Genomic DNA, 69348 nt, shown 5'->3' with positions numbered 1-69348 from the left:
GTCTATTTGGCACATTCTTAGAGGAGCAGATGGTGAATTCGAAAGCAATGGAGAAGACTTTGTTGAGTAAATGGCGTCTGATTGAGGGAGTTTGTATCAAGGCTCTCAATGACAATCTCTTTCTTATTCAGTTTTATCGTAAGTTTGATTTTAATAAGTTGGTCAAGGCCATGATCATTTAATAACTGCTTGTTGCTTGTACATCAATTGAAACAATGTGAGAACCACTTTCATGTTGATGTTCATTATGATGATTTTGGGGTTCAAATGCGCCAATTGTCATTGGGTTTTGACATTGTATCTCTAGCCAAAAATCTTGGAAATCTTATGAAACATGAAAAGAGAAATCAATAGGATAAATATATATATATGTGTGTGTGTGTGTGTGTGTGTGTGTGTGTGTGTGTGTGTGTGTGTGTGTGTGTGTGTGTGTGTGTGTGTGTGTGTGTGGTGTGTGTGTGTGTGTGTGATTTAGAGTGAGGCTTGATATCCGAGAGCCTCTTATGAAATGAAAAAAACCTAAGCAAGCAAGGGAACAACTATTTAGAAGTGGCTTTCAGTTATGAAAGGATTCTAATTGTTTGTTATCTGTGTGGGAATGTCAATCATAGTTAAGCTCATTGCCAAAACTATTGACTATCTCAGAAGGGAAAGCTCAACAAGAATGGATAAAAGAAATCAAGGAAGAAGTCAAAGCATAAAATCAAGCCGGATAGAGTCCTTGGAGGTGAGATTAGCAAGATTATCAATTCCCCATTCAACTTCAAGTTTTTATGAAATATAAAGTTTGAGTCCTACAGAGGACCAGGGCACAAGGATTGAAAACAAAATGGCCATTTTCTGAAAGTAACAAGTTTAAATCGGCCAACACATGAGTGGAATTTTCTATGGATGTTGAGAAAGAGAAGGGCTTTGGACTTTGGAGAAAATACTTCAATATCCAAAATGAAAAAAAAAAAGAGGCTATGCAAACAAGGAGTATGTAGTAATGCAAATAAAAGAAAACAAGAAGAGGGTGTGAGTTCTTGTTGGTTCCACTAATGATGGGAAAGATAGCAGTGGAGGTGTTTACTCTTTGCTGAATGATGATATTTTTACCTATAGTGTTATATCGACGAGTTCTACTTAGCAGGCTTGTCGAGCTCCATAATTTGCTTAGCTTGGAACTACCGAGGATTTTGCAACATTTATGTAGTTATAACTTTTAAAAAGTCGGTTTGTTCTAATAAGTTAGATATTCTATTCTTGATGGATACACTTGTTTGTGAAAATAAAATTGAGGAGGTTTAGGACACTCTAGGAATGGATTTTTTGTTGGATCTGGTGCCCTAAGTGGGGTATATTTGCTTGTAAACTTGTAATTTTTTTCTGAACAAATTAGTTAATAAAAAAATCATGGATTACATTAATACACTTTGTATAATGTTCTCATATGGTTTTTGCATGCAAAGCAAAATAGAAGAAAATATTAACTTACTGGTTGTCTAATATTTAAACTAATACTAAGTGGTATTACGTGGTCTAATCATAATACGGAATGACAACTTATATTAGTAGACGAACCTAAACATGTTCTTATTCTAATTGGAAATGAGCAAATCGATTGAAAAACTAATATATCATCTATCAAGTGCAATTAGGGAGATGTTTTATCTTGGGCATCGAAGTGGATGACTCCCAAAAGATAGAGACATAGATGTGACTGATTGGATTGATAGCACATCGGACTGGACCGAAGAAGAATAGATCTTGAAACTGTTTATGAATTTATTCACTTATGACGTTCAAAGTGTGGCATACCTTAATCCTAAGTGGATGACGAACTATGTATGCGTGACTTGTATACTTTGATGTAAGTAAAAGTTGAGTTTAAATAGGTAAGGAACCAAAAGTTGGTGTGTTGAGTATATGACTTCTGTAATATGTAGCATCATTCATAGCAGTGGAATTCATAGCGCGATTGTTATCAAGCATTGTGATCAAGGTGTCACTCTATGTCAAAATTTTTAATACAAAGAGTAATTCAATATAAATATATGCAATTTTTATTTCTAGTACTCCCCCTTACAAGGTGCATATTCTTGAAACATTCTCCCCTTTTTAAGATATCAATTGTTATTTCAAGAATAAGGTATGAAAATCAAAATAGTACTATGCTTTTGGATATCAAACCTTATCAAAACTACAATGATACTAATTATGAAAAACGTAAGTAAGAGAAAAATATGAAATCATATTTTATTGAATGAACAGAGCATATTTTCATATTTTATTGAATGAACAGAGCATATAGCTAAACAAAAAAAATTCATTCAATAAACATATTTAGCATCACACATTATCACCATGTTAAACATAAAATTCTATGAAGCATATGGCATGACAATGGTATCCAATCAGTGATATAGTAATACAAGCGTACAATGAATACCAAAAAAAGTGTAATGTGAGGGAGATGATCATGACATATTAATACAAGTAAATTTTAAATAAAAGCACAAAATATGTCATGGAAAATGTAACTAAAGGATATGATAATTCATAGCAAGATACCAATGAAAGGAATCCTAAGTCCTAAACTTAAGTCTAATCCTAATTGTAGTTCTAAGTTCAATTATAGATCTAAACTTAATTCTAAGTTAAATTCTAGAGCTAGTCCTAAATTGAATCTAAAATTTGATCCTAATTTTAGTCCTAAAACCAGTCCTAAAGATTAATTCTAAGACTAATTCTAAGTCTATATGCTAACCCTAATCATAAGTCAAATCCTAAAACTATACCATTCCTAAAGTATGTACAAGTATACCTTATACATAACTTAAGGTAACATGGTAATTAGAGCTTAAGAAAAAGAGTTTAAAACTTTATACTCTATAAAATGACCATCAAAGGTTCAAAATAAGATAAAAGTACTTTCGATTATCTTGAACATTTTCAACAAGATTTAAGAATTAAAACAAAAGTGTTCAAGTGATAGTTTGGCCTTAATTTCAAGAAATTCAAAAGTTTATCTTTAAACCTCACATTTTCTTGAAAAGTCAAATGACTTTTAATAAAGATTATTAAAATACAAAGTATTTTCAATTTAATTTAAAATTTTAAGCTAAGACACTCCCTCTAAGTATATGTACAAATATGACTTGATCATACATCATTTATATGTACATAGGAACTTTAAAAAAAAACCTAAAAACTAGGTATTGATACCTTACCTCATGAAGAAAATAGCATAGAAGTATCGAAACCTTGTAATATATATTGATACCCTATAGCAAAAGTGTAGGAAAATGCAATTTAAACAAGCCTACACTCCTACATAAATGTTCTTAAAGCCTATAGAAAGTATTTTAACATGTGTACAACATAAAACATATATAAATAACAAGAAAATAACAACATAAACATGCTAGAATCGAAGAATCACTAGGTGAGTTCTTTGTGTAAGCCAAAAGTGATGCGAGTCTAAAGGCCCAATTTTAGACCCATGGATGTGATGGGCTTACACTGCCGAATGCCCAACAACAAGGTTAAAGGCCAAGCAAATCAAACCAAGATTTGATCAAAGACAATATGTGAAGATGAATCTTTTCGAAGAAACGAGGAATGGTACATGCACAGAATGTGTGAAATTTATTTGGATGTACTTATTTAGATTAATTAGTTTAAAACTATTCTTATTTAGATTAATTAGAGTTTCAATATACTTCAGAGTTTTATTTGGATGTACTTAGCTAGTCTATATAAAGGCTTCTTCATTGTTCATTAAGGACACAATTGTTTTCATTAATAAAGTTTTCAACTCTGAGAGTAAGTTTCTTTGTGCAATAGTTCTTTCTTGTGATTTTTAGAAGTAGTTTTCTTCTTGATTTTCTTCAAGGAGTCGTGGGAATTCATTCTTCACCCTTCAATTTGCCAAAAATTATTTTATGGAGGGTTGATTAGAGTTATTAATTGAGTTTGTTAGTATTTATATCTCAAAGTATCCAATTTGACATTTATCCATCTATGTATCATATCCATTGGTTTACTCGTTTCATCTTCCACTTTATTTTAATCTATCTTTTCTTTATTTAGCTATTATTTTTAATATTCATTTTTAATTTTTAAATTTCTTATTTTTATTAATTTCTTTACTTTTTCTAAAACTATTTAATTTCTTGCAAGCTAATTACAGTGTAATGAATGACCCTATCACATTATTAATAATAATGAATTAATTTGAGTTATTAATTATTTGTAACCCACATTAAAAGTTGTCCAATCAAGGAGAAGACTTTTAGATGATTTTCTAGGGACAATTAAGCTTGGATATTAATAGGATTGAAGGGATTATTTTGAGAAAAGTAAAGAAAAGAGAAGTTTGTCAAATTATATTGTAATTGCAATCATTTCTATGTTCAAATCACTCAATTTGTTTATTATAATTAATCAAAGCAGTATTTTAATTTTCTTTATTTTTTCTTCTACCTATAATATAATTTAATCCAACCTTAGAAATGATTGCAATTACATAAGATTTCACAAAATTAATTAAGATTTTTTTTAATAAAACAACATGCAATAATCATTGAATTGATGCTTCAAAAAAGGGCAAATAATAACATTTATCCCAACAACTTTTACAAATTTAGAATAATAATCAACTTTACAGTGCATGCTTATGTGTTCCATTTATGAGACATCTTCCTAAATATTCTTTCCTTTTTCACATCAATAATAAAAATAAATATAAAATCTATTACACATGGCTCGAAGGTTAGTCTGAAATTTGAGGAGATATAGATAAAAATTTTAAGCCCAAAAAATAGGTTTAGGCAAAAAAATTAGGTCCGTTTAAAATATGAGTTGGACTTGAGCTTAAACATTCAAGCCCCAAATCCGGCTTAACCCGTTTTAAAGTTTATAATATTTTATATTATATAATTTAGAACACATTAAAAAAACTTATACTAAATGTATAATACAACTCTAATATAAAACATTAAAATAATGTTAAGATTATTATATAAAACTTTCAATAAATAAAAAAATATAATTATTAAATATTAAAATAATATCATATAAATTTAAAAATAATATGATCGGGCTTAAAGTAGGCTTGGGTAAATTTTTTACAAATATGAACGGATTTGAATAAAATTTTAAACCCGTATTTCAGGTCAAGCTAAATTTAACCAAGTAAAAAATTTATTAATATTATACTTTGATCCAGCCCGACTCATATAATCATAAATAGAAACACAATTATGAATATAAATAATATGGATTCGAATAACTATAATTAAAATCAAGTATTAAAAAAACATAATGAATTGGCAATCGAAATTATAATAAATTTAGTCAGAATTGACGCATAGTAATTTTCATGTCATAAACATTTTTGAAATGTTAAAAATATTAATTTAAAAAAAATGAAATGATAATTACAGTGAGAGAAATCAAATGGGTCCACATGTTTGCAAAAATAGGTCCCATTTAGAACATAAATTAAGGGAAAGAAACAAGCAATAAAGTTCAAAATCTCGCCGGGATTAATTGCTTTTTTAATCCTTTTCATTTCTTTTCCACTTGTCTTTTGGGGGGGACAAAAATTATGAAACTTTTTCTTAAAATTGGTCACGAGACGAGACACTGGTGACCTATTTCATTCAAGTGCTTCCATCCATAAATAATTAAGCTTTAAACCCTTAAACAATCTCTTCTTAATTTATCTTCCTATGATATTATATAAATATATTAAATTTATATAACTATAAAATATATTAAACACAATTGAGATATAAAATTTGATTATGATACACCTAAAATTATGTAATAAATATATTTATAAAAAATTGATATAAATAATAAATGAGACTTTGATTGAATGGTTAAAGTATAAATTTTAAATACTATAGAGGATTGAATTCAAATCTTATTATAATGGTTGATTTGTCCATGGGTCGGACCACTTGGCTTGCCTGAAAAGTGGGAAGGTTTTGGCAAAAATATAAGTTCAAAAAATGGGCTTAAACAAAAAAATAATGCTTGTTCTCTAAATAGGTCGAGCCTTGAGTAAGTTTTTTTGGTATGGGTCCGAACCGAATTTGCAAAAAAAATGGTGTTATTTTTTTACTATTTTGCCATTGTTTTTTTTTTCATTGCTTTGCTATAATTTTGCTGTTATATTGTTATTATTTTGTTATTATTGTTGGGATATTATATCACTCTTATTTTATTATTAATTTTGCTACTATTTTAGAGGTATTTGCTTACTAAATTGCACTTATCTTAGTGTTATTTAAGTATATATATTTTTTAATTTTTTTTCCTCTTTTGTTGAGAAACATTTATTTTAATGTTTTAATGTATTATATTTTTAAATTTATTTTTACATAAAAAAATTAATGCGGGTCAAATCGGGCTCAGGTTTAAGCATTTTTATCTAGGTCGAGCCGGGTTTGAGCTTAGAAAACTAGCCTAAATTTTTACTTGGCCCAGCCCGACCCATGGACAACTCTATACACTGGTATATTTTTCTATGTAAAATATATAAAATGACAAAAACACCCTCAAAATAGTACAATTTAGATTGTAAAGTAAGAGTGTTTTGGTTATTACCAAACTAAATTGGTATCAAGTTAACTCATAACACTAACTTGATCAAGTATAAAATATACCTTAATATATGAATAAATTTCCTAAAAATGTCGTTTTTAAAATAAAATTATAAATTACTTGATTAGGCTTTTTTTTTTTGGAAAATTACAGGACTAAGTAGAAATAGCATTTCTAGTTGGAAGCGTTTTCAACGTATTAACACAAAAACGCTTCCAATTGGAAACACTTTCTGCCCCCGATATCTATTTTTTTTTTAAAAGTTGGTGTCATCTCTTGTGAAAATAAAATTTACAAAAAAATGTTTTAGTATAGATATTAAGTCTCATTTCCCTTATTTTCTTAAGCGTTGTGGGATATGAGTTTATAAAGACTCATAATTCATTTACAATTTGTTAATTTATTCCTAAACAGTGTAAAATTACTTACTTTTTTTTATTAACAACATATTATTAAAGGCTACACTTAATTTTTAAAAATTGATGACAAAACTTTGTACAATATTAATAAAATATTATTATTCAATTTTCTTTTACAACTTTATCCCTTTCCTAATTGTTTTTGCTTTTGTCACAAGATTAGTGGGCCACGTTAACCGTTAATGATTAATCTCCCTCCAATCTTTGATTTGCAATTTTGTATGGATTTAGGTGAACGCATAATTACTTATATGCCCATGTAAAATAAAATAATTTTGAAACATTAATGGGTGGTTTTGGCTCTATTTTTATTTTTTTAGGAAAGCACTATTTCTAATTTCCTAGATATCAAAATTATATAAAATAAAATAAAATAAAATATATTTTCTTATTTTATAAATGATAATTATAAAAAGATATAATTTTCGTCATTCCCATCTAAATGATTAACTTGAATAGTCGATTGAGTCTTAACTCGACTGACATAAGTATTGTTACCAATGCAAAAAGATATGAGTTCAAGTGCGATAAAGCGCATTATCCTCTTATTTATGAGCCGAAGATGAACCATGAGTAGTCGTAGACATTATGTCAGAAAAAATTAAAAAAAAAATTCAAATTATACCCAAGACATAAATTATTTTATTCAAAGTCAAAAGAATATCCTTACAATTTCTCATTATAAGATTCAAACTTTTAATTATTTGAACTTCCCTCCAAAGGCCTCATTAACAAACTTATTGACTTATAAAAATACCTAATCATGCTATAATTTGTAGTCATCAACGTAATTAATTTTAAATTATAAAATAAGCTTTCATAATTGAACTTAAAAAAATATCAAAATAAGAAAAAATAATTTCTCAAACCACAAAATATATTTTTCTTTCGCATCAAACTTGTACTATTTATTAAGTGTTTTATTAAATTGGTATCATTCTCAATCTGGTCATCAATTCGGTTAAGAAATTACACAAATATTCTCTCGAAATTAAAATAAGTTATATTATTCGAGGATAATCTAATCTTTTATTTAATAATAATATGTACATGGTGAGATTTAAAATCAAACCAATTATATTAGTAAAACTTTTAATTTACCACTCAATTAAGATTTTATTTTGATATTTTAATTGGTGTCACAAGTTAACTCGACATTGATTCAAGATTGATGACAATACTATAATACAAAAATTTAATTTAATGTTTTCATTTTAATATAATACATATTTCATGTGTTATTATTAATTAGTTTTAAACTATACGTTTAATTATTTATTGTACTTATTTTTAAACACATATTTGTGTTCTAAATTTGTGATTTTTCACTCGCATACGCATGTGATAGGATTTCTAATATTTATAAGAAATTTTTTAAAAAATAAATAAATAAATTTCGGTTGAAATGACAAAGTAAGGTTTTAGAAATCTTGGTATTTGAAGTTTAAGTCGATCTAAGTTATTAATTGAATATGATAAAGATGTTCATGAATTAAATTAGATCTATATTTAATTTTTTTAGGAATCCTTTACTCAAATTATTTAAAAGAAATTATAAATAAATAAATAAATATATTATTAAAAATTAGTTGCTACCTTTCCCAAAACAGATGTGACCATAAAATATCCAAAACTTCATAAGGGGCATAAAAGTTTTGCTATCTTACTATGGTTCATTAATTTGTGATCCAACAACATCCAAGTTGGGGAATTAATTACCATAGTAATTTATGTAAATCAATGCTTAAATGAGTGAGTAAATTAATTGTTGTGGTTGGATTGCAAGTTAAATTAATTTTTCACAATTTAAAAAGGAACGATTATTAAAAGGTTTATTGAAAATAAAAATAAAAATAATTTAGTTAAAGTATAAATATGAGTAATTAAATTTAGATTTACCTATCTACCTACCAAAGGGTAATATTAAAATGGAAGTTATATTAATGGTTGTAATTTTGCTTTGATCAGCAGATTGATCACTGGTACATTTGGCACATCTCTAGAGAAAACAATCAAGATGTTGATAGATAGATTAAACTAGCTCAACATAAGACACATGATTTATACTTATATGAGGTCTCCTCGTTAAGGGGAACAATTTAGACTATGTAATTAATTTAAGTACCCTTTCTGTAAAAAAAAACAAATGAAAATTGAATTTGGTAAAGAGGTGAGTAAGCCTTTTTGTTCATTGGAAGCAAATGTTTTGCATTCTAAAGTAACCAAATAATGGACCATGATTTGGATATCACAAAAAGAAAAGTTGAATTTAGAGTATATAATACTTTATTGATAGATATATTGTTTTAAATTTTAAATGTATTTATAAAAAGTAATCGAGATAAAAAATTATCTAAATTATTGAAATGTTTGATTAATCGATATACATGGTTGAAATATATTGAAATTTTAATTTGAACAATACTTAGCGTCCCTCCGGATGGACGTTTACTTCTAATACGATGGATTTAATTTTTTTTTATCTCACATTACAATATCATTACTGTATCGAATCTCAAGTAAACAGATCACATATCTAAAAGGACGCTTAAATTATTTAATATCGATTTAACACCGAAACGATAAGGATAGTGTGATAGTATTGGTCCTACAACAATACCGACTACAGTTGAATTTACAATATCATGTTGATTATTATTTTATGAAAAATGATTTTTGTTCTGTCCATTTGTATCTTGTTTCCTTTATGGTACATTTGCTCACCAGTCAAATGGTCTGCACAATCCAGTAGGCTGAATTTACATGATTTCAAATTTGAGTAATAAAAAATATTTTTAAATTTAATTCAATTATAAAATAATATTAATATTCAACTATATTGTTGTTAAAGTCTATGTCTTCGGTATAACTTATTTTATTTGTTGATATTTATTAAAATAAATTTTTTCTTCGATATTTGATATTAATCGTCAAATCTACTTGGATTTAAGATATGTTCAGTTATCCATTTTTAAAACTTGCTAATCGGATTTTAAAAAAAAAAGAGTTTAACCGTTCATTGACTTAAATAACTTTTAAATAGTTTAAAAACTTAAATGAAAAATTTCAAATAGTTTAATAATTATTTTGTAATTTTTTAAAAATAAGTGACCAAAACGTAAATTGTTTGACTTAGATTTTACGTAAATTGCACACATTTGGTTGGAAACTAAGTGTGTTTGTATACTAAAGGCTCTGTCATATATAAAAGTGATTCTGCTGTTATAGGGGAAATTATGCGAAACCGTAATGTGGAGTGGATTTTTAGCTTTAATAGATTTTTGGGGAATTGCTCAACGTCGGAAGCTAAACTCTGAGGAATCTTAAATGGTTTAGACATTTTAAGTGTTCAGGATATTGATCATATAATTATTCAGACTAATAATCTTGAGACAGCTAAGATTATTCAAAAGTGACCAACGAGAAGTTATCACTCAACCTTGATAAGGAGAATTCTTTAGTTACTGGCACAGTTTAATTATTGCATGTTTCGCATGTTTCTAGAAAAGACAATTAAGAGATTAACAAACTAATCAAGCTGGCATAAGGGGGGAAGCCATGAGATGCGAATTTTTGAAGTGTTCCCTCTAGGGGAATTGAACTAGCTTTTGTAATCTGTATTTGTTTTAATTTTTTAATTTTTAAAAAAAATTCATACAACTAAAAGGGTATAAAAGTAATTCAATAAAAATTCAAAAAACAGTACTTTTAACGGTAATTTTATACAAATCCCCGATCTAATCCAAAAGCCCCTTCTTTTTTCCTTTCGTTTCAGATTTTAAAATATTAATCAATCTAACAAATCTTAAATATATTTCCCTAAAAAGCCCTCTCTTTGCTCAGATCCAAGCTTTCTATTTATTTTATTTCAAAAAAGTTTTTTTTTATTTAATTATGCATATATTTTTAAATTTCTGACATTAATCCCATAGGCCATAGCTAAGCAGAAAAGAAGAAGAAGCTCATTGTTTACTCCAAAACAACTTCAGCAGTTTTTGTGTGTGTGTGTCTGTGTGTGTGTGTTTAAATGTTTGCTTCTAACAACCTTAATCTTTTGTAAGAACTTTTTTTTTTCTTTTTTGAATTTCTATGATTTTTAATCTTGGATTTTTCTATATCTTTCTGGGATTTTAGCAGATGATAGTTCCACCGCAGTTTTTGAACAAAATTCGAAACGTTTCAGTTCTCTGTTTTGTTTCTTTTACTTCATAATTTATGCTGTTTTGATCTCTTTTTTTAGTCTTTTTTTTCCAGTGCGAGTTTAGTAAAGAAACTAAATTGAGTTTCTAAAAGAAGAATTCACTTTTTTTCCGGTGGATTTTAGGGTTTTTGTTTCTAAAAAATGATGTTATCGGTGTCGCCGATGGCTCCAGCGAAAAGTTCGCTAGAAGAAATGTTGGAATCTCTCCGGCGACAAGACGAAGTCGACAAACCTAAAGATTTACCGCCGGTTTTACCGGTCCGGCCGACTTCCAAAGCCAGACTCCCGTCGGCTCGCCGGTCCCTTCCGACGAACTTCAAAATCGATGCTAATGGTGTAGATGGTGCCGTTTTAAGTGAAATGAAAGGAAAAGAGGAAGTTAAGAGGAACGAAAATGAGCTGGGAGTGAAGATAGTTAGTTTTGGGAGTAAAAAAATGAGGAAAGATATGAATGTGGATTCACCGTATAATTTGGATGCCGTGGAAGAGAAGAAAGGGGAGGATTTGGAAGGGCAAATTGAGGTGAAAGGAGGGAAAGGGACTGCTAATATTGGGTATTTTATTAACAAAGTAAGTATTAAGTGGCAATTAGGGTTTTTTTTCCCAATTTTGATATGTTTAACTTGGCTTGATATTTAATTTTTAATATATATATATTTGTTGTTGCTGCTAATGTGTTACTGCGTAACCCAATGAAGCTTTTGATTAGTGAGCTTAAAAAGAGTTTTTATTATCTCTAGATTAATCTTAGGGTGATATTTGATAAATCTGCAAAAGGTTTTGTTTTCTTTGCCTTTTTGATTTAATGCTAAGTAGTAAATTTAGTAGGCACAGGAGAAAATATAGAATTTTATGAAATGGGAATTTGCAGAAAAGTTTAGGGTGTTTAGCTGTGAATTTTTATTTTTTTTTAAAAAAGGGTTTTCTTGCTGTTAGAAATGTGAGTGTCAAATGTAATGTTGCTTTAATGAATCTTTTAACTAGGAATACTTATGAATTTTGATGAAATGAGTTTGGGGTGTTATGCTTGGAATTGAGGGCAATAACTAATTGGAATCCAACTTTTTCATTATAAACTCACGATTCATGATAATGAACTTGGAAATATTAAAATCTAGAGTTGGTAGTGTTGTTGATTTGTTATACGGTGCTTGGGTTTATAACTCAGCAAGTATCTGGATTATCATCTGGATTGCAAGATGACTGTGAATTATGTTCTTTTATTGGAACATCATGAAATCGGAGCATCCACTTGGCATTTGTTTATCTTCTATAAAAAGTTACTACTATCTTAGGTCAATTATTTGATTAAAGAAAATCTATTCATTGTGAGAGGATTTGGTTACAGAAACTTCATGTTTGGTGTCGGCTATCCAACGGGATGTGGGCATCTGGAACTGTACAATCAACTTCTGGAGAGGAATCAATTGTTTCCCTCTCCAATGGAAATGTAAGTTCAAATGTGTCATGATTTTTGCAATTGTATAATGACTAGAGTATACCTTTTGGCAGCTTGGTGTTTAATTTATATTATATGGCTCTTGTAGGTCATCAAAGTCTGTACCAGCCAGCTCTTACCAGCAAACCCAGGAATTCTGGAGGGTGTGAATGATCTCATACAGCTCAGTTATTTGAATGAGCCATCAGTTCTTCACAATCTTAAGCGCAGATATTCTCATGATATGATATATGTAAGTAGGATAAAATCCTTGCTCATGTACTTATTTTTGAGGATTATCTCTGCTTCTGAGCTTCATTAATATATATTTTTTCTTTGTGTAGAGTAAAGCAGGTCCGGTTTTAATTGCCGTCAATCCATTCAAAGATGTCCAAATTTATGGGAAGGATTTTGTCACAAGTTATAGAGAGAAAGCTACAGATAGCCCTCATGTTTTTGCTATGGCAGACAATGCTTATAATGAAATGATGAATGGTGAATGAACCAATTCTTTCCTTTTTTCTTTCTAAAGTTAGCATAAAGTGATTGTAGCAAATTGTTTCTGATTATTTATTGTCTGTAATTTAAATTTTGCAGATGGATTAAATCAGTCTATAATCATAAGGTTAGCTGGATGTTTAATACTTGTAGTTATATATGATAATATATAACTTGTGGATCTTTAAGCAAATTGTTTGTTTTATGAACTGTAGAATTTCATAATCTAAATTTATCTTGCAGTGGGGAAAGTGGAGCTGGGAAAACTGAGACAGCAAAATTTGCAATGCAGTACCTAGCTTCCCTTGGAGGTGGATATGGTGGGAAAGAGTGTAAAATCCTTCGGACGCATTGTGTACTTGAAGCATTTGGGAATGCAAAGACATCTAGGAATGACAATTCTAGCAGATTTGTAAGTTCTTCTTCCCCTCTTTCATTTGCCCTCTGTTCTTTACTGAAGGTAAATATGTATAAATTATTCTCATGGCTAAAAGAATCAATGCTAATTTTTACCCTAGATGACCAACTTCTACTGTTATTTAGACATTTCACATCTGCTATACCTCAGAAAAAAACGTTGGGTTTATCACTCTTTCTGGTGCAGGGGAAACTTATTGATATTCATTTTACTGCATCGGGGAAGATATCTGGTGCCAATATCCAAACTTGTAAGCATGGTGAAATTGAAAAATAAAATGCTATTATACTTTATAGTAATAAAATAGTATAGACTAATCCTGGTTGCTGACTTGGCTTTTGTGCTAATATTGATTCACTGATGACAATTCTGGATAGTTCTTCTCGAAAAGGTGAGTTCTTGCCATAGTTCTACATTATATCAGGTTTTATCTTTGTTGTCATGTATTGTGTCTGATGTGGATGCTTTTTGTCACCTTTGAGCAGTCAAGGGTAGTTCAACTGGCTGCTGGTGAAAGGTCTTACCATATCTTTTATCAACTTTGTGCTGGCGCTTCACCAGCTCTAAGAGGTGCAATTTCATTTTACAGTGTTTTGCAATCCATGCTAGTTTAGAAAGTTGAAATCTGTATTATCTACGTGGAACTATGCTTGGACATGTTATTTCTTTCAAGTTGTGAAACTTACTTTTTAAGATATTGTATCATATGATTCGTATCATTTAAATATTCGGGTAGCCAAAGCATTCCTGCTACTTGGTCTTTTGTTCACTAGATTGAATCTGTGAAATATATTTATGATACTTGGAATCATGTATTTGCAGAGAGATTGAATCTTAAAATGGCTAATGAGTACAACTATCTTGTCCAGAGTGACTGCTTGGTAATTAATGGTGTTGATGACGGTCAAAAATTCCAAAAGCTAAAGGTAATTCAGAAGACCCGATTTTAATGTTGCCATCAATAGTGTAGGCATTTCTTTACCCTTTAATTTCTGTCTCATTGGCTTTTAAGCAATAGTTTCTCCACTTCTGCAGGAAGCCTTCGATATTGTTCAGATTTGCAAAGAAGAGCAAGAGCAAGTATTTGCAATGCTTGCTGCAGTGTTATGGTTAGGAAATATATCATTTCAAGTAATTGACAAAGAAAATCATGTGGAGGCATTAGCTGACGAAGGTATATGTGCAGTAAAGACCTCATTATATGTGATTTTCATCATTAGTAGTTATATGCCTGCTAATATAATTAGTTGTTGGATCTATTTAAAATTAATTTTTTAATCAGTCTTTTGTTTCATGTTTGTTAATATATTGTGTTCATAAGATCCTTATTTATGTGAGGTCTTTTTTATTCCTTGCTGCAGCTTTAACCAGTGCTGCCACGCTGATCGGTTGTGCACCACATGAACTGATGCAAGCTATATCTACTCATAGAATCCAAGTTGGGAAGGATAGAATTGCTAAAAAATTGACTTTGCAACAGGTTTGTCTAGTATTTGTTAACGAAATTGTTCTTTCTCAATCCCTCATAAGTTGCATTCTGTATTTGCTGTGATGCATGCATTAACAACATGATAATACATTAACTAAATTGTAATATAGGCAATCGGCACTAGAGATGCATTGGCAAAATTCATCTATGCAAGCTTGTTTGACTGGCTTGTGGAACAAATCAACAAGTCACTTGAAGCAGGCAAAAAAAACATTGGCAGGTTCATAAGCATCCTTGATATTTATGGGTTTGAGTCATTGAAGGTAAATAGTTTCGAAGCAGCTGTTTGGGGATTATCATTGTGAATTTCAGTTTGTCCAACTAATAATGTCGTCATCTGATTTTCAGAAGAATAGCTTTGAACAGTTTTGTATAAATTATGCAAATGAGAGGTTGCAACAACACTTTAACCGACACCTCCTTAAGCTTGAGCAAGAGGTAAGCAACTCAAATCTTTTAATTGCCAGAGTATTTGACTTTTGTTTAAGAATGATACCTCTATACTCTTAAGTTGGGATTTTGGTACTGTGCCTTCATCTTACTGAACATATTAATTTTCAAGCCAAAAGTTCTTTATAATCTAGTTCTCAGTTGTCTATTCTTATCTCTGGATTTGATTTCACTTCCTTATCTGAGATTATTATTTTGGCCAACTTCCTGTTATTTTTTTTCCTCATTTTTCAGGAGTATGATTTGGAAGGGATTGATTGGAGTAAAGTTGTTTTTGAAGACAACCAAGAGTGCTTGGACTTATTTGAGAAGGTAATTTGAAGGTTCAATGGTTTCTTTGTTAGCAAGGTTCATTTGAAGTTCCTAGGACTATTTTAAGGGATTGTTGAACTCTGTTCTGTATCTTATGTATCATGTGTTTCTTTGTATTCTATATTTTTTCCTTTTAGATAGAACTTGAACTTGGTCTAACTAAAGTATGTTGTCTTAGCTTGGGTGCTAATGTTGGCTGAAGATTTTATTTCCTTATCACATCTTGTTGCATTTCAAATAAAAACGTGCCTTTGTAATCTGTCTTTCTTCATTTTTGGTGTTTCTTTTGTAGAAACCCTTAGGGATACTTTCCTTGCTGGACGAGGAATCAAATGCACCCAACTCAACTGATTTCACCCTTGCTAATAAGTTGAAGCAACACTTGAATTCTAATTCATACTTCAAAGGAGATAGAGGCAGGGCCTTTGGTGTTCTACATTTTGCGGGCGAGGTCAGTTATTGGTCTTTAGAGGACAGTTTGAAATTCTTTTTAGGATTTGTCCTTTCATTCAATTTCAAAGGAAATTAATCAAGAAAGTGGATAATATTCAAGAACTAGTTGTTTTGCTAGAACTTAAAGTCTGGTAAACCATGTGGCCTTAGGTGATTTCTTTGCTTCAAATCCATCTAAGTCAGCCTTACTCTTGAAAATGGGAATTCACGGGATTAGAACTTAAGTCTAGCAAACCACGCAACCTTAGGTTATTTCTTTATTTCAAATCCACCTAAATCAACCTTACTCTCAAAAATGAGAATTCACAAAGGAATTTCTCTAAGGCACCGAAATAAAGCAGAAAAGTCAGAAGAAAGCAATAGCACACGAAGTGTATGAATAAATGTTTTCAAAAATATTCTCTAGTTCAAGAATGAAGTGATTACAAATGAATGGGGAGAGCTTTATAGTTAAGTTTCCCCAGAACCAACCCTACAGATCGAATTATATCAATGATTGAGATTAGTGCTTATCTATAAGATGACAGTTCTAAGGGATTTACATAATTATTCTGGTAAAAATATAAGTTATTGTAGTGTTTACATTTTAACCTGTATCTAAGTAGATAGGTATTGAGTCTCGTCCAAGCAATGAGCCAGTCTTGACGGGCCGAATAACCCCAAGGGAACATGAAGAGTCTAAAACGTGTACATTAGTTTTGGGCTCCTTTGTGCAGCTCGTGACATTCTCCCTCACTTGTTGACAAAGAAGAGAGAGATGGGAAAAACTAAAATTGCACTTTTCCGTAACAAAATAATTTAGTGTGCAGATGATAATATTAATTATATTTATAAAACAATCCATGTGCCTTTAATTAATATAGGTGTAAAGTAATCTTTATATATAGATGAACGCGTTTATTGTAATGGGTTTATTGTATTTAAATTAAAAAATACATTTAATTAAATTATATTTTTTATATATAAAATATTTACACAATATATAAGTGATTTATTTTATCTAAAATTTGAATACATTCTAATTTAATTAAAAGAAATTATCCACATGGCATTTAAATAGATCGTCCAACTTAGCATTGAATCTTATACCTTGTAATATATGATATATATTTGATTTGTTTGCAAGTTAATTAAATGGCATTCCATACTAATAAAATGGTATGCATACATGATTATTGATTTTATATGAATTCTGCCAGGTACACTATGATACTAATGGCTTTTTGGATAAGAACCGTGATCCACTGAGCTCTGAGGTAGTCCAACTTCTATCATCCTGTGACAGTCAGTTGCCACAATTGTTTGCCAAAAAAATGTTTAATCAACCTCTGCAATCAGTAACTTCATTGGACACAACAATGCAAAGTGTTGCTTTGCAATTCAAGGTAAATTTTCTTTCTTGTGATCCAAATGTATCTGTGATTATAGACTAATATTTGAATTTGCCTTTGAAAACCTTTACATTCCTTTGGCAATGAGGAATATCTAAAACTGTTTTTGGAAATATTTGTGTTTACCACATGCTGGCATGCTTTGTAAATGTGTTTTCTTCCATACTTGCAGGGCCAGCTCTTCAATTTAATGCACCAGTTGGAGAGTACAAGACCTCATTTTATTTACTGCATAAAACCAAACTCCAAGCAACTCCCTGGTACATATGAAGAAGATCTTGTCTTGCAGCAGCTTAGATGTTGTGGAATTTTTGAGGTTATTAGAATCTCGAGGTCTGGATATCCTACTAGAATGACACATCAGGCATTTTCAGAAAGGTAAGGGATAAAACCTTTTTTAGTTTATGGCTAGTTTTAGTGTTTTTAGTTTCTTTTTTTCTTAATATTATTTTCAGCATAGTTATCTTATATTTGTGCATTTCTCAGGTACGGATTCCTACTGTCGGAGCCCATTGTATCTCAGGATTCATTGAGTATTTCAGTTGCACTTCTAAAACAATTTAATGTCCTTCCTCAAATGTATCAAATTGGCTATACCAAACTGTTTCTTCGAACTGGACAGGTAAGTTCTTTACTCTTGTCCTGTTTATACGTTTCTCGGAGTTGGGCCTTCAAGTTAACATACTTCTGGAAAACAGAGTTTCAAACTTATTTCATTCTGTTTATGGTTTGCAGATTAGTGCATTGGAGGATAGGAGAAAACAGGTGTTGCGAGGAGTAATTGAGGTTCAGAAATACTTCCGTGGTCACCGAGCTCGTCGTCTTTTCCATGAGCACAACAAAGGAGCGAAAAGTATTCAATCATGTAATTTCTTCCAAGCAAAACTTATTTCCATTTTATATTACGAGCACCTATATTTTGCCAGTTCACATTTTATTATTATTTGCTTATCAATTGACAGACATTTTCTTTCCAATGCAGTTGTCTGTGGTGAAAATATACGAAGGAAGTATGCTGCTGAGTCAAATAGATGCTCAGCATTTGCCTCTCAATTACTTGATGAGCAGTTGATGGCAGTCATATATTTACAATCTGGTAAATATACGTGGTAACTAAATTTTTCGCTTTCCACTGTACGGTTTTCTTATCATAACCACTGTTTTTTTTTTTCCTTCCATTGCAGTAATCCGTGGGTGGTTGGCCCGGAGACATTTCAACAACATGCATAATTTGAAACAGTCAAACCGTGGAAGTGTAAAATCTAGACGAAAGATTGGTAGGAAGATTTTTGAAGCAAAGGTATTCTTTAAAGATATACTGACCATTTATTTTTATTTATTGCTTGCATCCAAGCATGTTTCTTTTCTCCTAGTATGACCTGTTTTATTGGCTGACCAGGACATGCCCCATGAGCAACAGATTCAAGTTCTACCTTCTGTAATGGCAGAGCTCCAAAGAAGGGTTCTCAAGGCAGAAACGAATTTGGGGCAAAAAGAACAAGAAAATGCCACATTACGGGAACAATTACAGAAGTCCGAGGCAAGGTGGTTGGACTATGAGGCAAAGATGAAATCAATGGAAGAGATGTGGCAAAAGCAAATGGTGTCACTGCAAGTAAGTTTTTCTGTTTTTATATATTAATATCAAAACATGTTTGTACAAAGGTGATAGTTGTTGACCGACACAGAAGTTCTTGGATAAAAGTATCATGAAGTACTACGAGTTGGATTGCGTTTTGCACCCTCTACTAAAAAAATGGGTAAATTAGTCCACGTAAGCTAAATTAAAAAGCAAACTGGTCTTTTCCGTTAAAATTTTCATCCATATCTACTGTTGAAAACTGGTCATTGTTCATTAGCATGAGGTACACATGACATGCCATGTGTCAGTGTCAGGTTATTCCGTCAACTGCACCAGTTTTTAATAGTACAAATGGATGAAATTTTTAATGGAAAGGACCGATTTGCTCTTTGATCTAACATATAGGGACTAATTTGGCTATTTTTTAAGTAGAGATGACAAAATGCAATCTAACTTTTAGTACAAGGACCTCTATGGTACTTTTTACCAAAGTTCTTGATAATCATCTAAGTCATTGTAACATTGTTATGATCCTAATGATTGTAGTTAATCATGTAAACTGACTATTACTTTACATGTAATGTTATAGAAAAAATTTATTATAGTAGTAACTTAGATGTCAACGCATTTATTGCAGACAAGTCTTACTGCAGCCCGAAAGAGTCTTGCTGCTGACAATGGTGCAGGTCAGCTAGGAAGAGCTGATGTGCTATCGCCTCGATGCTATGATTCTGAAGATAACGTGTCCATGGGATCTCGAACAACCGGTGGGAACACACCTGTCTTATTTTCTGGTGCTATGCCTGATGTTGTTGGGGGGAGAGAGAATGGTTCTTTGAATGCACTGGGCAATCTGTTAAAGGAATTTGAGCAGCGGAAACAAAATTTTGATGCCGATGCAAAATCTTTAATTGACATCAGAGTGCCACAGCAAGCTTCTAATATGAATCCTGATGATGAACTTCGGACATTAAGACTCCGGTTCGAGACATGGAAGAAAGATTATAAGCTGAGATTAAAGGCAGCCAAGGCAAGACTACATAAGCGTGGCCACCCCGAATCAGACAAAGCTCGAAGAAAATGGTGGGGGAAGCTAGGTTCAAGAGCGTGATAGAATTCCCAGGTTGAAAGCAATACGCTGAACTGCTGCCAAAAAGAACCGCCCCTCTTCCATTCTCAGGTACAGTTTCTTTACATTTATGGTAACAGATACATATTATAATGTGCATAAGACAAATAGGGATTTTGTTGAATTGAGACTGTTTTTTTGCTTTGAATAGTTTTGTCATAGTTTTCTTTTTTGTGTATAATTCTGTGTTTGTTAGTGATGTAAGATCAAACTTTTGTAATTTCTTTGTAATTCAGATGAAATCAGAAATGTTTATATGCCTTTCCTTAACTTATTTTGTTATGGAAAAGTGCAATTTTAGTTTGTCCCATCTCTCTCTTCTTTGTCAACCACTCGATACAAGTGTCATAGACTCTATATTAATACATGAATATGTCAAAATATATATATTTTGTGTCAAGGTTAATATGAAAATATAATATAATCATGACATGAATGCAATTTCTTAGCTCTACATGTTCCATTTTTTAAATTCAGAAAACAGTAAAAATACATATTATATATCAAAGAGAATCGTTTTGGCATTTTATTATGATTAGGATTCGGCATTGTTGTTATTAGGTAAAAATTGTTCTCTAGAGCTAACTTGGATTGGGATGAGACAGATTCAGGTATGTGTACAACCTTAGTATGTTTATTTTTATGGGTAAATATAAATTTTGGTACTTGGTTTCAAGGTTCAAATTGGTAACTAAGTATTTTTTTATCCAATTAGATATCTAAATTTGGTCAAAATGTTCAATTTGATATCTAACCCTTTTTTTGGTTCAATTAGTTTCCTAAACTTGACTTTTTGCTTCAATTTAGCACCTGAAGTTGGCTTCATAGTCTAAATTTGTTCAAATAAGTCATTTACTAGAAGTTCTAATTTAGACCAAAAAGTTAAGTACAAATTTGAATATAGAAGCCAAGTTCATATGCCTAATTAAACCAATATAAAATTTATATCAAATTGAACCTTGAAACCAATTTAAAACCAATTTTAAATTTCAATTACCTAAATTATACAAAAAAAATTTAAATATTAATTTAAATCTTGAAGTCAAACTCAGATACCGAAATGTATGTTTATCTTTTTTTCATTGACCTTTCAAGGATCATACATACCATCCGAGTTAAGTTATTCGGATTTCGAATTTAATTATCTGTCCAAAAATAATATGTTTAGATTTAAAAATATATATATTTTAGTTGTATTTAGAAGATTGTTGATGTGTCATATCTTTGTATCTATTTAGTGTCTAACACCAATACTTATTTATCAATGAGTTAAATTCAATTCTTAATGATACATAATTTGATTTGTCAAAGTTGTTCAAAATCTACAATCACATAAATACACATATCTCAATTTCTAATCCACATAAAGCAAATTATACAAGTTTTGACCTTTTGGCTATTTTCATTTAAGACCCAGGCACAAACTTAGTAGCATAGACCCAAGCATTGTTTGCAACAGGGTTATCAAGGTGGTCCAATAGGTTCTCCAAGGGACCTTTACCAGTAACAATGGCTTGAACAAAGAAACCAAACATTGAAAACATGGCTAGCCTACCATTCTTGATTTCTTTAACCTTAAGTTCAGCAAATGTAACAGGGTCATCAGCAAGACCAAGAGGGTCAAAGTATTGTCCACCAGGGTAAAGATCATTGCCTTCACCAACACCAGGGAAGCCATTGATGCGGAATCCTTCGACGAGTCCCATTAGGACAACTTGGAATCCGAGAACGGCAAGGATGCTTTGAGCATGGACTAGGTTAGGGTTGCCTAAGTAATCCAAGCCACCTTCTGAGAAAATTTGAGCTCCTGCCTTGAACCATACCGGTTCCTTGAAATCAACCCTAAGCCATTTCTCAAGTACTTCTGGTGTGATACAGCCTAGTGCTCCCAACATTGCCCATCTTCCATGGATGACCTGAATGTTTTGTTTTGGTATCAAAGAAGTGAATATTTATCAAGGCATGAGGTATAGCTTTTAATGAAAATGAAAAGTTACAAAATAGCCACTTATTTCTTCAATTTTACTTTTTTTTACTCACTAGTTTGACTAACATAAAAATGAATGGATTGAGTGATTATTTTGTAATTTTTCATAATTAGATAATAAAAAATCATAATTGAGTGACTACTAATATAGTTTATTCAAAACTATAATCTTCTAAATTTTGGGCTTGGAAAAAATACTTTTAAAATCAAATAATATTTTTAACCTTGATATATAATGTAATATTTATGTTATGTGGGAGGGTTACCTCAAGAGCCCTATTCCTGGCAAAGGCCTCAGGGTCGGCTGACAAACCAGCAGTGTCCCAACCATAGTCACCAGGGAATTCTCCAGTCAAGTAAGATGGAGTCTGAGCTGAAAATGGTCCCAAGTACTTCACTCTGTCTGGTCCATACCATAGTTCATTTCCCTACACATATCACACCCCCAAAATCAGAGCAAACAAAAACCAATAAACAAGCTCGACTCTTTATTTTTCATAAATAGCACATGAAAATGAAAAGAAAACGTATAAGAAAAAATTTAGAAAATCACACCTAAATCGAGAAACATAGGTTAAAACTACTCACCAAAGAAGAAAATTGTAAAAGAAAGGGAAACCTAAAGAACTAACCATTGCATATTTGGGAGTGCCCAAAGAGACAACATCTCTAAGAGGGTTAGCATTTTTGGTTTGGCCAAGAAATGGGGTTGGCCTAAGAACAATTCCAGAGCTAGGCATGGAAGCCATTGTTTGTCAATGGGGATTGATTTTGAGTTGCAAAATGTATGAAAATGGAAGTGAAGATTTTATATGTGGTGAAGAAAAGAAGAATAAAAGGAAATGAATGGCAAAGAGGGGGTAACGGAATTGTGGTGGGGACTTAAGGCTTCAAATTTTCAGCCAATGAGAAGGCTGCAAAGGATTTTTAAGTATCTCCTACTCATATCCTTATTATCCACAATTTATATATTCCCCTTAATTTGTTTTCCGAATGTATTTACCAGAACGGGTTGAATAATTTTATAAACATATTAAATAAGTAAATATTAATCACGAGTCTTAAAATTATTTCATATTTAGAATAAAAATTAAATCTTCAATTATTAATTAAGATAAAAAAAATACTTATCATCTAATTTAATTCTCGTTGTTTACTTAAATTTAAAAAACACTTATCACCTAAAAACAAAATTAACGTTAAAGAAAAAAAAAACAGTAGAGACGTTCATCCAATTGAAATAAAAACGCCACGTGTTTGGTTTTAATGCAATGAAGTGGATTATTGACCAGTTGTCGATTCACCATTCACCGACGTCCAACGTTATTGCCACATGTTAAACTTTTCTAGATTTTTCATATAAATCGCTGTCGGGATTTTTTTTTTTTGGAGTTTTTTAAAATTTCAGTTTTTAGGGATTTATTTGATAGACATATTTAGATAATTTTTTTAATAAAATTGAGTAATATATTTGAATAATTTAAATAAAAAATGTATAGATTTTAAGTTTATTTTTTAAAAAAAATATAAAATATGAAAAAAAATTATTTTTATTTTTCTCATATTTTATAAAAGTTATTTAAATTTAATTTCAAAAGGGAATAAAACTAAAATGTAAATAGATTAAAAGTTAAAAGAAAAGTTTAAAAGCATTTAATCAGTGATGTGCTATCTTGTTTTCATCCAATCTAAAAAGATAATTGTTTCATCAGGTATATAATCGCACTTTAGTCAGGTGCCGTCAATAACAACGGCGGCAGCGATGAAGCTAGAACAATTTTTTAGAAGGGTCGAATGAAATTTTAATTTCTTTATAGTCTATATATCTTTATAATTTTAAAGGATTAAATCGAATTTTTATCATTTTAAGGGGCTAAAATATAATTTTACCTTTATTAATTTAAAATTTTAAAAAATTTTAAGGGGCCTAAATAGCACTTTTTTTTATTTTAAGGGGTCGAGACTCTTGTCAGCCCCATAGGTTCGCCTATAAACGGTAGCATCGAAAAAAAATATTTCTTTTAAAACCAACTAATGATTGGTTTGTTATGAAGAGTGGTACTGCTAATGGCAACACTGCTAATGGCATTGACGGCATCGAAGTTCACTATTCAAAACGAGTCATTTACGTACATGGTTTTGAAAAGTGAGTCATTTTCATAATTAATAAAAAAATTTGGGGTCAATTTTTTTAAAGAGCCATTTACATATTATTAAATTTTTTTTATTTTTTAGAAATTTTAATTTCGTTTTATTATTTCAACTTTATAATATTTTATATCATCTTTTTATAATTTTTTATATTATATTATATATATATTATAAAAACAAACTCTCAGAAACCTTTTTTTGAATTTATATGTTTATAATATATATGTTTTTCAAGGAATTATGTGTAATGTCTATTTTTTTTATAATTTATATATATTTGAATTTTGAGTTTATTATAGGTGTTATGTCATTAAACATGTATAGAGAAACAATAACGTGGCATATTTTTATTAGCTAAATGTGTAATTTACTCTTTCAACCTATTATTTTTTGGATTAATATAATAAAACAATAGTTCAAATATTAAATTAGGACAAAATTAAAAAAATAGATACTAAAATGGAAAAATGAATATTAATTAGGGATCAAATCTTAAATAACCCAAATGTCTGCATATAAAATTCGTGCTGTATCTTATTGGTTTTACTATCTGAACAGTCTAGGTTTTAAGTTATTAAAACATTTGCCGGTTTGGATGGTCGAGTTTTAAGCGAGATTCCCAGAAAAATAGAACAAGAAAAAGGGAAAGCCATTTGGACGGTCAACTGCACGTATTTCATCCTCTGGACGGTCTAGATTTACGAAAAAGAACACTAAAAATCTTGCGGTGAACGTGGATCGAACACGTGACCTTCAGATCTTCAGTCTGACGCTCTCCCAACTGAGCTATCCCCGCAAGTACTCTACTTTGGGAAGAAAATATAATTACTATTTCAATATTAAATCTTTCAAAAATTAAAGAAAACTAAAATGCGGTGAGAGTGGATCGAACACGCGACCTTCAGATCTTCAGTCTGACGCTCTCCCAACTGAGCTATCCCCGCAAGTGCTATTCTTTTGGAAGAAAATATATTTAATATTTCAATATTAAATCTTTAAAGGAAAGAAAACTAAAATGCGGTGAGCGTGGATCGAACACGCGACCTTCAGATCTTCAGTCTGACGCTCTCCCAACTGAGCTATCCCCGCACTTGATTGGAGGTCTCAATTAAAATATAACATATTGAGTACATAAGTGAACCTGAACAAACCATTAGTTTTAGATATGTTTATTATGTGATTCTACAATTCACTGTCTATTCTTTGTTGAAGTTTTCTAAATTTTCAATTATTTTTAAATTTTTACATTTTTTAAATTTTTTGATTTTTTAGAATTTATATATTTTATAATTTTTCAGAATTTATATATTGTTGGAATCTTCTTTATTTTTTTATAAATTTTAATTTCGTTTTATTTCAACTTTTTATATTTTATATCATGTTTTTATAATATATAAATTATATATTTATAATTTTGATAAATTTATAGAGAGATTAGTAACTATCACCGGAATCAAGGAAGAATGATGATAATTATGCAAAGGTAAGAGATGAATGAAAAGAAAGATTGTCTATTTCTTCTTTCATCTCGAGCGAAATATGATTAGGCGGCTAACTCGAACCCCTCTAGTAAAATAAGAACAACACTCACATTCAAAGCCCCTTTCTTACTATTAGCAAGAACTTGTTTCAGTTGCATATCATAAGGAATTTTAACAACCGCTTCAAATACAGCATCAGGAAATACCGCTTGTGAAATCTCAATATGCATGGGTTTATTCGCTAAATGGCAATTGGCACATACAATACGCCCATGCAAAACAAAATATAAACAGGAGAGATTCCCTACAAAGCAAAGACAAAAATGAACAAGAGTGATTCCATGCCAAAAGCAACCAAGAATGAATAGTGAGATTCCCTGCAGAGCAAAAACAGAAATGAACAAGAGTGATTCCCTGCCAAAAACAACCAAGAATGAATAATGAGATTCCCTGCGGAGCAAAGACAGAAATGAACGAGAATGATTCCTTGCCAAAAGAAACCAAGAATGAACAGTAAAGTTCCCTGTAAAAAAACCAAAGAATAAACAGTGAGATTCCCTGTAAAACGTTGTAATTAGAGAATACATTCTTCGCAAATTATAATAATAATATGAAAATTAGCTATTATGCAATTTTTGAAATAATGTAAGGGATTGAATTTCCCAGAAAAAAAATATTATAAAGAGGCACGAGCTCTTTGTAATAGGCTCCTAGTTTTACAATAAAGGACATGACTTCAAACACTCAATACAGATATCAAAAATTTGTTTTTCCAAACTTTCTATTTTTCGAATTTAAGTTTTTCAAGCTATTTTGTTTTTCAAAAACAAATTAAATTTAAATTTAAAATTTTATTTTTTAAATAAGACAAATCAAATTTATATTTCAATTTAAGTTTTCAAAATTTTTATATTATATAATTTATATATTATAAAAACAAACTCTCAGAATTTTTTTTTGCATTTATATTTTTTTTGCTTTTCAAGGAATTATGTACATGTATATTTTTTATAATTTATATATATATTTGAATTTATTATAGGTGTCAAAATCTTAAATAACCCAAATGTCTGCATATGAAATTCGTGTATCCTATTAAGGTTTTAGACGGTCTAGATTTAACATATTTCATCATTTGGACGGTCTAGATTTAACGAGAAGAGAAGTAAAATACGCGGTGAACGTGGATCTAACACGTGACCTTCAGATCTTCAGTCTGACGCTCTCCCAACTGAGCTATCCCCGCAATTGTTTAATGGATTTTATAAAAGAAAATATATTTAGTAAAGAAGTGAATGAATACTCCTTGAGAGAATACAAATTCACTGCCCATTCTTTTCATTTTGCTCGCTACTCACCTCTCCGAACAATTCATGCTTCCCTTCCCATCCTAATTTTCACTTTACCACTACCAATTTACGCGGTTGACATTCATAAAATATAATTAATAAATTACAAGTGGATCCGCTATTCTAACAAAATCATACATTTCTAGAAAATTACAGTAAAATTTAACAAATCGCACTAGAAACGTCTTTACCAGCTTTGATTATATGCAAAACAGTAAACAACTCTTACTAAGTTGACAGTAAATTTCTTGCATCGGAAACGAAATGTACAAATCAGATCAGTACATTCTCGACCAAGGTCTGCTGCCACATGGAGTTGCTCTTCCTCAGAATCATATATAGGTTGATGCCAAGATGCTGATGGGGGGCACTAAATCGTGACAACACTTACCTTCTCAAAGCACCATAACTTTTTGTTACCTAAGAAACAAGAAGAGAGAAGGTTCAAATTTCAGTCATGGAATCCTGATGCATGAAGGGAAAAGAATACTGAATAGAAACTTGCCGAGATTAACAACACAGTAAAACATGCACTGAAACCTGAGTAAAAAAAGGATGCACAGAAAAAACAAAGAGAAGATCACAAACCCGAGGTTGAGGTTTATTAAATCTCCGAGCAATCTCTTCAGCATCGTCGTCGTCGTCATCATCATCAAGCTTGTTCATGAACACACTATGAACTGAAGAGTTATCAGATTTCTTTCCCCGCTTAGATGTAGTGCCTCTACCTCTTCCCCTTGGTGCAGCTCTTTTGCGTCCCCTACCTTTAGTAATTTCATCATTTTTGTTTTCCTTCAAAAGATAAGAAAGATAAGAAACATTTATCAGTCCATGTTTACATTATTTTATATGGGGGTATTATGTCAATATGGACACCACAATTCAAATCCATGTTGCTCCGACTCTTCATTTTTCTATAACTACCCGTGTCTAACATACATTACCAACAATTACTCAGACAAGGGTATGGGAAGATACCCCTCCAAATACATGGAAAAGCTTCAAAAAAATGAACATAATGTGTTGAACCCATACCAATATCTAACATTCACATCCTAGTCCAGATAACATAGATTCAGATATAAAAACAAAGAAGACTTTTTTGAGGGATAATCCATGTTTAAAAGGCGACCATTCTTTAATTTGCGACTACGTGTACAGTCAAAGAGGAGCAATAGGAAATGAAACATGGATGCTGGTAAGAAATTAATTGAGAAGGGATTTCATACCGAACTGCTTTCAACCTCATTAATTTCATGTTCTTCACTTGAAGCAGAGTCAACGTTCTCCTCATCATCAGCAATACTTTGAACCTTAACCGAGGTAGATCTGCTTTAGGCAAATTAGCCATGAAACTTAGCCAGTGATGCAAATATCCAAACTTGTAAAGAAATTAATAATGAAATCTCTAGTGCAATAAAGAAAGAGATATGGCATACTACTAACAACAATTAATATTTCTAGTTGTGAGCTCATTAGTTTCATTTTCAAGTAGTAGCAAAATTAGAAGCACCATTAGTGCAAAGCAAGAAACACTTAGCATTAAACTAGAGTTGACAATCCCATAAGAAGGTATCGGGATTGATATTGCATTGCACTGGTACTTTTTTTCTATAGACCTAAGTCAAATTACTAGTCCACAGGTTAGATCGAAGTGTCACCTTTGAGAACGGCGAAACCCCAAAGTAGCATCAAGAGTTGTCTGCTTTAAGCCACTAGAGCCTCTGCCCCTACCTCTACCCCTTCCTCTAGTGGAACTTTTACCAAGTTCAGAAGCATCACGTGATGATCGAGAAGCTGCTGAAGAACCTTTCCGGCCTTTATTGGCGGAGCTTAATATTTGCGCTGTGTCTTCATCATCACTAAAGGAGGCTGCACTTCCTATTCCTGTAACATTTTTGCTCCGGATGTTCTATAATATTGAAGAAGGAGAAGTTTAGTTGCAGGGAATTTTATATAAGCAACCCGAAGCAACATACATGTTATCATGGTTGATTAGCCCAGAACAAATATAAAATAAGATACCTCAATCGACTGCATACTGGATGTGAACTGAGGGGTATCTGTAGGGTGTGAAGACCTTTCTTTGACACGTTCCTGTAAAATTAACAGATGAATTGAAGTATAGCCTACCATTTCCATCTATTGGAGGCACAAGCAAAAAAGAACAATTGACCAAGGAACAATTTTCCAGTTGAGGATATTGCATTTAACAGTAAAAGTTTGTAGTAATGTTTATATCAACTTGAAGTTCTTGCCTCCAAGCACTCTCCAACTTTAAGAATTAAGTCTTCCTCTTCGAACTTTGAAACATCTGAGTCCTTTCCAATTTTTTTCTGTCGAATCAAAAGAGTAAAAAAATCACTACCAATGAAGAAAAGAACTAACCACTGTCAAACTAATACAAGCAGAAAATCATAAGCTTATGTTGCAATATACAACCCAAAAGGAATTTATAATTGAAAGATCCAGTGGACATAAAATCAAACAAGGACCAAAACAAGCCTTTTTCGAGATCAAGGAAGGCTGTATGGATCAAATAAAGCCATTGAGCTCTATTTAGAACCATGAGTTAAACCAGTAGAAGTTATTTCCTTTTAATACTTTCTGCCATTTCTTCTTTGGTCTTCCCCTCCCCATTCAGACATTATGATTTGCATTATGTTAACAGCATATTGGGTAGCCTGTAAATACTTACACGAGTTTCTTCAAGATTATAATGCAGACAGTTATAGAAAGCCATTTTGTCATCCTTATTAACAAAATTGTGCAGCGCAACATCCAAGTCATTGACTGGAAGAATCTCCATTTTCTGCAAGATAGATATGATAAGAAGGGCCAGGCTAAAGGTGAATAAACTTCAGAATAAATACTTGTTTCCTGCCATGCAAGTCCCACTGAGCGCACTAATTCAAAGAAAACTGGAATTTAATACAACTTTCATATGCAGAAGTACTCAATTCATGCTTAATCATGTACAATTGAGCAAGCATCGAAAATAGAATAATTAGTTTTCAATAAAAAAACAGTTTCCATAGGAACAATATTTCGAGATGATTATGCTCAGTACCCTCCAGGACTAAATGAAATAAGTATTAAGTGATATATATAAAAATAAGAAAGAGGCTAAGGAAACAGGGAATGCTAAGTTTGATTTACCAGATTGTTTTCAGCAACTAATGCTTCTATATTCTGTTGATTTAGTTCTTCTGGACGAAGCCTTTCAGAATCATCAATTTTGGCTACAACCATTAAAAAAACCTTTTAAGTTAAACTCAAGCTATACCATGCTTCTATGAGCTAACATCAAGCAGATAAGATTAAGACATCAGGAGAGTTTTGACAATCCAGATGCTGTTTTGGAAACATCTTATGGCAGATTTCTCTAATAAGTAGTACCATCTGATAGTGTTCAAAAGTGAAATCAAGCTCCCAAGCCAACAGCAGTTTCAGTATATGCTTGTCACTTTCGCCCCTTGAGCCTTGTAACAGAACATTTCACTGGCTATCTATTTTTCTTAAGAATTAGGGGTTTACAAGATTAATTTCAGCAGGCATAAGCTTGTTTACCTTCTTTCTGACTCCTTTTAGAAGACTTGGAGAATATGAGAATATCTTGGGGATTTGCAACCTGCAAATATTGAATTCTAATAATTTAGTGTGTAAATGAAAGAAAAATTAGAACTTATTCATCAAATGGTACAAGCAATAGCCTCAAAATACCTTCCCAACATACTTCTGCCCGAATCTTTGAGGATTTATTGTCATGAATCCAGAGTAATCCACCTAAATATCACAGAGTAATATTGAAAAGGTTATCTCTGAATGCTAAGGTACATTCTTTTTGGAAATCAATGCCTTACAGAATCAAGACAAGCATAGGGTAAAGTAGAATAATAATAAAAAAATTGCAAATAATACAGGATGGATGATCTAAGAAACAAAAAAAGAAAAAAAAGGGGATGTGTAAGCATTTTCCAAATGGTGAAGTGCTAGCAACAAAGATACCATGACGAAAGATATCTGAATATAGTAAAAGATTTTAGACATATGACTCATTTGACAACATCGAAATTTTCAAGTGAGATCCTTTATATCTGTCACCATATACCAACCAACACATCCAACAATAAAAAAATTCAGGTGTACACAAAAGCTATCATAGTAGCATCGTTCACAAAACAGAGTCTGAAATTACCTTAACTCGGACTAATGGGAGCTTCCGCTCTGATCCATTGACAGCTTTCCTATTAGATTTCTCTATCAGACCGCTCACCTAAATCAAAAGTTAAGTTATTACTAAAAAGTTGGCAAAGGATTTTGTCCCTACCATAAATAACTAAAAAACTTAATTTGTTAGACTTCTCTACTGGATAATACAGGAACTCAGAAAGTCCAAAACTGTCATCTCATGCAAGAAAGAGACTTGCCACTTTGTCCAAATGTTCAAGAATTGAGTTTTGATCATTGGGATCAATGTCAGGTTCGTCCTTCAGCACAACCTAAATCATGAACATGAGTAAGATAAAAGAATTATTCTCAACTTCTTTCCTTTTGAAAATACTTTTAAAAATAATTAAAAACAGAATTGCTTTACCTCGGTATATTCGAAAGGCCTCACTGATGTCAAAGGTATTTTGTTTGGACGATATTGATTTCCCTACAAAAAAAGCAGCAAATTATGGAGAGAAAATATATAATGAAGAAACAGATGCTGATTGATTAAATGAAAAATCCAATCTTTCATAGACACGCAACCTTAATTTCTAAAAGGAGCACATGTTTTGGTTTTGATTCTCCATCAATCAGTGACGTTGCAACGGAGGAACCTGGTTGAGTAATGTGAAATCCCATCCCTGGTACTTCCTATGAAATTAAAATCAACCTTCAATTTTTTTGCATCCTCAAAGGTATAGAGGCTAAGACGAAAATATTTTACACCTCCAGCACCTGAGGGTCAATAAGACATTCATGTTCATGTCCCCACACTATGAAATCAAGGAAGCGTGGTAAGAAGCGCTCATTTATCGCATTTTTAGCATTCATCTTCACTCTGCAAGCCACGTTATAAAAAGATTTAATACGTCCAAATGTGAATTTACATCATAACATCTTTCTCCACTTCTAATTTTGGACATGCATGAAATAACTCAATCAAAACACAGAACACACGTAAACATGATACACACAGACATGGACTAGCAACAACCACACACACAGAACCTGTTCTGATGAAGCACCAGAATGTTGAACCAATCAGACACTTCACACCCTTCTTGAGGTTCAGGTCGCATCCATTGCACGGCATGGGGGGTCTGAGAAACCAAATACAATAAACCAAATAAACAGGAATTTTAACTGAATATCCAGGAACTCAGAAACTAATGAGCTGTAAAAATGATCAACTTTAACTTGTAGAGTACCTGAAACATTCTGTTGAGCCGTTCATCTCTAATATTCCCAAGACCATAAAGAGCTAGAGTAGTTGAGCCCTGCAATTCAAAAAGAAACATAACTTTTCCAATGAAAGACAATTACCTTTCTAGCTCATATTAACAAAATGACAAGCAGACCTTCCTGATAAGAATAGGGTAGAGTGTAATCTGACCAACGCCTGAACCACCAAGAATCATTTTCCCGAAATAGTTGACAAGGTTACATGCAGAAAGAATATCAACTGCAGAAAGGTTGTCCTGTCACCAATAAACACTTAGGAACAGAACGCACAAATAATTTTAAGAACAGCAGACTTATTCACTCTACGAAAACAAGATTACCTAACAAATCAAAAAGGGAGTAAACAGTTGGAAAGTTTTTTCTATGATTATTGTATCCCATATGTAGATTGATATGGGATTAGAGAAACATGAAAATTTACGGGACATAGGGTGGAACACCAAAATTAGAGAAAAGGTTGAACAAGCAAGATTTATCTATAGAATGAAAGATACAAAGGGGGAAAGGCATGTTTCAATGAATTCCTTACCACTCCAGCGGGGTCATCATGGTTTCCATGAATGCTAAACACGGGCAAGCCAACATTGAAGTGAGGATCCTCATAATTCACATGCCCAAATCTGTAAAGAGAGCAATGCATTTTACAAATGAACGTGATAAAATCTGTGAACCAGCAATCAAGCAACCAATGGAAAGAGCATATTTGCATATCGGGTGCATATACATCTACAAAGCAAGTAAATGAACTTACTTTAATTAGACTAAACAAATTTACCAAAAAAAAGAAAAACATTTGGGCATAGAATCATTGATTAAATATTATCACGTCACTAGCTAGACAAAAATATGAGCCTTATGACTTATGGCAAAGTACAAGACAAAGGTAAGATACAATACGACACTGAAAAACAGAGACCATTACGCATTCTGAAAATTCACAGTCTGGTCACTAACAACTTGAAATTGCACAGGTTGATCATTAAGGCAATGCCGACGAAGAATCTCAATGGCCTTAACCAAAGTTGACCTCGAAGGCTTATTTTCATGGAAAAGATCTCCTCCAAGAAGTAAAAAGTCCACCTAATACCAAATCATAATCAGTGCATACCAGCACTAAAAGAAATTAGGGAAGAAATTCCATGTTTTAGCAAATATACCCGTTTTTCCTCTGCAATTGAACATATTTCATCAAACGATTGAAATGAATCATGTCGTCGTATTTCATCTTTCTCCATATAACCTAAATGACAATCCGTCGCTACTAGTATTCGAAGTGTGTTGCTACTATACTCACTGCAAGTTTTTTTTCCTTCAATACATAATATCAAAGCCCCCACCCAAAAAAAAAAAGGAGAAAGTTACCTTCTTGAGCCGGCCATAGTAATAGATTAAGCTCTAAAATTCAAAACCTGAAACAAAAAACAAACAGAGAAAGAACTTAGTTTTCAACAGCAAGTAAATCAAATAAAAAGGAGAAAATATATTAAAAAAGAGGGGGGGAGTACGAGATTAGCTGCCAAAATAAGTGATATGAAGTGTAAAAAATTTCCAGTTCTGTATGAAGCTGAGAAAGTGAGGGAAAAAAACCGGCGCGTAATTTCAAAGAAGAAAGGGCAGAAGAAAATGAGATAGAATTTGGGGGAGACAATAACCCGGTTCATGTAACCCGGTTCCAAGAAGAAAAGGGGTGTAATATGGTGGAGCTGATCTCAAGGTAAGAAGATTCTGTTCGAGTTTTATACTTGAAATTAGGGTACGTTTGGTTCGCTGTATTGGATTAGAGGCGTATTGGATTAGAGGTGTATTGGGATTAGAGGTGTATTGGATTAGAGGTGTAATAGCTAATCCACTGTTTGGTTGAATGTAATGGAATAGAGGCGTAATAGTAATCTTGTGTTTGGTTGAATGGAATAGAGGTGTAATAGCATAATAGAAAAAACTAAAATGACTAGAATACCCTTAGCAGAAATTTGTTTTGGTAAATGATTATTGTTATTGTTATTTAAATTATAATAAGATTTTTATTATCAATAATAAATAATTTAATCATATTTAAACATAATTATTATTAAATATATTTTAATTAAAATATATAATTTAATAAAATTCTTAATAATTAATATTCTTATATTAATTTACTGAAATCATAATATATGATACTGTAAAATATAAATTAACATAATTATTATTAAATATATTTTAATTAAAATATATAATTTAATGAAATTCTTAATTGGATAATATTCTTATATTAATTTACTCAAATCATAATATATGATACTGTAAAATATAAATTAACATAATTATTATTAAATATATTTTAATTAAAATATATAATTTAATGAAATTCTTAATTGGATAATATTCTTATATTAATTTACTGAAATCATAATATATGATACTGTAAAATATAAATTAACATAATTATTATTAAATATATTTTAATTAAACTATATAATTTAAAAAAATTCTTAATAATTAATATTCTTATATTAATTTACTGAAATCATAATATATGATACTGTAAAATATAAATTAACATAATTATTATTAAATATATTTTAATTAAAATATATAATTTAATGAAATTCTTAATTGGATAATATTCTTATATTAATTTACTCAAATCATAATATATGATACTGTAAAATATAAATTAACATAATTATTATTAAATATATTTTAATTAAACTATATAATTTAATGAAATTCTTAATAATTAATATTCTTATATTAATTTACTCAAATCATAATATATGATACTGTAAAATATAAATTAACATAATTATTATTAAATATATTTTAATTAAACTATATAATTTAAAAAAATTCTTAATAATTAATGTTCTTATATTAATTTACTCAAATCATAATATATGATACTGTAAAATATAAATTAACATAATTATTATTAAATGTATTTTAATTAAACTATATAATTTAAAAAAATTCTTAATAATTAATATTCTTATATTAATTTACTCAAATCATAATATATGATACTGTAAGATATAAATTAACATAATTATTATTAAATGTATTTTAATTAAACTATATAATTTAAAAAAATTCTTAATAATTAATATTCTTATATTAATTTACTCAAATCATAATATATGATACTGTAAGATATAAATTAACATAATTATTATTAAATATATAACTTGAAAATTATATTCTGCATAAACATAATTAACTTATACTAAGAAAAAGTTAGATGAAAATGAAATTGTACATCATAATCAATATGTTCAAAAGTTTTACAACATCAAAAAGTTTGAACATTGATATTTAATGGTGAGAAAGAAATCTTCTGACCCATTCCAATCGGGCAACAGAAGGTAAACTGAAGAAAACGATCATTTGAGTTGGATGATCGGGAATTTTACTCAAAGCATCATACCGCTGATCGTCGGTTAAACCTTCAATTGACCATAAGGCTGAATATAAATTTGAAGCTTTCTCTTCCATCTTTTCTTCAGACTTCTGCTGAACTACCACCTCGGAGGCCATAGTCCTACTGATTTGATCGCCAACGGCCTGGATTTTTTCCCCCAACAAGGTGGCAGCCTCCTCAAATGAAGCATACACATTATCACGAGCATCATATTTCTTTTTTCTCTTGTTTGAAGATGAGGAACCCCCTTGATCTCTATCTCCTCGCGGATCCATACCGGAAACATCCATGTCGTCTAAAGAGACGTCAGCTTCGCAGTCATAGAATGTGTTTCTCTCTTCATTCATATCTGTAGTACGATCATCCTCAGCATGTATTTCTTCAAGAACATCAGCAGTTGTTTGAGCGTCTTTCCCAGTCGCCCGATCTCTTGCGTATATGGCAGTAAGCTGGTTGTAGTAAGGGAAAGAACGATGTCTGAACTGAGAGGCTTCTTTGTGACTCTAAAAAAAATGAGGAAATCATATTAGTTATAAGTTTTGTAAAAAAACAAATAAATACTTGAAATACATTTTACCTTTACATAGGATTCCCAAACTCCATCTTCAGCAACAACGAGCTGCCTATCGATTCTAACATCTCACATAGTTTACAAAAGGCAGTTCTATTCATCCTAACTTGTTCAATACAAGTCTCGTCACTAGCATATACAAGCCTCTTCACATAATCCCGTTTTGCATAAAAATCTAAGGTGTAGGACCTAATCCTTGGTTGATAAGTCTGTAGGCTAAGGCTGGCACCCATTCTAAACAAGAACCAAATCGCAATTCTACAGATTTCCAACCATAATGTCAAAGCAAGACCAATTCTTTTACGCCTCACACTTTGTGCAATTAAAGGCAGACGAGCCATTACTGCAACATATTAAAATTATAACACACACTATCAATGAATTGAAGTTGCAATTACACATTATAAAATAAAAATAAACAATACAAATTTAGAACACACGAAGCAAAATAGTTGATACTAAATGATATCGTTGCAACTTTAATTTCATTTCTTTATGAATCACCCAAACAATAAAGAAATTATAAAGCATGTATAATTGACCTAAAATTAATTGTTGGTGTATGTATAATTGACCTAAAATTACTTGTTGGTTTAATGTTATTGTCCCTAAAAAACATTGCTGGTGTATGTATAATTGTTGGTTTAATGTTATTTACCCTAAAAACATTGCTGGTGTATGTATAATTGTTGGTTTAATGTTATTTACCCTAAAATCACATTGTTGGTGTATGTATAATTGTTGGTTTAATGTTATTTACCCTAAAAAACATTGTTGGTGTATGTATAATTGTTGGTTTAATGTTATTTACCCTAAAAAACATTGTTGGTGTATGTATAATCTTTTAATTTTACGTATATTTTAGATATATATGATAATTTTTATTAATTAATATAAAAATATAATTCTCTCCACATAAAATTATATCAACATTAATATTAAAGATAAAAATTATAATAATTATATCAACATTAATACTTAACAAACAGGTTTCATGTTTATTATTAATTTCAAATTATTAATATTAAAGATAAAAATTATAATAATTACAATTATATTTATGTTATTAATAATGTTCTCATTATTAGTATCATAATATTTATAATTTAATTAAACATCGAATTTATAATAAATTACCTGTACTATTTTAAATAATAACAACCTTTGCCGCATGAAGAATTTTTTTTGATAGATTAGGTCACAAGCCCCATTTTTGGTTTAATTATTCTTTCGTCTCTATATTTTTACACATTTAAATTTTAATTTATTTATTTATAATTTTAAAAATTTAATCCTTTTACTTTGTTAAATTGGATTAAGTGACAATTTTAACATAAAATTGCTCTCATGACAAATATTATACAAGTAATAAACTAGGTAAGCAAATCTTAAGATTGTTAAATATGAATAAAAATAATAATCGGATGGATTATTTATTTTTTAAACTCGTTAAATTATTTGACTAAAAATAGTAATCGATAAATAATTTAAATACCAATGTAAAAAAAATTAGAGACAAAAGTGTACGAAATTAATATGGTTTGAGCGATAGTGACGTAAACCATAATAAAAAGAGAGCAATTAATCACATTAAATTAGCTTACTTTGGTCGGTGAAATGTCATATAAAGAAAGATATAATTATAATTTAGCTTTGGTAAATAGATTACAAACTTTCACCCTAAAACATCATGAAGGGCATGAAAAGTGATGCTTGAAAGGTAAGGTATTTTAATGAAATTAATTACTTGCTTTTACAAGTTTTTTCAATAACATCAGCATTTTTTTGAAAGCAAATGAGGAAAGCCTATTTTGAATGCTATTTGAAACTGAAAGTAATTACTTGCTTGTTTTAATGGCTGACTTTTTCCTTTGTATTATCATGGCCTATGTTCAAAACACATGCTCTTCAAATCCTATACTCGTCCCAATCAATAACAAATCAAAATTTTCCAGCAGACAAGGTCCAAAAGAACTAAAATAACAAATTCTATTGACTAACAAATCAAGAACAAGGTCCAGCAGACTAAAATAACATTTCATCTTCCACAACAGTTTCATCTTATACTCACTAACAAACTAAAATAACATTTTCCAGCAGACTATCAAAACAATGTCCAGAACAAACCAACAAAATCTTGTGATATTACTAGCTTTTCTGTTTATCAAAGGCTGAAAATATCAAATTTTATTCGTAATTTACAACAAAGTAGTTATATACATATGACTCAAATTCATATTTTGCCCAAATTCATAGATTAAAACACAAAAAGAAAATAGAAATTCTTACTCATATCAAACATCCTATTCAATCAATAACAAGCTGTCAAATTCCAAAATGTTTAATATCTTAAAAAAATCATATTTCTGTTCATCCTAATTAACTATTTAGAAAAAATGGAATACATGAAAGACCTCTAAGTACCAGTATCAGTATCTTCACCCCTAAACCCCAAAGCCAGACTACACAGTTCGATATCTAATAGCTTCTAGTTTCACTGATCTGCACTCAGCATGAAATTCAATATTCTTAACATTATAAATTGTTTTGAACATTCGTTATCATCTAACATTTTCATCTTACCTATTTTTGCTACTTTCAGATGACCAAATTACAATAGAACAAACAAACAAAAGAGGATTTGAGGCACTATTATTGTCTGAATGAGTCGGGAGTAATTTAGTTAGATGAATGATAATTTAATTTAATTCAATAAAGATTTGGAAACTTTTGTTCAACATCAAAAAGTTTCACAAAATAAAACCAGACTACGACAAAATTTATGGGCAAAAGTAGAGATAATATTGTTACTAAACAGACACAAGAAAAATAGCTAAAATACAATATTACACAAGCACAAAAGCATATCAAAATCAATATAACACCACTTATTTTTAAAATGTCAAAACTTATAATAAATACATGACACCTTAAACATGATTATGACACAGAAAACAAATGAACAAGCCTTGGATACACAAATTGCAAATTCTAACACTAAATTATTTCATCGGACATCTTTGAGCCTTATGTTTTTTCCATTACACACCTTACAAGTGTTTTAGTGATTGCAATAAGTTGATGGATTGAAATAACTTGGTGATGAGCTTTTTAATTCTAGATCAATGACATAATCTCTGTTCATTGGGAAGGTCATCTATTTTGACTCAAGGAAGGAGGGGTATATGCAATTTAACTCTAAAGACAATCTCTTCCAACAAGGATGAATAATGGATATTGCTTTAAGGTTCTATTAGGGTTTTCTGTTGTACGGATATATTTAGAAGCTCAATTTATCTCATGGATTTATGGTCTATACCTATAATCACTTGCATATCAAGTTTTAAGCCTTTCCTCAGTATTGACGCTCTTTCAGTTCCCCACCTTCTTATAACCACTAATACTCTCTTTAGTCTCTACCACCACAATTTCTCAATACAATTTCCATTTACTTTGACTCCCATTTTCCGTCTCTTTCTTTTCCTTATAGAGCATCAAGAGTGAGCAAGATGCAAAAGGCAAATCAAATTGACAAAACTTTAGCAGCATTCTTACCTATTTTTGCTACTTTCAGAGGACCAAAAGAACTCAATGATCTTACCTATTTTTGCTACTCAGTTCAGGCACTTAAACTAACAAACATTGGAAGAAATCTCATTCGCGGTTTTGAAGATCAGAAAAGGACTCGAAAATTACAACAGAACAAACAGAAATCGAAGATTAGCAGAGAAGAGAGAACAACTTCGAACGGCATGCATTTCTTAAGCCTAACCAACAACAGAAAACACATTTCAATTCAACATGCAATACAAACAGAATAAAATTGGCTAAAACTAACCTATTAGCAAATCGGGGCACAATGAAGAACCTGAAAAAAGCAAAAGGGGAAACCGATTAGTGAAAAACAATAGATCATACTTACCTCGAAAGTATTGGTTTTCATCTACAATAGCAAAGGATATTAATCTATCGGGAAACATAGACTAACCGATGACGCAAATCGGCAGAAACTGTGAGCAAATCGGCCGAAATAGAAAAGAAAATAATCGGGGGAGCAAATCGGCAGAAAAGGGAAGAAAATAATACTGGGAAAAAGCAATGAAACAAGGAAGCAATTCGGATGAAGGTGGGAAACGGAAGAGAAACAGAGGGGATCGATTAGGGGTAAAAGAGGGAAGGTTTAGGGAAGGGTCATCTAATCTGAGAATAAGGGGGGGAGTAGAAATCGGTGTTTTTCACCGATTAGGGAAGTAAGGGGATAGACGCGTATTAGCAATACGCTCAACCAAACGGCGTCTTAGATTGGTATTAGGTGGGCCCCACCGATTAGGGGTGTATTGGCTTAGCCAATACACCAAACCAAACAAGCTCTTAGTATTTCGGAGAAAATTGAGATGTAATTTATATAATTAGAAAATTAAAATTAAAATTTACTTTTTTAATTAAAATTTTTTACTTCAATCATTAATAGCGTTAGTATTTCTTTTATTAAATTTTACTTACTAGCAAGTATACTTATTAAGTTCATAAAAATTTCTCTGATGTTAAATAAGATTTTTTATAACTGAACTAGTAATCAAACTAATTATACCATCAATTTTCGATTTAACAAGTTTTTTTAATTTGTTTGAATAAATTATTAAAAATATTTAAAAGATAGAGGAGGTCAGTTCAACCGATTAGTTTAATCGATTCACAAGTTAATCGATCCAACTTATTTTTTAGACAATACCCCCAACTGATCCAATCTAATTCTAAAAACAATGAGTCAGGGTTTAGATTAAAATTTTTAAATAGAAAAAAAAAGAGAAGATTTACAGTAGCATAATTTGACATTTGAAATTCAGTTGTCAAACTTTAACAAGCTCAAAAACTTGAGGGTAAAAGTATCATAGAGGCTCTTATTAGGAGTTAGATTACATTTTGCCCTTTACTTGAGAAAATTAGTCTTCATACATTAGATCAAAGAGTAGATTGATCCTTCGTGTTAAAAAATTCATTAATTTCTAGTATTAAAAACTGGCGTGATTGACGGAATAATCAAATAGATACACATGGCGTGCTAGGTATACCTCATGTTAACGTATATAGACTATTTTCAACAGTAAATGGATGGAGTTTTTAAGAAAATGATCAGTTTACTCTATGATCTAGCATATAAAGTCTGATTTGTTCATTTTTTTAGTAGAGAGAGCAAAATGTAACCTGACTCCTAGTACAAGAGCTTCCATGGAACTTTTACCAAACTTGAGAACCACTTGTTGAAATTGAATATAGTTAAACTATGCTATTAGTCTCTATACTTTTTGAAAGTTGTGGATTTAATTGTTGTATTTTTATTTAATCATTTTTAGTCATTATACTTTACAAATTTTAAAATTCCAATCCTCACCAAAGAATAACTATTAAATTCATTAAGTAAAATTTAGTTATTTCCAAAATCTGATGCACTAAACATGTTATCATATGTGTAATGTCATATTAGCTTATTATTTTCACATATTAGTTATAACAACCCGTTTTTTAATGGTGTCGAAAATAGTGATTTCAAGACCACACTCTCCTCTTTGGAACCTTTAGATCTTTAGTCTGACGCTCTCCCAACTGAACTATCCTCGCAATTATAAGTAAAAAATAATTATTATTATATTGAGCATGAATTGCATCGAATTTCCCTTATTTGATCCAACAACACAAAATTCAAGTGCATTAAATGATAACTAAGCTATGCATATTTTAAAAATGTTATTTCAACTACATTAAATGAAATTTGAGGTATGGATATTCTAAAAATATAGTGAAAGTGAATTGACCAGGTGATCCTTCAAGTGTTTACTCTAACACTCTCCTCTATGGATATTTTTAAAATGCGATGAACGTGGCCGAACATCTTTATTCTGACACTCTCCCAACTAAGCTATCCTCGCAACTATAAGTAATAATAATAATTATATTGAGTATTATCCCATCAAATTTCCCTTTCTTGATCCAACAACCCAAAATTCAAGTATATTAAATGATAACTAAGCTATGCATATTTTAAAAATGTTATTTCAACTACATTAAATGACAAGTGACTATATATATCTAAAAAAATGACTATGAAAGCATATCAAAGACGTGACCTTTGAAGAATTTGGTCTATCACTCTCTATTTATGGATATTTTTAAAATGCGATGAACTTGGATCAAACACGTGACCATTATATCATCAATTTGATGCTCTCTGAGCTGAGCTATCCTCATAATTGTGATTAAAATTAATAATAATTACATTTAGTATGAATTCCATCGAATTTCCCTTTTTTGATCAAACAACCTTCGTTACATGATAACGAAGCTATGGATATTTTAAAAAGTTATTTCAACTATATTAAATGAAAACTGAGGTATGGGTATTTTAGAAATGTTGTGAAAGTGGATAGACCAACTGACATTTTAAGTATTTAGTCTGAAAACTGAGGTATGGGTATTTTAGAAATGTTGTGAAAGTGGATAGACCAACTGACATTTTAAGTATTTAGTCTAACACTATTTTTTATGGATATTTTTAAAATGCAATGAACGTGGATTGAACATGTGACCTTCAGATCCAGTCCAGGGGACAAATCAATAGGAAATGCTATTTGCTTCGTAAGAATAAGAATTCACTTCTATGAAATGAAAAAGTTTTACGGGAATTGTCTTGATCGTCAAATATCATTGAGAAATAGGAAGAATCGAACGATTTCCTGCAATTCTTCCTAGTATGGAATGACTAAAGAATCAAGCTACAAGTCTCGATCTATACAAAACACACTGGATTTTTACTTTCGGGTTCATTGATAGCAAAAGACCCTTACTCTATAGGGGTGCTAGCGCTTTACTAATAGAATATCAAGTAAAAGGGCCTAAAAAACGTAATAGGTTGCTACTCTAAGCTCGCTTTGCTTCTTCAAGATCCACCCCTTATTGAAAATTAAAGCGCTAACGTGCCTTATATTATTTAGTAAAGCAACCTTTTCACATTAGGCGCTCATGTTTTTTGTTTGGGTGAAAGCTGGCGGCAAGGCTTGCTTAACCAGATACACGGAATTGGGATCTCCTCGCATGCAACTATTTCTATCGGGAAAGCCTCGTTTATTCAAAGGGCAAATTTTTTTTAACCCTTTTTGCTCGTAAGTAAGCTTTGGTAGGAATCAATATGAAAACTTGACATGCTCTCAAACTGAGCTATCCTCACAATAATGAGTATAAATATTAATAATTACATTGAATATTTTAATTTTTTTTTTCAACCAAATTAAATGAAAACTTAAGTATGGATATTTTAAAAATACTATCTTTAAAATGTGATAACTGTGGATTAAACACGTGACCTTCAAAACTTCAATCTAACACTCTCCCAACTGGGCTATCCTCAGAACTACGAGTAAAAATAATTATAATTAAATTGAGTATAATTCAATCGAATTTCCCTTCCTTGAGCCAACAACCCAAAATTCAAGTACATTAAATGATAACAACCCAAAATTGAGTATATTTTTCTGGGATTTTAGCAGATGATAGTTCCACCGCAGTTTTTGAACAAAATTCGAAACGTTTCAGTTCTCTGTTTTGTTTCTTTTACTTCATAATTTATGCTGTTTTGATCTCTTTTTTTAGTCTTTTTTTTCCAGTGCGAGTTTAGTAAAGAAACTAAATTGAGTTTCTAAAAGAAGAATTCACTTTTTCTCCGGTGGATTTTAGGGTTTTTGTTTCTAAAAAATGATGTTATCGGTGTCGCCGATGGCTCCAGCGAAAAGTTCGCTAGAAGAAATGTTGGAATCTCTCCGGCGACAAGACGAAGTCGACAAACCTAAAGATTTACCGCCGGCTTTACCGGTCCGGCCGACTTCCAAAGCCAGACTCCCGTCGGCTCGCCGGTCCCTTCCGACGAACTTCAAAATCGATGCTAATGGTGTAGATGGTGCCGTTTTAAGTGAAATGAAAGGAAAAGAGGAAGTTAAGAGGAACGAAAATGAGCTGGGAGTGAAGATAGTTAGTTTTGGGAGTAAAAAAATGAGGAAAGATGTGAATGTGGATTCACCGTATAATTTGGATGCCGTGGAAGAGAAGAAAGGGGAGGATTTGGAAGGGAAAATTGAGGTGAAAGGAGGGAAAGGGACTGCTAATGTTGGGTATTTTATTAACAAAGTAAGTATTAAGTGGCAATTACGGGTTTTTTTTTCCCAATTTTGATATGTTTAACTTGGCTTGATATATATATATTTGTTGTTGCTGCTAATGTGTTACTGCGTAACCCAATGAAGCTTTTGATTAGTGAGCTTAAGAAGAGTTTTTATTATCTCTAGATTAATCTTAGGGTGATATTTGATAAATCTGCAAAAGGTTTTGTTTTCTTTGCCTTTTTGATTTAATGCTAAGTAGTAAATTTAGTAGGCACAGGAGAAAATATAGAATTTTATGAAATGGGAATTTGCCGAAAAGTTTAGGGTGTTTAGCTGTGAATTTTTATTTTTTTTTAAAAATAGGGTTTTCTTGCTGTTAGTAATGTGTGTGTCAAATGTAATGTTGCTTTAATGAATCTTTTAACTAGGAATACTTATGAATTTTGATGAAATGAGTTTGGGGTGTTATGCTTGGAATTGAGGGCAATAACTAAATGGAATCCAACTTTTTCATTATAAACTCACGATTCATGATAATGAACTTGGAAATATTAAAATCTAGAGTTGGTAGTGTTGTTGATTTGTTATACGGTGCTTGGGTTTATAACTCAGCAAGAATCTGGATTATCATCTGGATTGCAAGATGACTGTGAATTGTGTTCTTTTATTGGAACATCATGAAATCGGAGCATCCACTTGCCATTTGTTTATCTTCTATAAAAAGTTACTACTATCTTAGGTCAATTATTTGATTAAAGAAAATCTATTCATTGTGAGAGGATTTGGTTACAGAAACTTCATGTTTGGTGTCGGCTATCCAACGGGATGTGGGCATCTGGAACTGTACAATCAACTTCTGGAGAGGAATCAATTGTTTCCCTCTCCAATGGAAATGTAAGTTCAAATGTGTCATGATTTTTGCAATTGTATAATGACTAGAGTATACCTTTTGGCAGCTTGGTGTTTAATTTATATTATATGGCTCTTGTAGGTCATCAAAGTCTGTACCAGCCAGCTCTTACCAGCAAACCCAGGAATTCTGGAGGGTGTGAATGATCTCATACAGCTCAGTTATTTGAATGAGCCATCAGTTCTTCACAATCTTAAGCGCAGATATTCTCATGATATGATATATGTAAGTAGGATAAAATCCTTGCTCATGTACTTATTTTTGAGGATTATCTCTGCTTCTGAGCTTCATTAATATATATTTTTTCTTTGTGTAGAGTAAAGCAGGTCCGGTTTTAATTGCCGTCAATCCATTCAAAGATGTCCAAATTTATGGGAAGGATTTTGTCACAAGTTATAGAGAGAAAGCTACAGATAGCCCTCATGTTTTTGCTATGGCAGACAATGCTTACAATGAAATGATGAATGGTGAATGAACCAATTCTTTCCTTTTTTCTTTCTAAAGTTAGCATAAAGTGATTGTAGCAAATTGTTTCTGATTATTTATTGTCTGTAATTTAAATTTTGCAGATGGATTAAATCAGTCTATAATCATAAGGTTAGCTGGATGTTTAATACTTGTAGTTATATATGATAATATATAACTTGTGGATCTTTAAGCAAATTGTTTGTTTTATGAACTGTAGAATTTCATAATCTAAATTTATCTTGCAGTGGGGAAAGTGGAGCTGGGAAAACTGAGACAGCAAAATTTGCAATGCAGTACCTAGCTTCCCTTGGAGGTGGGATATGGTGGGAAAGAGTGTAAAATCCTTCGGACGCATTGTGTACTTGAAGCATTTGGGAATGCAAAGACATCTAGGAATGACAATTCTAGCAGATTTGTAAGTTCTTCTTCCCCTCTTTCATTTGCCCTCTGTTCTTTACTGAAGGTAAATATGTATAAATTATTCTCATGGCTAAAAGAATCAATGCTAATTTTTACCCTAGATGACCAACTTTTACTGTCGTTTAGACATTTCACATCTTCTATACCTCAGAAAAAAACGTTGTGTTTATCACTCTTTCTGGTGCAGGGGAAACTTATTGATATTCATTTTACTGCATCGGGGAAGATATCTGGTGCCAATATCCAAACTTGTAAGCATGGTGAAATTGAAAAATAAAATGCTATTATACTTTATAGTAATAAAATAGTATAGACAAATCCTGGTTGCTGACTGGGTTTTTGTGCTAATATTGATTCACTGATGACAATTCTGGATAGTTCTTCTCGAAAAGGTGAGTTCTTGCCATAGTTCAACATTATATCAGGTTTTATCTTTGTTGTCATGTATTGTGTCTGATGTGGATGCTTTTTGTCACCTTTGAGCAGTCAAGGGTAGTTCAACTGGCTGCTGGTGAAAGGTCTTACCATATCTTTTATCAACTTTGTGCTGGCGCTTCACCAGCTCTAAGAGGTGCAATTTCATTTTACAGTGTTTTGCAATCCATGCTGGTTTAGAAAGTTGAAGTCTGTATTATCTACGTGGAACTATGCTTGGACATGTTATTTCTTTCAAGTTGTGAAACTTACTTTTAAGATATTGTATCATATGATTCGTATCATTTAAATATTCGGGTTGCCAAAGCATTCCTGCTACTTGGTCTTTTGTTCACTAGATTGAATCTGTGAAATATATTTATGATCCTTGGAATCATGTCTTTGCAGAGAGATTGAATCTTAAAATGGCTAATGAGTACAACTATCTTGTCCAGAGTGACTGCTTGGTAATTAATGGTGTTGATGACGGTCAAAAATTCCAAAAGCTAAAGGTAATTCAGAAGACCTGATTTTAATGTTGCCATCAATAGTGTAGGCATTTCTTTACCCTTTAATTTCTGTCTCATTGGCTTTTAAGCAATAGTTTCTCCACTTCTGCAGGAAGCCTTCGATATTGTTCAGATTTGCAAAGAAGAGCAAGAGCAAGTATTTGCAATGCTTGCTGCAGTGTTATGGTTAGGAAATATATCATTTCAAGTAATTGACAAAGAAAATCATGTGGAGGCATTAGCTGACGAAGGTATATGTGCAGTAAAGACCTCATTATATGTGATTTTCATCATTAGTAGTTATATGCCTGCTAATATAATTAGTTGTTGGATCTATTTAAAATTAATTTTTTAATCAGTCTTTTGTTTCATGTTTGTTAATATATTGTGTTCATAAGATCCTTATTTATGTGAGGTCTTTTTTATTCCTTGCTGCAGCTTTAACCAGTGCTGCCACGCTGATCGGTTGTGCACCACATGAACTGATGCAAGCTATATCTACTTATAGAATCCAAGTTGGGAAGGATAGAATTGCTAAAAAATTGACTTTGCAACAGGTTTGTCTAGTATTTGTTAACGAAATTGTTCTTTCTCAATCCCTCATAAGTTGCATTCTGTATTTGCTGTGATGCATACATTAACAACATGATAATACATTAACTAAATTGTAATATAGGCAATCGGCACTAGAGATGCATTGGCAAAATTCATCTATGCAAGCTTGTTTGACTGGCTTGTGGAACAAATCAACAAGTCACTTGAAGCAGGCAAAAAACACATTGGCAGGTCCATAAGCATCCTTGATATTTATGGGTTTGAGTCATTGAAGGTAAATAGTTTCGAAGCAGCTGTTTGGGGATTATCATTGTGAATTTCAGTTTGTCCAACTAATAATGTCGTCATCTGATTTTCAGAAGAATAGCTTTGAACAGTTTTGTATAAATTATGCAAATGAGAGGTTGCAACAACACTTTAACTGACACCTCCTTAAGCTTGAGCAAGAGGTAAGCAACTCAAATCTTTTAATTGCCAGAGTATTTGACTTTTGTGTAAGAATGATACCTCTATACTCTTAAGTTGGGATTTTGGTACTGTGCCTTCATCTTACTGAACATATTAATTTTCAAGCCAAAAGTTCTTTATAATCTAGTTCTCAGTTGTCTATTCTTATCTCTGGATTTGATTTCACTTCCTTATCTGAGATTATTATTTTGGCCAACTTCCTGTTATTTTTTTTCCTTATTTTTCAGGAGTATGATTTGGAAGGGATTGATTGGAGTAAAGTTGTTTTTGAAGACAACCAAGAGTGCTTGGACTTATTTGAGAAGGTAATTTGACGGTTCGATGGTTTCTTTGTTAGCAAGGTTTTTGAAGTTCCTAGGACTATTTTAAGGGATTGTTGAACTCTGTTCTGTATCTTATGTATCATGTGTTTCTTTGTATTCTATATTTTTTCCTTTTAGATAGAACTTGAACTTGGTCTAACTAAAGTATGTTGTCTTAGCTTGGGTGCTGATGTTGGCTGAAGATTTTATTTCCTTATCACATCTTGTTGCATTTCAAATAAAAACGTGCCTTTGTAATCTGTCTTTCTTCATTTTTGGTGTTTCTTTTGCAGAAACCCTTAGGGATACTTTCCTTGCTGGACGAGGAATCAAATGCACCCAACTCAACTGATTTCACCCTTGCTAATAAGTTGAAGCAACACTTGAATTCTAATTCATACTTCAAAGGAGACAGAGGCAGGGCCTTTGGTGTTCTACATTTTGCGGGCGAGGTCAGTTATTGGTCTTTAGAGGACAGTTTGAAATTCGTTTTAGGATTTGTCCTTTCATTCAATTTCAAAGGAAATTAATTAAGAAAGTGGATAATATTCAAGAACTAGTTTTTTGCTAGAACTTAAAGTCTGGTAAACCATGTGGCCTTAGGTGATTTCTTTGCTTCAAATCCACCTAAGTCAGCCTTACTCTCGAAAATGGGAATTCACGGGATTAGAACTTAAGTCTGGCAAACCACGCAACCTTAGGTTATTTCTTTATTTCAAATCCACCTAAATCAACCTTACTCTCAAAAATGAGAATTCACAAAGGAATTTCTCTAAGGCACCAAAATAAAGCAGAAAAGTCAGAAGAAAGCAATAGCACACGAAGTGTATGAATAAATGTTTTCAAAAATATTCTCTAGTTCAAGAATGAAGTGATTACAAATGAATGGGGAGAGCTTTATAGTTAAGTTTCCCCAGAACCAACAATACAGATCGAATTATATCAATGATTGAGATTAGTGCTTATCTATAAGATGACAGTTCTAAGGGATTTACGTAATTATTCTGGTAAAAATATAAGTTATTGTAGTGTTTACATTTTAACCTGTATCTAAGTAGATAGGTATTGAGTCTCTACGAAGCAATGAGCCAGTCTTGTCGGGCCGAATAACCCCAAGGGAACATGAAGAGTCTAAAACGTGTACATTAGTTTTGGGCTCCTTTGTGCAGCTCGTGACATTCTCCCTAAGTTGTTGACAAAGAAGAGAGAGATGGGACAAACTAAAATTGCACTTTTCCGTAACAAAATAATTTAGTGTGCAGATGATAATATTAATTATATTTATAAAACAATCCATGTGCCTTTAATTAATATAGGTGTAAAGTAATCTTTATATGTAGATGAACGCGTTTATTGTAATGGGTTTATTGTATTTAAATTAAAAAATACATTTAATTAAATTATATTTTTTATATATAAAATATTTACGCAATATATAAGTGATTTATTTTATCTAAAATTTGAATACATTCTAATTTAATTAAAAGAAATTATCCACATGGCATTTAAATAGATCGTCCAACTTAGCATTGAATCTTATACCTTGTAATATAAGATATATATTTGATTTGTTTGCAAGTTAATTAAATGGCATTCCATACTAATAAAATGGTATGCAAACATGATTATTGATTTTATATGAATTCTGCCAGGTACACTATGATACTAATGGCTTTTTGGATAAGAACCGTGATCCACTGAGCTCTGAGGTAGTCCAACTTCTATCATCCTGTGACAGTCAGTTGCCACAATTGTTTGCCAAAAAAATGTTTAATCAACCTCTGCAATCAGTAACTTCATTGGACACAACAATGCAAAGTGTTGCTTTGCAATTCAAGGTAAATTTTCTTTCTTGTGATCCAAATGTATCTGTGATTATAGACTAATATTTGAATTTGCCTTTGAAAACCTTTACATTCCTTTGGCATTGAGGGATGTCTAAAACTGTCTTTGGAAATATTTGTGTTTACCACATGCTGGCATGCTTTGTAAATGCGTTTTCTTCCATACTTGCAGGGCCAGCTCTTCAAATTAACGCACCAGTTGGAGAGTACAAGACCTCATTTTATTTGCTGCATAAAACCAAACTCCAAGCAACTCCCTGGTACATATGAAGAAGATCTTGTCTTGCAGCAGCTTAGATGTTGTGGAATTTTTGAGGTTATTAGAATCTCGAGGTCTGGATATCCTACTAGAATGACACATCAGGCATTTTCAGAAAGGTACCTTTTTTAGTTTATGGCTAGTGTTTTTAGTTCTTTTTTTCTTAATATTATTTTCAGCATAGTTATCTTATATTTGTGCATTTCTCAGGTACGGATTCCTACTGTCGGAGCCCATTGTATCTCAGGATTCATTGAGTATTTCAGTTGCACTTCTAAAACAATTTAATGTCCTTCCTCAAATGTATCAAATTGGCTATACCAAACTGTTTCTTCGAACTGGACAGGTAAGTTCTTTACTCTTGTCCTGTTTATATGTTTCTCGGAGTTGGGCCTTCAAGTTAACATACTTCTGGAAAACGGAGTTTCAAACTTATTTCATTCTGTTTATGGTTTGCAGATTAGTGCATTGGAGGATAGGAGAAAACAGGTGTTGCGAGGAGTAATTGAGGTTCAGAAATACTTCCGTGGTCACCGAGCTCGTCGTCTTTTCCATGAGCTCAACAAAGGAGCAAAAAGTATTCAATCATGTAATTTCTTCCAAGCAAAACTTATTTCCATTTTATATTACGAGCACCTATATTTTGCCAGTTCACATTTTATTATTATTTGCTTATCAATTGACGGACATTTTCTTTCCAATGCAGTTGTCTGTGGTGAAAATATACGAAGGAAGTATGCTGCTGAGTCAAATAGATGCTCAGCATTTTCTTCTCAATTACTTGATGAGCAGTTGACGGCAGTCATATATTTACAATCTGGTAAATATACGTGGTAACTAAATTTTTCGCTTTCCACTGTACGGTTTTCTTATCATAACCACTGTTTTTTTTTTCTTTCCATTGCAGTAATCCGTGGGTGGTTGGCCCGGAGACATTTCAACAACATGCATAATTTGAAACAGTCAAACCGTGGAAGTGTAAAATCTAGACGAAAGATTGGTAGGAAGATTTTTGAAGCAAAGGTATTCTTTAAAGATATACTGACCATTTATTTTTATTTATTGCTTGCATCCAAGCATTTTTTTTTCTCCTAGTATGACCCGTTTTATTGGCTGACCAGGACATGCCCCATGAGCAACAGATTCAAGTTCTACCTTCTGTAATGGCAGAGCTCCAAAGAAGGGTTCTCAAGGCAGAAACGAATTTGGGGCAAAAAGAACAGGAAAATGCCACATTACGGGAGCAATTACAGAAGTCCGAGGCAAGGTGGTTGGACTATGAGGCAAAGATGAAATCAATGGAAGAGATGTGGCAAAAGCAAATGGTATCACTGCAAGTAAGTTTTTCTGTTTTTATCTATTAATATCAAAACATGTTTGTACCAAGGTGATAGTTGTTGACTGACACAGAAGTTCTTGGATAAAAGTATCATGAAGTACTACGAGTTGGATTGCGTTTTGCACCCTCTACTAAAAAAATGGGCAAATTAGTCCATGTAAGCTAAATTAAAAAGCAAACTGGTCTTTTCCGTTAAAATTTTCATCCATTTCTACTGTTGAAAATTGGTCATTGTTCATTAGCATGAGGTACACATGACATGCCATGTGTCAGTGTCAGGTTATTCCGTCAACTGTGCCAGTTTTTAATAGTACAAATAGATGAAATTTTTAATGGAAAGGACCGATTTGCTCTTTGATCTAACATATAGGGATTAATTTGCCCATTTTTTAAGTAGATATGACAAAATGCAATCTAACTTCTAGTACAAGGGCCTCCATGGTACTTTTTACCGAAGTTCTTGATAATCATCTAAGTCATTGCAACATTGTTATGATCCTAATGATTGTAGTTAATCATGAAAACTGACTATTACTTTACATGTAATGTTATAGAAAAAAATTATTATAGTAGTAACTTAGATGTCAATGCATTTATTGCAGACAAGTCTTACTGCAGCCCGAAAGAGTCTTGCTGCTGACAATGGTGCAGGTCAGCTAGGAAGAGCTGATGTGTTATCGCCTCGATGCTATGATTCTGAAGATAACGTGTCCATGGGATCTCGAACAACCGGTGGGAACACACCTGTCTTATTTTCTGGTGCTATGCCTGATGTTGTTGGGGGGAGAGAGAATGGTTCTTTGAATGCACTGGGCAATCTGTTAAATGAATTTGAGCAGCGGAAACAAAATTTTGATGCCGATGCAAAATCTTTAATTGACATCAGAGTGCCACAGCAAGCTTCTAATATGAATCCTGAAGATGAACTTCGGACATTAAGACTCCGGTTCAAGACATGGAAGAAAGATTACAAGCTGAGATTAAAGGCAGCCAAGGCAAGACTACATAAGCGTGGCCACCCCGAATCAGACAAAGCTCGAAGAAAATGGTGGGGGAAGCTAGGTTCAAGAGCGTGATAGAATTCCCAGTTTGAAAGCAATACGCTGAACTGCTGCCAAAAAGAACATGCCCTCTTCCATTCTGAGGTACAATTTCTTTACATTTATGGTAACAGATACATATTATAATGTGCATAAGACAAATAGGGATTTTGTTGAGTTGAGACTGCTTTTTTGCTTTGAATAGTTTTGTCATAGTTTTCTTTTTTGTGTATAATTCTGTGTTTGTTAGTGATGTAAGATCAAACTTTTGTAATTTCTTTGTAATTCAGATGAAATCAGAAATGTTTATATGCCTTTCCTTAACTTATTTTGTTATGGAAAAGTGCAATTTTAGTTTGTCCCATCTCTCTCTTCTTTGTCAACCAGTCGATACGAGTGTCAGACTCTATATTAATACATGAATATGTCAAAATATATATATTTTGTGTCAAGGTTAATATGAAAATATAATGTAATCATGACATGAATGCAATTTCTTAGCTCTACATGTTCCATTTTTTAAATTCAGAAAACAGTAAAAATACATATTATATATCAAAGAGAATCGTTTTGGCATTTTATTATGATTAGGATTCGGCATTGTTGTTATTAGGTAAAAATTGTTCTCAGAGCTAACTTGGATTGGGATGAGACAGATTCAGGTATGTGTACAACCTTAGTATGTCTATTTTTATGGGTAAATATAAATTTTGGTACTTGGTTTCAAGGTTCAAATTGGTAACTAAGTATTTTTTTATCCAATTAGATATCTAAATTTGGTCAAAATGTTCAATTTGGTGTCTAAATCTTTTTTTTGGTCCAATTAGTTTCCTAAACTTGACTTTTTGCTTCAAATTAGCACCTGAAGTTGGCTTCATGGTCTAAATTTGTTCAAATAAGTCATTTACTAGAAGTTCTAATTCAGACCAAAAAGTTAAGTACAAATTTGAATATAGAAGCCAAGTTCACATGCCTAATTAAACCAATATAAAATTTATATATCAAATTGAACCTTGAAATCAATTTAAAACTAATTTTAAATTTCAATTACCTAAATTATACAAAAAAAATTTAAATATTAATTTAAATCTTGAAATCAAACTCAGATACCGAAATGTATGTTTATCTTTTTTTCATTGACCTTTCAAGGATCAAAATCGCCTATCCGATTAGTTACAAACGCTTTTTGACAAGCGTTTGCCGCATACATACCATCCGAGTTAAGTTATTCGGATTTCAAATTTAATTATCTGTCCAAAAATAATATGTTTAGATTTAAAAAATATATATTTTAGTTGTATTTAGAAGATTGTTGATGTGTCATATCTTTGTATTTATTTAGTGTCTAACACCAATACTTATTTATCAATGAGTTAAATTCAATTCTTAATGATACATAATTTGATTTGTCAAAGTTGTTCAAAATCTACAATCACATAAATACACATATCTCAATTTCTAATCCACATAAAGCAAATTATACAAGTTTTGACCTTTTGGCTATTTTCATTTAAGACCCAGGCACAAACTTAGTAGCATAGACCCAAGCATTGTTTGCAACAGGGTTATCAAGGTGGTCCAATAGGTTCTCCAAGGGACCTTTACCAGTAACAATGGCTTGAACAAAGAAACCAAACATTGAAAACATGGCTAGCCTACCATTCTTGATTTCTTTAACCTTAAGTTCAGCAAATGTAACAGGGTCATCAGCAAGACCAAGAGGGTCAAAGTATTGTCCACCAGGGTAAAGATCATTGCCTTCACCAACACCAGGGAGGCCATTGATGCGGAATCCTTCGACGAGTCCCATTAGGAGGACTTGGAATCCGAGAACGGCAAGGATGCTTTGAGCATGGACTAGGTTAGGGTTGCCTAAGTAATCCAAGCCACCTTCTGAGAAAATTTGAGCTCCTGCCTTGAACCATACTGGTTCCTTGAAATCAACCCTAAGCCATTTCTCAAGTACTTCTGGTGTGATGCAGCCTAGTGCTCCCAGCATTGCCCATCTTCCATGGATGACCTGAATGTTTTGTTTTGGTAACAAAGAAGTGAATATTTATCAAAGCATGAGGTATAGCTTTTAAGGAAGATGAAAAGTTACAAAATAGTCACTTCACTAATCAATTTTATTTTTTTTTACTCACTAGTTTGGCTAACGTAAAAATGAATGGATTGAGTGATTGTTTTGTAATTTTTCATAATTAGGTGATAAAAAATCATAATTGAACTACTAATATAGTTTAGTCAAAACTATAATCTCTAAATTTTGGGCTTGGAAAAAATACTTTTAAAATCAAATGATATTTTTAACCTTATATATAATGTAATATTTATATTATGCGGGAGGGTTACCTCAAGAGCCCTATTCCTGGCAAATGCCTCAGGATCGGCTGACAAACCAGCAGTGTCCCAACCATAGTCACCAGGGAATTCTCCAGTCAAGTAAGATGGAGTCTGAGCTGAAAATGGTCCCAAGTACTTCACTCTGTCTGGTCCATACCATAGTTCATTTCCCTACACATATCACACCCCCAAAATCAGAGCAAACAAAAACCAATAAACAAGCTCGACTCTTTACTTTTCATAAATAACACATGAATATGAAAAGAAAACGTCCAAATATATGAAAAAATTTAGAAAACCACACCTAAATCGAGAAACATAGGTTAAAACTACTCACCCAAGAAGAAAATTGTAAAAGAAAGGGAAACCTAAAGAACTAACCATTGCATATTTGGGAGTGCCCAAAGAGACAACATCTCTAAGAGGGTTAGCATTTTTGGTTTGGCCAAGAAATGGGGTTGGCCTAAGAACAGTTCCAGAGCTAAGCATGGAAGCCATTGTTTGTCAATGGGGATTGATTTTGAGTTGCAAAATGTATGAAAATGGAAGTGAAGATTTTATATGTGGTGAAGAAAAGAATAATCAAAGGAAATGAATGGCAAAGAGGGGGTAAGGGAATTGTGATGGGGATTTAAGGCTTCAAATTATCAGCCAATGAGAAGGCTACAAAGGATTTTTAAGTATCTCCTACTCATATCCTTGTGGATTTATATATTCCCCTTAACTTATTTTTCGAATGTATCTATCAAAACCAGTTCAATAATTTTATAAATATATTAAATGAGTAAATATTAATTATGAATTTTAAAATTATTTCATATTTAGAATAAAAATTAAATTATCGATCATTGATTAAGATAAAAAAATATTTATCATCTAACTTAATTCTCGTTGTTTATTTAAATTTAAATTTATATATATATATATAAGTACACCTAAAAACAAAAATAAAGTTAAAGACAAAAAAAAGAACAGTAGAGACGTTCATCTAATTGAAATAAAAACGCCACGTGTTTGGTTTTAATGCAATGAAATGGACTATTGACCAGTTGTCGATTCACCGTTCACCGGCCGTCCAACGTTATTGCCCCATGTTAAACTTTTCTAGATTTTTCATATAAATCGTTATCAGGATTTTTTTTGAGTTTTTTAAAATTTCAATTTTTAGGGATTTATTTGAGAGATATATTTAGATAATTTTTTTAAAAATTGAGTAATATATTTGAGTAATTTAAATAAAAATTTATATAGATTTTAAGTTTATTTTTAAAAAAAATAAAAAATATAAAAAAAGATTTATTTTTATTTTTTTCATATTTTTTTTTAAAAATATTTAAATTTAATTTCAAAAGGGAATAAAACTAAAATGTAAATAGATTAAAAGTTAAAAGAAAAGTTTAAAAGCATTTAATTAGGTACAGTCATCAGTGATGTGCTACCTTTTTTTCATCCAATCTAAAAAGATAATTGTTTCATCAGGTATATAATCGCACTTTAGTCAGGTGCCGTCAATGACAACGGCGACAACGATGAAGCCAGAACAATTTTTTAGTAGGGGTCGAATAAAATTTTAATTTTTTTATGGTCTATATCTTTATAATTTTTAAAGGATTAAATCGAATTTTTATAATTTTAGGGGGCCAAAGTATAATTTTACCTTTACTAATTTAAAATTTTAAAAAATTTTAAAGGGTCTAAATAGTAATTTTTTATTTTAAGGGGTCGAGACTCTTGTCAGCCCCTAGATTCGCCTATAAACGGCGGCATCGAAAAAAATTATTCCTTTTAAAACCAACCAATAATTGGTTTGTTATGAAGCGTGGTACTGCTAATGGCAATGATGACATCGAAGTTCACTATTCAAAACGAGTCATTTACGTACATAGTTTTGAAAAGCGAGTCATTTTCATAATTAATAAAGAACTTTTGGGTCAATTTTATAAGAAGCCATATACATATTATTAGAATTTTTTTTTAGAAATTTTAATTTCGTTTTATTATTTCAACTTTATAATATTTTATATCATCTTTTTATAATTTTTTATGTTATATTATATATATATTATAAAAACAAACTCTCAGAAACTTTTTTTTGAATTTATATGTTTATAATATATATGTTTTTCAAGGAATATGTATAATGTCTATTTTTTTCTAATTTATATATATTTTAATTTTGAGTTTATTATAGGTGTTATGTCATTAGACATGTGTAGAGAAACAATAACGTGGCATATTTTTATTGGCTAAATGTGTAATTTACTCTTTCAACCTATTAATTTTTTGGATTAATATAATAAAACAATAGTTCAAATATTAAATTAGGACTAAATTAAAAAAATAAATACTAAAATGGAAAAATGAATTAAATAACCCAAATGTCTGCATATAAAATTCGTGCTGTTTCTTATTGGTTTTGCTATCTGAACAGTCTAGGTTTTAAGTTATTAAAACATTTAATGGTTTGGATGGTCGAGTTTTAAACGAGATTCCCAGAAAAATAGAATAAGAAAAAGGGAAAGCCATTTGGACGGTCTAGATTTATCAAAAAGAAAACTAACAAACTTGCGGTGAACGTGGATCGAACACGTGACCTTCAGATCTTCAGTCTGACGCTCTCCCAACTGATCTATCCCCGCTCTTACATATCTTTAGGAAGAAAATATTATTACTATTTTAATCTTAAATCTTTCAAAGAAAGAAAACTAAAATGCGGTGAGCGTGGATCGAACACGCGACCTTCAGATCTTCAGTCTGACGCTCTCCCAACTGAGCTATCCCCGCACTTGATTTGGGGGACATAATTAATATATAAGATATTGAGTACATAAGTGAACCTGAACCATTAGTTTTAGATATGTTTATTATGTGATTCTACAATTCACTGCCTATTCTTTTTTGAAGTTTTCTAAAATTTCAATTATTTTTAAATTTTTACATTTTTTAAATTTTTAATTTTTTAGAATTTATATATTTTTAAATTTTTTATAATTTTTCAGAATTTATATACTGTTGGAATCTTCTTTATTTTTTTATAAATTTTAATTTCGTTTTATTTCAACTTTTTATATTTTATATCATGTTTTTATAATATGTAAATTATATATTTATAATTTTGATAAATTTATAGAGAGATGAGTAACTATCACTGGAATCAAGGAAGAATTATGATAATTATGCAAAGGCGAGAGATGAATGAAAAGAAAGATTGTCTATTTCTTCTTTCATCTCGGGCGAAATACTTCAGTCAACTAACTTGAACCCCTTTGGTAAAATAAGAACAACACCCACATTCAGAGCCCCTTTCTTACCATTAGCAAGAACTTGTTTCAGTTGCATATCATAAGGAATTTTAACAACCGCTTCAAATACAGTATGAGGAAATACCGCTTGTGGAACCTCAATATGTATGGGTTTATTTGCTAAATGGCAATTGGCACATACAATACGCCCATGCAAAACAAAATATAAATAGGGGAGATTTCCTACAAAGCAAAGACAGAAATGAACAAGAGTGATTCCTTGTCAAAAGCAACCAAAAATGAATAATGAGATTCCCTGCAGAACAAAAATAGAAATGAACAAGAGTGATTCCCTACCAAAAGCAACCAAGAATGAATAGTGAGATTCCTTACAGAGCAAAGACAGAAGTGAATGAGAGTAATTCCTTGCCAAAAGCAACCAAGAATGAACAATAAGGTTCCCTGCTAAGAATAGACAAAAATGAACAGTGAGATTCCGTGTAAAATATTGTAATTAGAGAATACAATATTTGTAAATTATAATAATAATATGAAAATTAACTATTATGCAATCTTTGTAATAATGTAAGGGATTGAATTTCCCAAAAAAATATTATAAAGAGGCACGAGCTCTTTGTAATAGGCTCCTAGTTTTGTAATAAAGTACACACTTCAAACACTCAATACATATATCAAAAATTTGTTTCTCCATATTTTCTATCTTTTGAATTTAAGTTTTTCAAGCTATTTTGTTTTTCAAAAACAATTTAAATTTAAATTTAAAATTTTATTTTTTTAAATAAGACAAATCAAATTTATATTTCAATTTAAGTTTTCAAATTTTATTTTTCAAAATTTTTATATATAATTTATATATTATAAAAACAAACTCTCAGAATTTTTATGCATTTATATATTTATAATTATATAAATGCTTTTCAAGGAATTATGTACGTGTATATTTTTTATAATTTATATATATATTTGAATTTTGAATTTATTATAGGTGTCATGTCATTAAAAAACAATCAGGTGGCATATTTTTATTGGCTGAATGTGCGATTTTTTTTTTCAACCTGTTAACTTTTTGGATTAATATAACAAAATAACAGTTCAAATATTAAATTAGGAAAAAATTAAAAAATTAGATACTAACATGAAAAACGAATATTAATTTAGGGACCAAAACTTAAATAACCCAAATGTCTGCATATGAAATTCGTGTATCCCATTAAGGTTTTAGACGGTCTAGATTTAACAAGAAGAGAAGTAAAATATGCGGTGAACGTGGATCGAACACGTGACCGTCAGATCTTTAATCTCACGCTCTCCCATCTGAGCTATCCCCACAATTAGTTAACGCATATAGAAAATTAATACTTCAATTTATATCAATACTCCTTGTGAGAGTATAAATCCACTTCCCATTCTTTTCATTTTGCTCGCTACTCACCTCTCCGAACAATTCATGCTTCCCTTCCCATCCTCATTTTCACTTTACCACTACCAATTTACGCGGTTGACATTCATAAAATGTAATTAATAAATTACAAGTGGATCCGCTATTCTAACAAAATCATACATTTCTAGAGAATTACAGTAAAATTTAACAAATCGCACTAGAAACGTCTTTACCAGCTTTGATTATATGCAAAACAGTAAACAACTCTTACTAAGTTGACAGTAAATTTCTTGCATCGGAAACGAAATGTACAAATCAGATCAGTACATTCTCGACCAAGGTCTGCTGCCACATGGAGTTGCTCTTCCTCAGAATCATATATAGGTTGATGCCAAGATGCTGATGGGGGACACTAAATCGTGACAACACTTACCTTCTCAAAGCACCATAACTTTTTGTTACCTATGAAACAAGAGAGAAGGTTTAAATTTCAGTCATGGAATCCTGATGCATGAAGGGAAAAGAATACTGAATAGAAACTTGCCGAGATTAACAACACAGTGAAGCTATGAGTAGAATCGGAACACAATTTGTAATTTAGAAGCGACTACAGTAAAACATGCACTGAAACCTGAGTAAAAAAAGGATGCACAGCAAAAACAAAGAGAAGATCACAAACCCGAGGTTGAGGTTTATTAAATCTCCGAGCAATCTCTTCAGCATCGTCGTCGTCGTCATCATCATCAAGCTTGTTCATGAACACACTATGAACTGAAGAGTTATCAGATTTCTTTCCCCGCTTAGATGTAGTGCCTCTACCTCTTCCCCTTGGTGCAGCTCTTTTGCGTCCTCTACCTTTAGTAATTTCATCATTTTCGTTTTCCTTCAAAAGATAAGAAAGATAAGAAACATTTATCAGTCCATGTTTACATTATTTTATATGGGGGTCTTATGTCAATATGGACACCACAATTCAAATCCATGTTGCTCCGACTCTTCATTTTTCTATAACTACCCGTGTCTAACATACATTACCGACAATTACTCAGACATGCGTTTGGGAAGATACCCCTCCAAATACATGGAAAAGATTCAAAAAAATGAACATACTGTGTTGAACCCATACCAATAACTAACACTCACATCCTAGTCCAGATAACATAGATTCAGATATAAAAACAAAGAAGACTTTTTTGAGGGATAATCCATGTTTAAAAGGCGATCATTCTTTAATTTCCGACTACCGTGTACAGTCAAAGAGGAGCAATAGGAAATGAAACATGGATGCCGGTAAGAAATTAATTGAGAAGGGATTTCATACCGAACTGCTTTCAACCTCATTAATTTCATGTTCTTCACTTGAAGCAGAGTCAACGTTCTCCTCATCATCAGCAATACTTTGAACCTTAACCGAGGTAGATCTGCTTTAGGCAAATTAGCCATGAAACTTAGCCAGTGATGCAAATATCCAAACTTGTAAAGAAATTAATAATGAAATCTCTAGTGCAATAAAGAAAGAGATAGGGCATACTACTAACAACAATTAATATTTCTAGTTGTGAGCTCATTAGTTTCATTTTCAAGTAGTAGCAAAATTAGAATCACCATTAGTGCAAAGCAAGAAACATTTAGCATTAAACTAGAGTTGACAATCCCAAAAGAAGGTATTGGGATTGATATTGCATTGTACTGGTACTTTTTTTCTATAGACCTAAGTCAAATTACTAGTCCACAGGTTAGATCGAAGTGTCACCTTTAAGAATGGCGAAACCCCAAAGTAGCATCAAGAGTTGTCTGCTTTAAGCCACTAGAGCCTCTGCCCCTACCTCTACCCCTTCCTCTAGTGGAACTTTTACCAAGTTCAGAAGCATCACGTGATGATCGAGAAGCTGCTGAAGAACCTTTCCGGCCTCTATTGGCGGAGCTTAATATTTGCGCTGTGTCTTCATCATCACTAAAGGAGGCTGCACTTCCTATTCCTGTTAACATTTTTGCTCCGGATGTTCTATAATATTGAAGAAAGAGAAGTTTAGTTGCAGAGAATTTTATATAAGCATCCCGAAGCAACATACATGTTATCATGGTTGATTAGCCCAGAACAAATATAAAATAAGATACCTCAATCGACTGCATACTGGATGTGAACTGAGGGGTATCTGTAGGGTGTGATGACCTTTCCTTGACACGTTCCTGTAAAATTAACAGATGAATTGAAGTATAGCCTACCATTTCCATCTATTGGAGGCAGAAGCAAAAAAGAACAATTGACTATGGAAATTGGAGGCACAAGCAAAAAAGAACAATTGACTAAGGAACAATTTTGAGGATATTGCATTTAACAGTAAAAGTTTGTAGTAATGTTTATATCAACTTGAAGTTCTTGCCTCCAAGCACTCTCCAACTTTAAGAATTAAGTCTTCCTCTTCGAACTTTGAAACATCTGAATCCTTTCCAATTTTTTCTGTCGAATCAAAAGAGTAAAAAATCACTACCAATGAAGAAAAGAACTAACCACTGTCAAACTAATACAAGCAGAAAATCATAAGCTTATGTTGCAATATACCACCCAAAAGGAATTTATAATTGAAAGATCCAGTGGACATAAAATCAAAAAAGGACCAAAACAAGCCTTTTTCGAGATCAAGGAAGGCTGTATGGATCAAATAAAGCCATTGAGCTCTATTTAGAACCATGAGTTAAACCAGTAGAAGTTATTTCCTTTTAATACTTTCTGCCATTTCTTCTTTGGTCTTCCCCTCCCCATTCAGACATTATGATTTGCATTATGTTAACAGCATATTGGGTAGCCTGTAAATACTTACACGAGTTTCTTCAAGATTATAATGCAGACAGTTATAGAAAGCCATTTTGTCATCCTTATTAACAAAATTGTGCAGCGCAACATCCAAGTCATTGACTGAAAGAATCTCCATTTTCTGCAAGATAGATATGATAAGAAGGGCCAGGCTAAAGGTGAATAAACTTCAGAATAAATATTTGTTTCCTGCTATGCAAGTCCCACTAAGCGCACTAATTCAAAGAAAACTGGAATCTAATACAACTTTCATATGCAGAAGTGCTCAATTCATGCTTAATCATGTACAATTGAGCAAGCATCGAAAATAGAATAATTAGTTTTCAATAAAAAAACAGTTTCCATAGGAACAATATTTCGAGATGATTATGCTCAGTACCCTCCAGGACTAAATGAAATAAGTATTAAGTGATATATATAAAAATTAAGAAAGAGGCTAAGGAAACAGGGAATGCTAAGTTTGATTTACCAGATTGTTTTCAGCAACTAATGCTTCTATATTCTGTTGATTTAGTTCTTCTGGACGAAGGCTTTCAGAATCATCAATTTTGGCTACAACCATTAAAAAAACCTTTTAAGTTAAACTCAAGCTATACCATGCTTCTATGAGCTAACATCAAGCAGATAAGATTAAGGCATCAGGAGAGCTTTGACAATCCCGATGCTGTTTTGGAAACATCTTATGGCAGATTTCTCTAATAAGTAGTACCATCTGATAGTGTTCAAAAGTGAAATCAAGCTCCCAAGCCAACAGCAGTTTCAGTATATGCTTGTCACTTTTGCCCCTTGAGCCTTGTAACAGAACATTTCACTGGCTATCTATTTTTCTTAAGAATTAGGGGTTTACAAGATTAAGTTCAGCAGGCATAAGCTTGTTTACCTTCTTTCTGACTCCTTTTAGAAGACTTGGAGAATATGAGAATATCTTGGGGATTTGCAACCTGCAAATATTGAATTCTAATAATTTAGTGTGTAAATGAAAGAAAAATTAGAACTTATTCATCATATGGTACAAGCAATAGCCTCAAGATACCTTCCCAACATACTTCTGCCCGAATCTTTGAGGATTTATTGTCGTGAATCCAGAGTAATCCACCTAAATATCACAGAGTAATATTGAAAAGGTTATCTCTGAATGCTAAGGTACATTCTTTTTGGAAATCAATGCCTTACAGAATCAAGACAAGCATAGGGTAAAGTAGAATAATAATAAAAATATTGCAAATAATACAGGATGGATGATCTAAGAAACAAAAAAGAATAAAAAGGGGATGTGTAAGCATTTTCCAAATGATGAAGTGCTAGCAACAAAGATACCATGACGAAAGATTTCTGAATATGGTAAAAGATTTTAGACATATGACTCATTTGACAACATCGAAATTTTCAAGTGAGATCCTTTATATCTGTCACCATATACCAACCCACACATCCAACAATAAAAAAATTCAGTTGTACACAAAAGCTATCATAGTAGTATCGTTCACAAAACAGAGTCTGAAATTACCTTAACTCGGACTAATGGGAGCTTCCGCTCTGATCCATTAACAGCTTTCCTATTAGATTTCTCTATCAGACCGCTCACCTAAATCAAAAGTTAAGTTATTACTAAAAAGTTGGCAAAGGATTTTGTCCCTACCATAAATAACTAAAAAACTTAATTTGTTAGACTTCTCTACTGGATAATACAGGAACTCAGAAAGTCCAAAACTGTCATCTCATGCAAGAAAGAGACTTGCCACTTTGTCCAAATGTTCAAGAATTGAGTTTTGATCATTGGGATCAATGTCAGGTTCGTCCTTCAGCACAACCTAAATCATGAACATGAGTAAGATAAAAGAATTATTCTCAACTTCTTGCCTTTTGAAAATACTTTTAAAAATAATTAAAAACAGAATTGCTTTACCTCAGTATATTCGAAAGGCCTCACTGATGTCAAAGGTATTTTGTTTGGACGATATTGATTTCCCTACAAAAAAAGCAGCAAATTATGGAGAGAAAATATATAATGAAGAAACAGATGCTGATTGATTAAATGAAAAATCCAATCTTTCATAGACATGCAACCTTAATTTCTAAAAGGAGCACATGTTTTGGTTTTGATTCTCCATCAATCAGTGACGTTGCAACGGAGGAACCTGGTTGAGTAATGTGAAATCCCATCCCTGGTACTTCCTATGAAATTAAAATCAACCTTCAATTTTTTTGCATCCTCAAAGGTATAGAGGCTAAGACGAAAATATTTTACACCTCCAGCACCTGAGGGTCAATAAGACATTCATGTTCATGTCCCCACACTATGAAATCAAGGAAGCGTGGTAAGAAGCGCTCATTTATCGCATTTTTAGCATTCATCTTCACTCTGCAAGCCACGTTATAAAAAGATTTAATACGTCCAAATGTGAATTTACATCATAACATCTTTCTCCACTTCTAATTTTGGACATGCATGAAATAACTCAATCAAAACACAGAACACATGTAAACATGATACACACAGACATGGACTAGCAACAACCACACACACAGAACCTGTTCTGATGAAGCACCAGAATGTTGAACCAATCAGACACTTCACACCCTTCTTGAGGTTCAGGTCGCATCCATTGCACGGCATGGGGGGTCTGAGAAACCAAATACAATAAACCAAATAAACAGGAATTTTAACTGAATATCCAGGAACTCAGAAACTAATGAGCTGTAAAAATGATCAACTTTAACTTGTAGAGTATCTGAAACATTCTGTTGAGCCGTTCATCTCTAATATTCCCAAGACCATAAAGAGCTAGAGCAGTTGAGCCCTGCAATTCAAAAAGAAACATAACTTTTCCAATGAAAGACAATTACCTTTCTAGCTCATATTAACAAAATGACAAGCAGACCTTCCTGATAAGAATAGGGTAGAGTGTAATCTGACCAACGCCTGAACCACCAAGAACCATTTTCCCGAAATCGTTGACAAGGTTACATGCAGAAAGAATATCAACTGCAGAAAGGTTGTCCTGTCACCAATAAACATTTAGGAACAGAACGCACAAATAATTTTAAGAACAGCAGACTTATTCACTCTACGAAAACAAGATTACCTAACAAATCAAAAAGGGAGAAAACAGTTGGAAAGTTTTTTCTATGATTATTGTATCCCATATGTAGATTGATATGGGATTAGAGAAACATGAAAATTTACGAGACATAGGGTGGAACACCAAAATTAGAGAAAAGGTTGAACAAGCAAGATTTATCTATAGAATGAAAGATACAAAGGGGGAAAGGCATGTTTCAATGAATTCCTTACCACTCCAGCGGGGTCATCATGGTTTCCATGAATGCTAAACACGGGCAAGCCAACATTGAAGTGAGGATCCTCATAGTTCACATGCCCAAATCTGTAAAGAGAGCAATGCATTTTACAAATGAACGTGATAAAATCTGTGAACCAGCAATCAAGCAACCAAGGGAAAGAGCATATTTGCATATCGGGTGCATATACATCTACAAAGCAAGTAAATGAAGTTACTTTAATTAGACTAAACAAATTTACCAAAAAAAAGAAAAACATTTGGGCATAGAATCATTGATTAAATATTATCACATCACTAGCTAGACAAAAATATGAGCCTTATGACTTATGGCAAAGTACAAGACAAAGGTAAGATACAATACGACACTGAAAAAGAGAGAACCATTACGCATTCTGAAAATTCACAGTCTGGTCACTAACAACTTGAAATTGCACAGGTTGATCATTAAGGCAATGCCGACGAAGAATCTCAATGGCCTTAACCAAAGTTGACCTCGAAGGCTTATTTTCATGGAAAAGATCTCCTCCAAGAAGTAAAAAGTCCACCTAATACCAAATCATAATCAGTGCATACCAGCACTAAAAGAAATTAGGGAAGAAATTCCATGTTTTAGCAAATATACCCGTTTTTCCTCTGCAATTGAACATATTTCATCAAATGATTGAAATGAATCATGTCGTCGTATTTCATCTTTCTCCATATAACCTAAATGACAATCCGTCGCTACTAGTATTCGAAGTGTGTTGCTACTATCCTCACTGCAAGTTTTTTTTCCTTCAATACAGAATATCCAAGCCCCCACCCAAAAAAAAAAAGAAGAGAAAGTTACCTTCTTGAGTCGGCCATAGTAATAGATTAAGCTCTAAAATTCAAAACCTGAAACAAAAAACAAACAGAGAAAGAACTTAGTTTTCAACAGCAAGTAAATCAAATAAAAAGGAGAAAATATATTTAAAAAGAGGGGGGGAGTACGAGATTAGCTTCCAAAATAAGTGAAGTGTAAAAATTTTCCAGTTCTGTATGAAGCTGAGAAAGTGAGGGAAAAAAAAACCGGCGCGTAATTTCAAAGAAGAAAGGGGAGAAGAAAATGAGACAGAATTTGGGGGAGACAATAACCCGGTTCACGTAACCCGGTTCCAAGAAGAAAAGGGGTGTAATATGGTGGAGCTGATCTCAAGGTAAGAAGATTCTGTTCGAGTTTTATACTTGAAATTAGTATTTCGGAGAAAATTGAGATGTAATTTATATAATTAGAAAATTAAAAGTAAAATTTACTTTTTTTATTTTTAATTTAAAATTTTTACTTCAATCATTAATAGCATTAGTATTTCTTTTATTAAATTTTACTTACTAGTAAGTATACTTATTAAGTTCATAAAAAATTCATTGATGTCAAATGAGGTTTTTTATACTATTAATTTTCGATCTAACAAGTTTGTTTAATTCGTTTGAATAAATTATTAAAAATATTTAAAAGATAGAGGAGGTCAGTTCAACCGATTATTTTAAACGATTCGCAAGTTAATCGATCCGACCTCTTATTTCAGACCAATACCCCCAACTGATCCAATTTAATTCTGAAAACAATGCGTCAGGAATTAGATTAAAAATTTTAAATAGAAAAGAAAAGAGAAGATTTACCGTAGCATAATTTGACATTTGAAATTTAGTTGTCAAACTTTAACAAGCTCAAAAACTTGAGGGTAAAAGTATTATAGAGGCTCTTATTAGGAGTTGATTACATTTTGCCCTTTACTTGAGAAAATCAGTCTTTATACATTAGATCAAAGAGTAGATTGATCCTTTGTGTTAAAAAATTCATTAATTTCTAGTATTAAAAACTGGCGTGATTGACGGAATAATCAAATAGATACACATGGCGTGCTAGGTGTACCTCATGTTAACGTATATAGACTATTTTCAACAGTAAATGGTTGGAGTTTTTAAGAAATGGATCAGTCTACTCTATGATCTAGCATACAATGACTGATTTGTTCATTTTTTTAGTAGAGAGGGCAAAATGTAACCTGACTCCTAATACAAGAGCCTCCATGGAACTTTTACCAAACTTGAGAACCAATTGTTGAAATTTAATATAGTTAAACTATGCTATTAGTCTTTATACTTTTCGAAAGTTGTGGATTTAATTGTTGTATTTTTATTTAATCATTTTTAGTCCTTATACTTTACAAATTTTAAAATTCCAGTCCTCACCAAAGAATAATTGTTAAATTCATTAAGTAAAATTTAGTTATTTCCAAAATCTGATGCACTAAACATGTTATCATATGTGTAATGTCATATTATCTTATTATTTTCACATATTACTTATAACAACCCGTTTTTTAATGGTGTCGAAAATAGTGATTTCAAGACCACAATTCTGATGAGTGGGTCCTTAAATATTATTAAATAATATTTACGAGTCAAATTTAGTGATTTAGTGAATTGTGATTTGCCAGATTTTATTAATTGATAAGTTAGTCAATGTACAAGTGGTTTGTACCATAAGTCAGTAGTTTTGGACAATAAGGTATTGGGACCTTGTTTTCCTAAACCGAGCTCGTAAGTATTATTATTAAATATTTACAGAGCTATTGTATAGGTGAATTGAAGTTTAGTTCGAAAATTTTAGTGTTTGGATAACTAATTAAGGTATAATGACTAAATCGTAAAACTTAATCATTATAGATTTTGTTAGTAAAAATAGCTTAACTAGTGAATGTGCAAGGATAAAAAAGGCAATTAGACCCTAATGTTAAAGTAGTGGACAGTAATTGCTTTGTTTTAAGTGAT

The 69348-nt window shown here is 31.7% G+C and overlaps 4 protein-coding genes, 6 non-coding genes and 2 pseudogenes across 13 annotated transcripts; 2 read left to right on the top strand and 10 right to left on the bottom strand.

The window, feature by feature from the left end:
* Positions 1-10755: 10755 nt before the first annotated feature.
* On the top strand, positions 10756-20647 carry LOC107948617 (myosin-2). Of its 2 annotated transcripts, XM_016883236.2 has the most exons (25): positions 10854-11072; positions 11341-11787; positions 12566-12667; positions 12765-12908; positions 13000-13150; positions 13253-13280; positions 13397-13565; positions 13758-13821; positions 13949-13962; positions 14057-14141; positions 14394-14497; positions 14607-14745; positions 14933-15051; positions 15171-15323; positions 15409-15498; positions 15745-15822; positions 16115-16273; positions 17475-17660; positions 17839-18044; positions 18153-18288; positions 18402-18531; positions 18649-18762; positions 18851-18966; positions 19066-19281; positions 19886-20647. In XM_016883236.2, the coding sequence occupies exons 2-25, from the start codon at positions 11359-11361 to the stop codon at positions 20357-20359; spliced, it is 3606 nt and encodes a 1201-aa protein (XP_016738725.2). In that variant the 5' UTR covers positions 10854-11072; positions 11341-11358; the 3' UTR covers positions 20360-20647. The 2 variants fall into 2 exon arrangements, with proteins under 2 accessions (XP_016738724.2, XP_016738725.2); XM_016883235.2 differs by having other exon boundaries at positions 10756-11787.
* Positions 20648-21705: 1058 nt separating this feature from the next.
* Positions 21706-23368, bottom strand: LOC107948618 (chlorophyll a-b binding protein 13, chloroplastic). Its single transcript, XM_041110788.1, has 3 exons — positions 22997-23368; positions 22631-22792; positions 21706-22293 (listed from the first exon to the last, which is right to left on the bottom strand). Exons 1-3 carry the CDS (start codon positions 23111-23113, stop codon positions 21784-21786), a joined length of 789 nt encoding a protein of 262 aa, XP_040966722.1. The 5' UTR covers positions 23114-23368; the 3' UTR covers positions 21706-21783.
* A 1870-nt stretch (positions 23369-25238) lies between these two features.
* On the bottom strand, positions 25239-25311 carry TRNAF-GAA (transfer RNA phenylalanine (anticodon GAA)). The gene has a single exon. It is a non-coding gene; the product is annotated as a tRNA-Phe (tRNA).
* Positions 25312-25386: 75 nt separating this feature from the next.
* Positions 25387-25459, bottom strand: TRNAF-GAA (transfer RNA phenylalanine (anticodon GAA)). The gene has a single exon. It is a non-coding gene; the product is annotated as a tRNA-Phe (tRNA).
* A 72-nt stretch (positions 25460-25531) lies between these two features.
* Positions 25532-25604, bottom strand: TRNAF-GAA (transfer RNA phenylalanine (anticodon GAA)). Its single transcript has one exon. It is a non-coding gene; the product is annotated as a tRNA-Phe (tRNA).
* Positions 25605-27169: 1565 nt separating this feature from the next.
* On the bottom strand, positions 27170-27242 carry TRNAF-GAA (transfer RNA phenylalanine (anticodon GAA)). The gene has a single exon. It is a non-coding gene; the product is annotated as a tRNA-Phe (tRNA).
* A 184-nt stretch (positions 27243-27426) lies between these two features.
* LOC107947920 (double-strand break repair protein MRE11) lies at positions 27427-34491 on the bottom strand. Of its 3 annotated transcripts, none has more exons than XM_041110785.1 (23): positions 34308-34491; positions 34165-34211; positions 33960-34095; positions 33725-33882; positions 33332-33422; positions 32919-33038; positions 32769-32837; positions 32569-32660; positions 32296-32398; positions 32104-32211; positions 31943-32005; positions 31776-31847; positions 31544-31621; positions 31069-31131; positions 30916-30976; positions 30505-30587; positions 30044-30157; positions 29604-29681; positions 29371-29442; positions 29007-29257; positions 28575-28674; positions 27934-28137; positions 27427-27765 (listed from the first exon to the last, which is right to left on the bottom strand). In XM_041110785.1, exons 2-23 carry the CDS (start codon positions 34179-34181, stop codon positions 27733-27735), a joined length of 2166 nt encoding a protein of 721 aa, XP_040966719.1. In that variant the 5' UTR covers positions 34182-34211; positions 34308-34491; the 3' UTR covers positions 27427-27732. The 3 variants fall into 3 exon arrangements, with proteins under 3 accessions (XP_040966719.1, XP_040966720.1, XP_040966721.1); XM_041110786.1 differs by having other exon boundaries at positions 33757-33882; XM_041110787.1 differs by lacking the exons at positions 33725-33882; positions 33960-34095 and having other exon boundaries at positions 34308-34490.
* Positions 34492-44130: 9639 nt separating this feature from the next.
* Positions 44131-53772, top strand: LOC107948619 (myosin-2-like; annotated as a pseudogene).
* A 1108-nt stretch (positions 53773-54880) lies between these two features.
* On the bottom strand, positions 54881-56535 carry LOC107948620 (chlorophyll a-b binding protein 13, chloroplastic). The gene is made up of 3 exons (XM_016883239.2): positions 56173-56535; positions 55801-55962; positions 54881-55468 (listed from the first exon to the last, which is right to left on the bottom strand). The coding sequence occupies exons 1-3, from the start codon at positions 56287-56289 to the stop codon at positions 54959-54961; spliced, it is 789 nt and encodes a 262-aa protein (XP_016738728.1). The 5' UTR covers positions 56290-56535; the 3' UTR covers positions 54881-54958.
* A 1822-nt stretch (positions 56536-58357) lies between these two features.
* Positions 58358-58430, bottom strand: TRNAF-GAA (transfer RNA phenylalanine (anticodon GAA)). The gene has a single exon. It is a non-coding gene; the product is annotated as a tRNA-Phe (tRNA).
* A 72-nt stretch (positions 58431-58502) lies between these two features.
* Positions 58503-58575, bottom strand: TRNAF-GAA (transfer RNA phenylalanine (anticodon GAA)). Its single transcript has one exon. It is a non-coding gene; the product is annotated as a tRNA-Phe (tRNA).
* A 1983-nt stretch (positions 58576-60558) lies between these two features.
* On the bottom strand, positions 60559-67714 carry LOC107948621 (double-strand break repair protein MRE11-like; annotated as a pseudogene).
* Positions 67715-69348: the final 1634 nt, after the last annotated feature.

Source organism: Gossypium hirsutum, chromosome A04 (assembly GCF_007990345.1).
Source record: "Gossypium hirsutum isolate 1008001.06 chromosome A04, Gossypium_hirsutum_v2.1, whole genome shotgun sequence".
NCBI classification, from domain to species: domain Eukaryota; kingdom Viridiplantae; phylum Streptophyta; class Magnoliopsida; order Malvales; family Malvaceae; genus Gossypium; species Gossypium hirsutum.
This window is presented reverse-complemented; position numbering and strand designations above follow the sequence as displayed.

Excerpts from the sequence above, each read along its gene's own strand:
- LOC107948620 (XM_016883239.2), bottom strand. The coding sequence starts at position 56,289 with ATGGCTTCCATGCTTAGCTCTGGAACTGTTCTTAGGCCAACCCCATTT. Across the intron at positions 55,963-56,172 it reads GCACTCCCAAATATGCAATG|GGAAATGAACTATGGTATGG; the intron begins GTTAGTTCTTTA and ends TGATATGTGTAG. Across the intron at positions 55,469-55,800 it reads CCAGGAATAGGGCTCTTGAG|GTCATCCATGGAAGATGGGC; the intron begins GTAACCCTCCCG and ends CAAAACATTCAG.
- LOC107947920 (XM_041110785.1), bottom strand. Across the intron at positions 32,006-32,103 it reads TGCTCCTTTTAGAAATTAAG|GGAAATCAATATCGTCCAAA; the intron begins GTTGCGTGTCTA and ends CTTTTTTTGTAG. Across the intron at positions 28,138-28,574 it reads ATGAGGTTGAAAGCAGTTCG|GAAAACAAAAATGATGAAAT; the intron begins GTATGAAATCCC and ends TATCTTTTGAAG.
- LOC107948618 (XM_041110788.1), bottom strand. The coding sequence starts at position 23,113 with ATGGCTTCCATGCCTAGCTCTGGAATTGTTCTTAGGCCAACCCCATTT. Across the intron at positions 22,793-22,996 it reads GCACTCCCAAATATGCAATG|GGAAATGAACTATGGTATGG; the intron begins GTTAGTTCTTTA and ends TGATATGTGTAG. Across the intron at positions 22,294-22,630 it reads CCAGGAATAGGGCTCTTGAG|GTCATCCATGGAAGATGGGC; the intron begins GTAACCCTCCCA and ends CAAAACATTCAG.
- LOC107948617 (XM_016883235.2), top strand. The coding sequence starts at position 11,359 with ATGATGTTATCGGTGTCGCCGATGGCTCCAGCGAAAAGTTCGCTAGAA. Across the intron at positions 13,151-13,252 it reads TTATAATGAAATGATGAATG|ATGGATTAAATCAGTCTATA; the intron begins GTGAATGAACCA and ends TAAATTTTGCAG. Across the intron at positions 14,746-14,932 it reads GGAGGCATTAGCTGACGAAG|CTTTAACCAGTGCTGCCACG; the intron begins GTATATGTGCAG and ends TCCTTGCTGCAG.